Here is a 60948-nt window from a genome sequence, read left to right on the forward strand (position 1 = left end):
TAGTAACGCTATTAGACTATAGCTATAAGTCTAGTTTTAACTATAGAAAAGCGTTATTTAGAACCGCTATTTTAAGGGTTAATAATAAGTCTAACTCGTCTAATATATAAAGCTCTTAGCGTAATATATATAACTACGCCTTAGAGTATCGATTAATTTAAGAAGAGATATTAATCTCTTCTTACTATACCTTATAAGAGTAGTATACGTAGCGGCCGCTATAGCTACGAGCCGACCGACCTCTTAGCGCTTAGATTAAGTATTAACCTAAAGACGATTCTTTTAAACCTTAAGGCTATTAAACTCCGCTATCGAAAAATTTCTGTTATAATAACGAATGCCCTTTTTTATATAAGATAAGTATTTCGAATATCCTTTTAAGACGAAATATAATAAGCTACTCTCTTAGTAAGGCGAACACCGACCTATTTTAAATAACTAACTACCGATTTTTTCGATTTAAGATACTACGTCCTTATAGCGTTAAGTAAAAGAATAGAATAATTTAGAGACGCGAGAACTAAATATAGTTAGCTATAATAGAAAAATATAAAGAAGGAAAGAACGAACTAATACTTAAGGACGACGTACTACTATAATCCTTAGGATAAGGATTATAAGGGAGAAGAATAATATTATAAACTAGCTAACTATAAAGGAAGACGGTTAAAATATAGGCTATATAGCTAAAGTATAAGGTGCTAGGCGCTATAGACTATAAAAGAACTATTAATATAAAGGTTATATAATAGATTAGTTAGATTAGTTATATTAAACGATCGATACTAAGTAAACCTAGTACTAATTAGTTTAATTAGTTAGATTAGCTAGATTAGTACTAAGTAAACTAAACGGGCTAAATATAATAGGTAATATCGTTATAGTAAGGGGACTATAGGTATATATATAGCTACTTACTTTTACTCCTTTAGATAGATAGCTCTTTAGCTTTTAATATATTATAATTATTACGATCTTTATTATAATTTTATCTTTAATTCTAATTACTTAATTACCTAGTTATAGTCTATAGTCTATAACCTCTAACTTATTACTAATATAATATACTTATTATTACTTAGACTACGCTTTATTATATCTACTAATATAAACCCTTTAATAGGTTTATCCTTTAAGAATAATACTAGTCGTTATAAGCTATTATAGTTTAGTCCTAGCTAAGATTATCGCTAGTCTTAACCTTAATTAAATCTAGGGTTATAATATAGGCTATAATAAACGCTTTTATACCGCTACTAATTAGGTCCTACCTTAGTATAGGCCTTAGTTATTACTCTATCTTATAAGCTAGCTATCTAAGCTAGCTCTAGTTTAAGTTTAAGGTTAAGTCTATCTAGTTATTATTAAGCTTCTTATAATAGTAGTAGTAGTCCTTATACTCTCGTAAGCCTTAGGTTACTCCTCCTATACTTTATATACTACCTTAAAAGGGTCTTATTATTCCGCTATAATAATAAAGTAAACGTTACTACTAATAAGCTAAGCTAGATTATAGTTTAAGGGCTAGTTATTAGCTCTATCTTAGTTTAGTTCTAAGTTAGGTTTTATTTAGTTATAGTCTTTTAGTAGTAGGTCTTATTCTATAGCTATTAAGGTTAGTTTAGTTAGGTTATATTAGTTTTATTTAGTCTATAGTTTAATTAGCGAGGTTTACGCTTAGTCTAGGTCTAGTTTAGTTAAAGCTATAGTTTTATTATTATAGGTCCTCTCCTTTCCTAGATCGCTTTAATAAAGGAAGTAGTTAGCTAGGGTAGTCTTAGTTAAGGTCGCTCTATCTCTAGCGCGACCCCGGTCTTATTATCTAGTATATCTATATATAGCCTCTAAGCTAGGTTAAACTAATAAAGCCTACCTAAGTAAAGGAACTATTATATTAGCGGCGCTATAGTCCTTTTCCCTTAAAGGCCCGCTCTTATATTACTTATATCCTAGGCTTATATTAAAAGGGACTCCCTTACCTTTACTATTAATAAATAGTCGATTATTATATAGTAAATAGTATCTTATCTTTATTTATAGGTATATATTAGTAAAACTATATTAAGGACTTATTAGTTAAAGAAGAAGTTATTAAGCCCGATCTTTTATATATATTTAAGTAATTATTATACTAATATATTTAAAGAGGCCCTTATAATAGTCTAGTATTATTGCTTTATTAAACTAAGGTAAGAAGTTAGTAGGGTAAAAGGTAGTCTAGTATTATTAGATTACGTTTTCCTAGCATTTTATTAAGCGGCCTATTCCTTATTTAGCCTTTTAAGTAACTTAGCTTTATCTAAGAGGTCGTTTAATCCTATCTAGCCTTAGACCCCTTTATCTCTCTATAAGGGGGTCTACTTAAAGGTAGCGCCGGGCTTACTCTCTCCCTAGCGTCGCCTCCTTTTAAGTATACCTATAACTACGTTAAACGCGCGTTAGATTTAGCATAAGAGCCCTAAGTCCTCTAGCTTTTAAAGGGTATCTATTATTCTTTAGTTTAAGTAAAGGTCGATTAAAGGCACCTATACTTTTACTTTAACTTAGTAGACTAAGGTCGTATAGTAAGCGCCCGTTATTACTTAAAAGTAAGCTAACTAATCTTAAGTAAGGTCTTATATAATCCTATATAGTTTCCCTTTTATAGGTATTATCTTATAAAATATAACTATAGTATAAGAGATTAAGGACTAGATTACCTTACTATAGACTTCCTTAGCGTATAGTAGGGTATAGCCCTATATAAACGCCGCGAGCTTAGTTAAGGCTATAGTCTAGCGCTTTAACTTTACTTAAAGCTATTTTAAGTATACTTTTTAATATAGTTTCCGATATACCTAGACCCTTAGTAAGTAAGCCTCTTAGACCGGAGTTACTATATCGGCCCTAAGGTAGACTAGCGTTATTATTGCTTATCTCCTTTATATAAAGTATATTAACTTACTCTTTAACGGTTTAAAAGTAACCGTAAACTTAGTCGCTTACTTTATATATATACTTTAAGCTTCCTTTAAGCGTACTACTATAATAGCTTTATTAGGTTTAATACTAACTATATTTATATTATTAGCGAAGCTAATAGTATAAATACTATATATTATACTAAGCCTTTAATATAAAGGGGTTATATAGTATAAAAATAAGATTAAGGATAAGGGGGAGCCTTAAGGAACTCTTATTAATACTTAAGTTAGCTTTAAAGTCTTCTTATTAAAGTAAAGGGTCGATCTTTTATTACTTATAAAGCTTTATATTAGGTTTATAAGCTATCTAAGGTATCTCTTAAGCTTTAGTTCCTTTATAAGCTTATTATAGTTAACTATATTAAATATACCCTTAATATTTAGCTATAAGAATAATATAATACCCCTTTAAGCCTAGGTCGCGTATATTAGTTCCGTTATTAATAGGATCGCCGCCTTTATAAAGCGTTCCTTCCTATTCTCTATTTATCTATTTAATAGGATACTATTTACCTTTACTACTCCCGCGATCCTTTAAGCTAGTATCTACTTAAGTACTTTTCCTACTATAAGTAAGAGGGAAATTAGTCTCTATCCCCTTACTATATAGTAAGCTTTTAGCCTCTTACTTAGCTTTTAAATAACTACTACGTTCGCTATAAAACCGACCTAGGAAATATAAGAGTTAGGTATAAGCGTTAAAGATTATAGCTAGTTACTAGACTAAGGCTAGGCTATACTTCTTAATAAATATTAAGGGGACGCTATTTAAACCTATTACTTTCTAGCTTACTATCTTACTTAGCGCTACTATAATATTAGCTAGCTAGATCTATTAGTTAACTATAAAGGTCGCCTTAGCTATAGGCCGGGGTAGCCCTTAGGTTATACTAGCCTTTAATAAGAAGAACTTAGTAGCTAATATCTAGGCCTTCCCTTTAAAGGTTTCTATTAATTAGTCCTTACCTTCCTTAACTAATAGTAAGATATAGGTTAGTTTTAGTAATAGCTTACTATAGAGTCTAGCTTACCTCTTTACGTTTTAAAGCTTAGTATTATTAGCGCTAGATTCCTTTAGAACTTATACTAATAGGCCCTCCTTACTTTATAAATAGTCTACTTTTAAGCTATAGACGCTTTATATAGGTCTTCTTAATTTACCTTACTCCTTTCCTACTTATACTTCCTCTTTACCTTCTTAGCCTCCTTATTACCCTCCCTACCTTTAAGGTAAACTATACGTTGCCCTTAAGTAATACTCGCCCTTAAAGTAGAACTATAGCTATTACGATCTACGCTAAAGTAGTAAAGATATAGTCTAGGTCTTAGTTAATATCCTTAAGCGTTTAAAGTATTAGCTAGTATAGTCCTAGCTAGGATATAGTCTTAGCTTTAACTAGCTTTACTTTTACTTCTTTTTACCTTAAGGCCGGTTTAAGTACCTAGGCCTAAGTATTAACTTATATTATAATAGTCTAAGGGATATAGTTTAACTTAGTTAAGTTTAAGTTAGGCTTAGTATACTATATCTTAGTCTTTAGCGTTACCTAAGCTAGGTCGATAGTACTATCCTTTTAACTATAAAAAAATCTTATATACTTCCTTCTTAAGGTAGTAAGTTTAAGTTATAGTTTTATTACGTTTTATATAAGTTATATCGCGCTATCTAAGGTTTTATTATATCTATCTTAAAGTAAGTAATAGATATTAAAGTCCTTTATTATTATTATAAGGTACTTTAGTTTAATTACGCTTAGGTTATATAACGCTCTAGCCCTCATGGCCCTTAGTAGTAAGTAAATCGCTTATAGTTTAATACTATCCTTAAAAATTACTTTGTTTTAGTTTAATCTAAACTAGGGCGATTAAGTCCTTAGCCTAAGCCTTTTATTCTCGTAAAGAGATATAAGAAGTATATAAAAATACACGAAGGTAAAATTAAAAGTAAGGGGTCGGATAGGTAGGGCAGAGAGATTTAATTCTTATAAGGGCAGTAATAAAGGTAGGGAGTAATTATTATATTACCTTAATTCTCCTTCTTTCCTTTATCTAACGCCTCTTTATACCTATATAGTATCTTAATTAATAAAGAAGATCCTACTTAAAGAAGCTATTAATATCCTTTAGACTACTAAGCTTTTTATTAGTTTTCCCCCCTAGCTATAGCCTGCCCCTGGGCATAGCTAATACTGCTTTAGGCTAGTAAGCGTATAGAGGAGGTTCTTAGCTCTATACTTCTCTCTTTACTTAAGGAAAGTAAGGGCCCTTTTAGGTCCCTAGGCTCTTTTAGACCTACTTAAGGAATAGGGGCCTAAAGAGGGGAAAGTCTTATAAGAAAGGGGGCCTTCTTAGAAGGGAAAAACCTAATTAAATAAGGGGCCCTCTAAAGGGAAAAACCTCTTCCTTTTCTTTAGCTATAGACGTTACCTTCTTATACGAGCTATTAGCTCCTCTTATAAACTCTTAAGGCGGGCCTTTAAGGATAGCTTCTCTCGAACGTTTTCTAGCTTAATTTACTATAAAAAGACAGCTAGCTTCTACTTTAGTAAGGGCTTTATAAGACTATTAGCTTTTATTAATACTGTTAGAACCTAACGGACGGAAATTAGTCCCCTTTAGACCTCTTAGCGTAACTAATACTAGTAAATATCGATATACTATAGCTAGGTCGATAGCTTACTATTTTCCTCTATAAGAATTTATATAGTCTATATATTATTATATTCTATAGCTAACGGGGACGGAATTTATAGTTATAAAGATATTAGTAGCCGGCTAAGGAAAATCGCTTCTTTTAACGCTTTTAAAAGAGCTAGTAGCTCTACCTCTATACTTAAAGTCGTAACGGTAGCTTACTTCGAAGCTCTCTAAGCAATAGTTCCTTTAAAAAGGGATATAATATACCCTTATAAGCTCTTTCTATCTAAGGAATTATCTATAAAGGACGAATCGCTCGAATAAAGGAAGATTTTAGTAGCTTATTTCCTTCCCTACCCTCCTAGGCGTAGACTATATAATCTTATTAAATAGAGATAAAGGATAGCTCTATCTATTACTTCTTAATGCCTAGGGCTAGGATTCTAGTTATGCTTAGCTAGCTAGGAGACCGTAAAAGAGATATCCGGTCTAGTAGAAATAGCTAAAAAAAGTAGGGAGCCTACCTTCTATTAATATTAGTATTTCTCTTGCTCCCTAGCTTAAAAGGACGGATTAGGTAAAAGCTCTTTATTTAATATAGGCATAGAGGGAAGCTTCTTATTAAGGGAAGTAGGGAGGAATTTATAAGCGACCTTATCGATATAGGCGTCCTAGGTAAGCTAGATAGTCCGTTAGGACTTATTCCTAAGGATTTATATCCCTAGGAACTACTTTAGCTCCCCTAGCTTAGTTATCTTATACCTTTATTATAGGCCTTATATAGCCTCCCTAGTAGTAGCTTCTTCCTCTTTTAGGTAGGCCTAGATAATATTATCGACGTAGAAGAAGACCGTGATTTTACCCTTCTATATTATATACGGTTCCTAAGGGACTTTCTTAAAGCCTAGGGCTTCGAGGAACCTATTAAATGCTATTACTAAAGAAGGGGTAATCTTTATAGTCCGTATAGAGCTTTCCTAAGCTATAGAACCTTTCCTAGCTATTAGAAGCTTAGTAGAAGGCATATATAAATAACTTCTTCTTCTTCCTTAAGTAGGTAGTTAATAAAGGCGTTAACTATATCTATCTATTCGAGCTCGAGGTCGAATTCTACTACTATAGCTATAAGGGTCTAAAAAGACATCCCTACTAGGGTAGTTACCCTAGTAAGTAGATCCCCTTTTTCCTATTAATTCCTTTAAATAACTAGCCGGGCTTTATACTTTTAAAGGAAGCTATGTTTATTAGTCTTATAGATAAAGACCTACTTATAGCTAAGGACCTATTTTCCTCTTACTATTTTCTTAAGGACCTCTTCGAAAGACCCTATCTCTTTATATAAGGCTAGGTAGTCTTTCTAGGCCTAGAAAAACTAGTTTTTAAAAGGATGTCTCTCTAGCTGCCTATAGTTTACTAGTAGGTCTAGGAGGTCTTTTTTATATACCTTCCTTGCTAATAGTAGCTTAAAAAGCCGGCCTACTATAAACGCTCTATAGGAACCGTCTTCTATTAGCGTTAGGTAGAAGTCGGAAAAACAATTAAAATAAGGGAGAGGTTAGTCTTCTTTCGTATCGGGCCCTATACCTTTCTTTACTTCTCGAAGTAGGGATAAAAAGGCAGCCGGGTAATCCTTTAAGAGAGGTGCCTTTCCTACCCCCTTAAGGGTTAAGACGGGAAGACTAACTAAAAAAGCTACTTCTAGATCTTCTTCTTATTCTATAAGAGGAGGCGTAGGGAGGTAGGCGTATTCTAGCTCTCTTACTTTCTTATAGTCTCCTTCTTTATCTAGATTATCTAATCTAGTAGCTTCCTCTTCTTTAAAGTTAGCGTTATCCTTAACTACTTCGACGTCGGTTTCTTCTTTTATTTCCTCGTCTAGGACTTCTTCTTAAGACTATTAGGAAGGGGGGATTTAGATCTTCTAAATTAGCTAACGTTAAGAGAGTAAGAGGGCTATTAATCCTCTTTTAGTCGAAAAGCTAGATTCGTCGAAAATTATATCCCTAGTTAAAATAACCTTCTATAAAAGAGGAATCTAGATCTAGAAGATATTTATAGAATTATAACTAACGAGGTAACTAATAAAGGCTCTCGGATTAAGCTTTCTTTTCTTCTTCCTTTTTAGCTATATATTAGTAGTTATTGCGTATGCCTTATAGCTATAGGTACGAAGGTAGGCTAGTAAGGCCCTCTTCTTTATAAAGAGCTTAAGGGGGGATTTCTAATTTATTCCTTAGGTCTTAAAAAGGGTCTCTAGGTCCCTATAGTCCCTTAGTCCCCTAGGGTCCCTTAGGGTCCGGTTCTAAAGGTAATAGGCGGTCTTAACGACTTCCCTCTAAAGGTCGTATAGAAGCCTTATAGTAAGTCTTATCGTATAGGCCCTTTCTATTATAGTACCCCCTAATCTTTCTGCCCCTCCGTTCTAGGCCTAGGTATTCGGTGCCGATAGGAGGGGTTAAATGCCCCTTTTTCGAAGCTAATTTAAGATATCCTTCGTAAATAGCTCTCTATTAAACTATATCTTCTTTACCTTATAGCTAAAGTAGGATTTTATCTAGTTAACGAAGTCCTAGAGGTAGACTAGTTATACTTACTTAGGTAGGTCTATAAGAAATAGGGGAAAACTATCCCTAAAAAAGCGTCTATAAAAAACATTACCCTAACGAAGCTTTCCTAATCCTTAGAGATATCGGTCTAATCGACCTAAATTTCCTTATACGGCTAGTCCGGCTATATTAGGGTCCGTCTAGAAATTCGTCTACTAGTCTTCCTTTAGCTATAGTATTCGTATTCGACGGTCTTTAGGCCCCTTATTCGTACGCCCTATTATTAGCCTAGCTTATATAAAGCTAGGGGGCCCGGGTAACTAAGTCGTGCGTACTAAAGAAGACCGTCTCCTTAGGCTGCCGGAAGAGGGTCCTTTAAACCTACCCTCTTAGTAGGGAAAGCTAACTTCTTAAGTAATTCCTTCTTAAGGATAGGTCGAATTCGAGAATAAATTAACCGAATTTTTCCTCTATAAGCCCGATAGTCTGATTCTTCTAGACTAGCCTTATAGGCTTAGACGTCGTATCTTAAAAGATCCCTTTCTTTTAAAGAAAGCGGAAGGAAATTAGGCTCGTTAAAAATCAAGGGTAAAAGCTACCCTTTTCGTCGAAGAATTTATATAGATCCGTTAGGTAATTTTATCGTGAAATTTACCCTTCCGTATCCCTCTATCCGTATAGTTAATTCCCCGGTAATAAGATATTCCCTTCGTGCCTTCTTAAAGGACCGGAATCGTAAGAGTATATTATAGATATCGAGGGAAGCACTAAAGTTAAGGATAGCTGATTTTCGTAGGGGATAGTTAGAGGGTCCTAATAGTTAGTTTTAGCCTTATTAATCTATAGGGAAGATAAAGGCTAGATTTACTATACTAACGATTTTTCCTTAAATTTACGGCTCGAATAAGGGCAGCGGCGTTTATTACTATTTCTTAGTAACCTAAATCTCGTCTATCTTCTTCTATAACGAGGGGTCCTCCTTAGAGACTATTATACTATTTCTCGTAGTCTCTTTAAAGGGTTAACTCCTTTAGGTCGGTTTTCCTTAAAGACCTACTAGCAGTCCTCTAGCCGATGGGGCTTTTTATATACTTAATAGGTAGGTCGATTCCTCCTCGTTCGTTTCTTCGAGGAATCCTTATCCTAGTCTAGAAGGTCTACTTAAAAACCCCCCCTTTTTACCCCTTATTGCTAATATTAACGAGGTTCGATTTCGACTAGTTCCCTGATTTTTCGACTAACGGACTAAAAGGTTTATTAAGGGACTAGTCGGGCCGGACTAATAAATAAGACCGGGCCTAGAGTAAAAGGCGGAGCCGGGGCCGGGACTAGGGCAGTCGTTAAAAACGGGGTTAAGGCTCTTAGGGAGGAGCTAAAGGAGCAACAGCCGCAGCAGCAGCGGGAGCCATAGCAGTAGGCTGCAGCAGCTAGGGCAGCAGGTCGAGCCGTCTAGGTCGAGTGCTAGCTATAAAGGAATAAGACTGCTTACTATTATACTCTAGTAGCCTCTTCGTTTAGTTCTAGCTAGCCTCTCGAAAGATAGTTAAGTAACCGTTACTAATAGGCTTTATTAATAGAGATATATCCTATAGCTACTAGCCGGAAAGAGCTTCTATAAGGAAGTATTAGTTAGCTTCCTTAAGGATTTCTTCCTACTTAGCTAGCTACGAAGAAGCTAGTAGGTTCCTAGTAGAAAAGGCTCCTAGGTATACTATATAGGTCTTCCTAATACGGTTAGTTATATAGCCCCTTAAGGGAGCTATCGAGGTCTCGAGCTTTAAAAGCTACTACCTAGGAGTCTCTTCCTCTTAAAGAGTAATTAGCTTTACGGTGTTACGGCCAGGCACATACGAGCCTTGACGGCTATAAAGATGTATTGGCACTATGAACAAAGACTCAAAGCTAAGGAGCAAGAAAGGAAGACTAGACTACACGACCGAGCGGGCCCTTATATAGACACGAGGTCGCGCGTGGGCACGTGATGCTGCTTGGGCACGTGACACTGGTGAGGTGCTGCGCTGGCGGCTCTACGCTGGCGCCCAGGGTCGTGACATACGGCACTAATAGATTCCGTTATCGCCGTACGTATAGTAGTTAGTAGCTTCGTCTCGTAAAGGTATTCCTTACGGTAACTCTCGTAGTTACCTAAGGTAGCAGAAAAAGCTCTCTATTATATAGAGGTTAGCTTAGAGAAGAGGACGCTCCTCTATAAATTCCGTTGCCCTAGGATAAAGAGGGGGCTCGAGAGGGTCCTACTTATTAAAGAAGACTAAATTATAAATAGTTCTATCTATACGAGCCTATAGCTCCTTTACCTACTTATCCTAATCTTAGGGCTCTATAAGAATCGTCTTATAGACCGTAGGGATAGTAGAGTCGGATTTTATTATTATTATAGGGAAGGGTAGAAAAGTTAGGTAAAAATCGGCTTTTCTAGTAAGAGGGGTAAAGGAAGCTATAGGGATATAAGAAAGGTGCCTTTATAGCAGCCGGAAGGTATAGGAATTCTATTCCTCCTAGGCTTATAACTCTCAGAGAGATATAAGAAGTATATAAAAATATATAAAGGTAAAATTAAAAGTAAGGGTTAGATAGGTAAGGAAGAGATATTTAATTCTTATAAAGGTAGTAATTAAGGTAAGGAGTAATTATTATATTGCCTTAATTCTCCTTCTTTCCTTTATCTAACGCCCCTCTTTATACCTATTTAGTATCTTAATTAATAAAGAAGATCCTACTTAAAGAAGCTACTAATATCCTTTTAACTACCAAGCTTTTTACCGGTTTTTCTCCTCCTTTCTAGCCGTTACCGGTATATCTATCTTATCTCTTACTACCTTTATAAGAAGCTATCGCTACTTCTACTTCCCCTTATGCCCCTACCCTCCTCTCTATACCTCTTTTTAGCTCCTTCTTTAAAACCTATTTTTTTAGCTTCCTAGGTCCCTCGTACTAAGAGATATCTCTAAGAACTATAAAATTAAGCTATGCTTCGCGATATTTATATATATATAACGTATACCTCTCCTCCTTATAAACTAAGCTATAGGGCGCTGCTTTAAAGGGGGCGCTTTAATATAGCTTTACTTCCTATAGTACTATTAGGTTAAAGCTAGCTTAGTAGTAAAGCGCTAACTAAGCTAGCTTATATCTCTTTATATATTTTAAAATAGTACTTTTAGTTATATATAAGTAAGTTAAGGTAAAAGGGGTTATCTATAAAAGGAAGGAGGCGCTTTATCTCTTAGCGCTTCTTTATTTACTATACCTACGAATATCGTTTATACTTAGTTCGGCCTCCTTAGCCTTACTAGCTAGTAGGTATCTTAAGCTTAACCTCTTATCTTAGCGCGGTCTACTTAGTCCTTACTTTTAGACTACGGTCGATTTAGGAGCGCCCTAGGTTTTAATAGTAAGGAGTACCTATTACTTAGCGTATATCTAGGTACTCGCGAACTATTATAGTTATTATAAGTAGTTTTCCCTTACCTTTTCCTAGGCTTTATTTACTATAAGGTAAGTCTAGGTTAATAATAAGTAGTCCCTTTAATATAAAATATAGTTATAAAGGATTTTACCCTTCTTAGCCTTATATTTATCCTTACCTTTATTATATACTATACTTTTATATTAGCTATAAAGTTATATTAATATATACTACTTAGCGATATAGCTATATTTATAGTAGTTATAGTACCTTTATAGTTAGACTAACTTATTATAAGGTTTATATTAAAAGATTTATACTTTAAGGACTAAGCTTAGGTTATAAAGCTTATTAGCCTTTTTTAAGCTACTAACCTTAATAAGTATAGTTATTACTATCGATATCTTAAATTAAGGGTATAGCGCTTAAGCTTAAAGGACCTTAACTTTATTTACCTCTATAATCTTATAGAGTAATCGCTCCTTATTTACTATCGCTACCCTTAAAAGGATATTCTTAGCGACTACTATATAGGCGCGGTAGGTAATTATAGCCTCTAGTTTAAATACGGCCTTAACTTAGCCTTAGTCCCTTTAATAGGCTCTCGCCGTAGTATTAAATATAACCGCGATATCTCCGCTTTAAAGGCGCCTCGCCGCTATAGCGCTTATAGCTTTTAAGGCTATATTTACCGCCTTTACTATATCCTTTAGTTTATAGCTTAGGATTTTAGGCGGTGCCCTTATAAGGACTATAATAATCTTACGTTTATAATATAGTAGGACTTATTTTACTATAGCTTTATATTAAGTCGGTCCCTTAGTTTTAGTTATAACCGTAGCCTAGGTTCGCTTAGGGCCCCTAGGCCAAAGCGATACCTAAGTAGAGTTTTTCCTTAACTACCTCCTTAATAGTATCTTAGATTATTATCTTAAAGCTCTTATCTACGTAAAGTACCGCTAATAACGTGCTACTAGCGCGCTTTTACCTTAGAAAGCTATTCGACTACTACCTATACCTTATTAAACTATACGCTTAAGATAAAGCCCGCGAGTTCGTTATATACTACTTTTTCTATAGGGTCGCTTAGCGCTTAGGCTAGTATTATATCGCTACTTTAGGTTTATTAACTCGCCCTATTAAGGTATATAAATTTAAGTAGCGTCTCTTTACGCTATATACTTTAATTAAGCTTAGTATATTAAGGGCCGCTACTATATCTACCTACCCCTTAGCCTTAGTATAGTATTATTACTAATAGTAATTAATACTATTAAATTAATTCTTAGTATTAGTTAGTGTTTTAGTTATAATATATACCTACTACCTATTATAAGCGTATATTAGTTTTATAAGAAGTTTTTTCTTTATATAATTAAGCGTAGTATTAAGTATTATTTAAAGTTATACTTCTTTAAAAGCTAAGTAAGGGTATAATATAAAGGCTTTTACTTTATCTAGGCCTAAACTAAGGTCTAAGCTAAGTCTATAAATAAGCGGCCTTTATACTTATATAAGCTAGGCCTATACTTTTCTTTCTTTTCCCTTTTATAGATTATTAACCTTTTTTTAATAGACTATACTTTAGCTTATACCTTTACTTACTTTATAATATTATTATAACTATAGTTAGCGGGCGTAAGAGAGCTAGCTATATTTACGTAATAAAGCAGCTTGGAATAATAGTTAGGACGAGAAGTTACTTAAGCTTAGCTTACTTAGAGCGTATATAAGCTAAGTAAGCCTTATATAAATAGATTACTACTTAGGAGTATAGCTTACTAGTAAGCTATAGTAAGCTATAAAGGGGATTATAGCTAGGACCGTAATCTAAGGATAGTCTCTATAAGTATATATAGCTACCTACTTTTACTCCTTTAGATAGATAGCTCTCTAGCTTTTAATATATTATAATTATTACGATCTTTATTACGATCTTATCTTTAATTCCGATTACTTAATTACTTAGTTATAGTCTATAGTCTACGACCTCTAACTTATTACTAATATAATATACTTATTATTACTTAGACTACGCCTTATTATATCTACTAATATAAACCCCTTAATAGGTTTATCCCTTAAAAATAATACTAGTTATTATATATTAAAAGCTCTTATTTAGTATAATACTATATTACTTTAAGTAATATCGTAACTATTAATATACCTATATAGTATACTAGATTAACTAACTCTAAAGCTACTATATTGCCTTAGGATATAATATATAAAATTATCGCCCTTTAATATAAGGTATAGTTACTTAGGAATAAAAGAAGTAATAAATAAGTTAGGGACCTTAGAAAAGTAGTTAAACTAAAATAGCTAGGATTATTTAATAGTACTTATAGTATACTTTAAGACTTTCTTACTTAACTTAAAGCCTACTATTAGTTTTACCTTACTAAACTTTTAAACTTAGTTAAAAGGTACTCTACGTAGGAAATTATTTATTTAAAACGGTACTCGCTTAGTTTAAACCTATTATAAAGGACTTTCTTAATAACTAACTAGCGTAATAAGATAATAAGATAGATAAAGTCTTTACTAGTTTTTAAGGATTTAAAGAAGCTATTATAAGGGTATTTAAAATAACTAATAAGGAATAAAAAGCTAAATAAAAACTTTAAGAACTTTAATAAAGGATCTTAGTATTAAATTATACTATAAAGTTCTATTAAATTACCTTAAAGCTTAATTAGGATAATAAACCTCTTATATTACGATTCTACGATAGGCTTAAAAAAGAAGTTAAGGATAAGCTTTATAAGGAAAATCGACCTAATAACCTCTTAGACTATATTACTATAGTAATATAAATCGATAATAGATAGTATATATAACGCTAAGAAAAGAAATAAGGAAGAGGAAACTAAAACCCTTCTTATAAGAATAACTTTAACTAACGCGCTAACTATAAAAAAAAGTATAAAACTCTTATTACTTATACTTATATAACTAACCTAAGTAAGATAAATCTAAATATAATATAGAAAAGTAAAAGAAAGTATTTTAATTATAGGAAACTTAAATATTACTTTAAAGAATATAAATAACCTTATAAGGAGAAGAAAACTTACTAGGTACTAGCCTTAAAAGGTAAGAAATACCTAAACGCTATTAATAAATAGGAACTAAAGTATAAACTCCTTAATTAAACTATATACTATAATAACGAATATATAGTATACTTAAGTAATAAGAACGGTATTAAATAGTTCTTAAAGCTATTAAAGAAGACCCTTATAATAATATAATAAAGGGATCTTAAAATATAGAAATAAGTTAAATTTATAGAACTAAAATACTCTTATCTTAAAAGAGTCTCTTAAAACTAAATTAAGAAGAATAGTAAACGATTCTAAGAAGATATATAAAATAAAAATCGATAATAACGATAAGTAGTCTATAAATAATATAATAAAGAAGATATAAATATAGCCCTTATACTTATAAAACTTAGATAATAACCTAAGGAGGAATAATAAAGTATCGATAATATAAGCTCTAAAAAATAAGAAATACCTAGAGAAATAAAAGATAAGAATAAACTTATACTACTACCCTTACTATTAAGGGAAAATACTATAATTAAAAAATACGCTCTATACTTTAAAGAATTTAAAGAAATACTTAAAATTAAAACCTAATAAATACCTTAAATTCTTATAAAAAACTAATAAGCTATATTAATTTAATATTAACTAGTACTATATAAAGGAGACTATACTATAGCTATTACTATAGTTAATACTTTTATAGCTTTATAATAAGAATAATAACTATAAGGAGAATTTAAAGATAATCTATAAATACTACTTACTTATAAGTATTATAAGTATATTTTATAAATATTATACGTTTACCTAAATTATATAATATACTTTTAGATAAAGGTATAATACGACGCCTTCTTAGTTAGGTTTAAAAGATAAGTACTTTTAAAACCCTACTTAAGTATAGAACTAAACTACTAGAAAATTAATTAACGCTACTTAAACGACTAAGTTATATTATTAGAACCTAATTATAGTACGCTACTTAAATACCGCGATAATTATAAATTATTAACGAGATATCTTTTAAAGATATATAAAATCTATAAATATACTAAAATAAAGGAATAATATAGCGCTACTTACTTTAAGGTATCTAAACCCTTAATCTTTTAAAGACTTATATAATAAGTTAAATAAAATAAAGAAGATTATAATAAATATATATACTTAAACTATAGAGTTTATAAATATAAAAAAGTATAAGTATAGTATAAACGATATAATAGTATACTAAAAGATTATTAGTAATATATATAAAGGCTATAAGCTATATTTAACTAAGGAAATATTAATATAGAAATACTATATAAAAAATAAAAAGACGCTAAATAAAAACTTAACCTTTAGTATAAAAATAAATAGAATTATAAAGTATAGTATATAATTAACTATAAAGTAATATAATATAAATAATATAGCGTTAAGAAATAAGAAATCTTTAATTAGCTATAAGAAATTAGTCTCTTAAGCCTTAATACGATACTACGTAACGAAAATATAAAGAAATAATATTAATAATAAATTAAAGAAGAATACCTAAATAAAATAAATAAAAACTAAGTAAAAAAATAAGGTACGCTATCTATAAAAGGGTTATAGACTAGTATAATATAATAAGATTTAAGGACCCTATATATAGTAACGGTAAGCTATAGTAACTAAATAGTATTAGATATCTAAATCGCGGGATATTATATATATATACTTTTAGACTATAGCGCGATAAGTAATTACGTTTTACTTAAAGTTATTAATTATTACCGACTTATATATAAATATAAGAAAGATCTATATAAACTTATAAATATTAAAGGAGAAGCCTTTAACTATAATAATAGAATTATTAATATAGAGATTAATTACCTTAATATTAATATCTAGGGCTATAATAAATAAGTTAACTTTAATATTATAAATATTAAAGAATATAACCTTATACTAAGGCTTTTATAGCTATAGGAGAGCAACCTACTAATTAACTAAAAAACTAGCTAGCTACGTTAAAATAAAAATATAAGTTTCTAAGACTAATAGATTTAAAAGAAAGTAAAATTTTATAATAATTTAGCTATTAAATAAGATAAAAAAGATAACCGTTTAAGTAAATTATTATAGGCTTTAGTAATATAAACGAAAATAATAACTAAACTAATAGATATAATAAAATTAACTAATAAGACCTATATACTAACTAATATAGCTATATAACTTAGTATTTAATATAAATAGAATAAAGGATATAATATAAAGATCTAAAAAGTTATTACTACTTTAAGGAAAGACCTTAAATAAATTAATAAAGAGCTTAAGTTAAAAGAAACTAGCTCTTAAAAAAAAGAATAAAGCTTATAAGATAAAATAAAGAATATCCCTTAGGAATACCGGAAATATAATAAACTCTTTAAGGAAGAACTTAAGATAGGGTTACTTAAATATAGCTAATAAGACTATAAAATTTATCTTAAGGATAAAATAACGCTAATATTTTATAAGATCTATAACCTAAATAAAAATTAACTATAAACGCTATATAACTACCTTAATAAGAATCTATAAAAGGGATATATATAAACGTTAATATTTAAAGTAAGCTACTTAGTTATATTTATTTTAAAGAAAAACGGTAAACTATAACTAGTTATCGACTATAAACGCTTAAACGATATTATAATAAAGGACTAAATACTATTACTACTTATATTAAAACTATAAAATTAACTATATAGTAAAAAATAGTTTATAGCCTTTAACCTTAAAGGCGCCTATAACTTAATATATATAAAAAAGGGATATAAATAGATAATAGCCTTTAAAACGAAATTCGGACTATTTAAATATCTAATAATACTATTTAGACTTATAAATATACTAGCTACCTTTTAATAGATAATTAATAATATCCTATATAAATACTTAAATATCTTTATAGTAGTATACTTAGATAATATCCTAATCTTCTTAGATACCTTAGAAGAATATAAGGAATATATCTATAAGGTACTCTATATACTTTAGAATATAAAGTTATTAGTTAAACTAAAGAAAAGTAAGTTCTATATATAGAAAGTAGACTTTCTTAGATATACGATCTTACTAAGAGAGATATAAATATAATAAGATAAGATTAACTTAGTTAAAGAATAGCTAACGTTAAAGAACATTAAGGATATATAAAGTTTCCTAGGATTTATAAACTACTATTAACGATTTATTAAAGACTATAGAAATATTATAGTATTACTATATAACTTAATAAAGAAGGAAAAAGAATTTATATAAGATAATAAAGCTAATAAAGCTTTTAAATATATTAAGACTACGATTATATAAGAACTAGTCTTAACTACCTTTAATTTAAAATAATAAATTAAACTTAAAACTAATATATTAGACTTTACTTTAAGAGTATAAATTAAATAAAAGGATAATAAAGAAAGACTATAACTAATTATATTTTACTCGAAAAAGCTATATAGTATAGAACTTAATTACCTTATCTATAATAAAGAATTCCTTATAATTATTTAAGCTTTTAAGGAATTTCGATATTACCTTCTTAAAAGTAAGTATAAAGTTAAGGTCTATATAGATTATAAGAATATCTTATACTTTATAATAATATAATAGTTAAACGGATAATAGATCTAATAAGCTAAATATTTATTAGAATTTAACTATAAAATATTCTATAAAAAGAATAGAAAATAGTTAAGCTAATACCTTTAGTCGATAAAGTAACTAAGATATAGGAATACCTATAGCAAAAGAATAGCTCCTAAAAATTAACGAAAACAGAAACTATTAGTAACGATAGCTAAATATAATATTTAAAGTATAACCTAACGACTTAATATATTAAAAGATCCTAAAATAGATAAAAGAATATAAAGTATTAAAAGGATATAATATAGAATATTTAGAAGTTTTAATATATAAGAATAAAATCTAGATACTACTAGCGTTATAAGATAAAGTTATATAAGATATATATAAATATTTAATATATAGATACTAAGGAATCTAAAGAATAATAAAATATATTAAATAATAATATAACTTCTTATAGCTTAAGGAAGTAGTATAATAAGTTATTAAAAAATATAAACTTTATATATAAAGTAAAGCTAAACGATATAAGCTATATAAAGAATTATAACCGCTATTAGTATTAGAGAAACTATAGGATTTAATAGCTTTTAATTATATTATAAAGCTACTATAGTTAAAAGAACCTATAACTAACGTTAAGTATAATAGTATATTTATTATTACTAACCGATTAATAAAGTATAGATACTTCTTACTATATAAAGAAGTATATAATATAAAAGAGCTAGTATATATATTCCTATAAATAATTATTAGTAATTATAAACTACTAAATAAGATTATCTTTAATAAAGAAAGTATATTTATAGCTAGATTTTAGTAAGCTCTTATAGTATAATTAAGGACGAAATATAAGCTTTATATAGCTTATTACCTATAAATAGATAGATAAATAGAACGACTTAACTAAACGCTTAAATAATATTTATAATACTATATTAGCTATAAATAAAATAATTAAGTTAAATAGCTACTAATAGTATAACTAGTTTATAATAGCTTAGTTATAGAAATAACTAAGCTCTTACTAGTATACGCTAATTATAGATATAACCTAGAAGTATTTAAGGTTACTTAATAAAGACTATAAGCGGAATAAGCGATATTATAAATAGATTAGCTATAAAAATTATATAAATAAATATAATAAGAACTTTAATTTATTAAAGAACGAATATCTACTTACTATAATTAGAAAAGATTATAAGGACTAATCTTTTAAGAGGGAGATATAGTCTACTTTATATAACGAAATATTAAAATAAAACGACTAAGTAATAAATTAGATTTTAAGAAACTTAAACCGTTTAAAGTTAAGAAAACTATTTTAAAAGTTAACTATAAACTTTCGCTACTAATAATAATATAGATATACCTAATATTTTATATCTTATTATTAAAACTAGTACTATAAAACGCTAAACTATAGGAAAAAATTAAAGTTAATAATAATTAAGAATATAAAATAAAATAAATACTAGATATAAGAAAATAAGGTTAGTAATAAGAATACCTTATTAAGTAAAAGGGATATAGACTAAAAGAAAATACCTAGGAACTACTTAAGTACTTAACTTATTATAGTTCTTTACTTTAATAGTTCTACTAGTAAAATCTACCTTAGGTATTATAAAATTACTTAACGAACTAATAGTATTTTAATTAATTATATTAAATCTACTTATAAACTAAATATCGACTACTACTTTAGATTCTTAGCGCTTAGCCTTATTAAGGTTATCTAAGGAATAAAGGCCGACGAACTATCTTAGTACCCTTTATCTTTAGCTAGCGCTTTTAACGGTAAAGCCGCGTTAAATAAGCTAAGGCTTCGTTTAGGTCGGCTTAAGCTTTTAATATTCGCTCCTTAGTAATTTCTTCTTCTTTATCTAATCGATTAAACTTTAGATTTATTTAGGATACTAAGAAATATATTAGCTATAAATAATAAGTAGGATAATAAAGTTACTTATAAGAGCTAATCGCTACGCTTAATATATCGTAGGAACGACCCCGCTATATATATTCGGTATACTTAGAAGATTTCTTTAGTATTTTATAACGGAAGCCGCGTAATAAATAGAAAGAATATAATATAACGTTAAAACTAAGACGATTAATAGACTTAGCTAAATAAATATACTTAAGGGTCTTATAAGAACGATCCTTCGATATATAACTAGATATACTATTAGTAATATATCTTAAGGGATAGAAAGGACGAAATAAGGAATATATATATACGCGATAAGGGTATATTTATATATAGCGGCCAGGGTAGTAATAGGTCTTATAGATAAGACTAAAAGAAAGGGAGATATTATATTATAACTACGGTTAGCGGGCTATAGGAGAGCTAGCTACGTTTATATAATAAGGCGGCTTAGAATAATAGTTAGGACGAGAAGTTACTTAGGCTTAGCTTACCTAAAGTATACGTAAGCTAAGTAAGCCTTATATAGATAGATTACTACTTAGGAGTATAGCTTATAAGTAAGCTATAGTAAGCTATAAAGGGGATTATAGCTAGGACTATAATCTAAGGATAGTCTTTATAAGTATATATAGCTACCTACTTTTACTCCTTTAAATAAATAGCTCTCTAGCTTTTAATATATTATAATTATTATAATCTCTATTACGATCTTATCTTTAATTCCGATTACTTAATTACTTAGTTATAGTCTATAGTCTACGACCTCTAACTTATTACTAACGTAATATACTTATTATTACTTAGACTACGCCCTATTATATCTACTAATATAAACCCCTTAATAGGTTTATCCCTTAAGAATAACACCGGTCGTTATAAATATCTATAATAAGATTAATATTAACCTTTTTTACTAAGCTTTCTTTAACCTACTACTTAAATAAGTATAGGAATATACCTTTATATTCTTATTTTACTATTATAAAGAAATAATAAGTATAAGGAGGCTTTATAAAATAAGCTAGTAGAAAGAGGCTCTATAATATAGTCTAAGGAAATAACCTTTAAAGATAAAAGACCTCTATTAAATATCTATAGCTTCTTTTAAGAAAAGTAGGTATAGATAAGCCTATCTTAATAAATAAGAATATATATAAAATATATAAGTTAATTATAAGTAGAACGGATACCCTATTACCTATTTTAGCCTAGCGGTTTTAAAGATATCCGCGATATAAGAATAGATAGGGTATAGAATATTCTAGTTAAATCTACTACTTATACTAAAACCTATAGTCTTACGTTAACTATTACGCTATAATTAAACTACCTACTAAGTCTAAAAGATATACTATAGATAGAGCTTTTTAAGTACTATAGAATATACTAGAAAGCTAACTAATTCGCTTACTAGTAAGTAAGTAATAGTCTATAAAAAATAAAGGATTTCCCTAAGAGTAGTAAGGAGAATAAGTAAGTTTATAAGTATCTTTTATAACGCTATTCTTTTAATATATTATTTAGCCCCTTATATACTTATTATAAATTCCGGACGAAATCCTACCCTATACCTCTTTAACCGCTCTTTCCGCTTAAGTTATTAATTACCCGATCCTACGCTTATTTCTTATACCTTTTTATAGTAAGAGTAGCGGTAGCGGCGGAGCTATTATCGGCCGTAGCTAGTATAGTATCGACGAATAACTCTATATACTCTAAGAAGGAGGAGGCGGGGGAGGGGGAGGTAGATATATCTATTATAGAAGTTAGTATAATAGAACGTAGCCTCCCGCTTTATAAAGTAAGGAACTTATTAGTTAAAGTTATTATTATTATTATTAAGGCTATTATTATAATTATAGCTATTACTATAAGTACTTATTAATAGGGCGGCCTATATAGCTAAGAATAAACTTATACCTTAAGTAAAGTAGAACTTACTTATTATAGCTATTACTATAGTTAAAGAAAGAGGAAAAGGAAGGAAAGAAAAAGGGAGATACTACTTTATATACCCTTAGTAAAGCTGCCTAAGGCTAAGGGAACGGGCAACCTAAGGCTTATATATATCTAGGCCGCCGCTAGCCGCTTAATAGCGCGTATAATAAAGTGCGCTCTTATTTAAGCGGCCGGCTAGCTAGTAAGTATAAAGTTAGGTACCGGCTACTTAAGTTAATAAGCATAGGGATAATAAGCCTAGTAGCGCTAGCACGATTAATAAAAGAGAGTAAGGCAAAGCTAGCGGTATAAAGGGCCTAAGGCTTAACTATATAGAAGCCGTTAATAAGGGGGCGCCGCGCTATTTTAAAGGAAGGGTATTATATAAAAGTCTTTAACTATTATAAGTTATAGGCTTAGGCTATAGCCTAAGCTATATAGTTATATATAAAGGGCTAGATCCTATATATATATATAGGCTAGCTATATATAAAAGAGCTTTATATAGCTTATTAATATTATCCTATAAATAGTACTTATATATATACCTTTACTTACTTTATAATAAAACCCTTTTAAATAGCTTATTATACCCTCTTAAGTATAGCTTTATATAGCTATAAGCGGGTATATAATATACTATTAAAGATTATAAATTAAGTACGGTTTTCCTTTATATAAGTAAAAACCTCCTTCTTACCTTTATTAACTAAGGGTATATACCCTTTATTAATAAGACTTAGCCTAGACCTAACCTAGGACCCTAGCTTAAGCTTAAAGCGGGTCCCTTTAACCTTCCCTCTTTTAACTTAAAGGCTAAAATAAGTACCTTAAAAGCTAGGGCTTACTTAAGAAAAGCTTTAAAAGGCTAATGCTTTTTAAAGACCTTAAAAGAAAGGCTTAAAACTTAAAACTAAGACTAAGAAGATATTAAGATAAAAGAAAATACCTAGCTTAATATACTTAAGACTAGCCTCTTTAGGCCTAGCTTCGCCCTACCTTAAGCTAGCTACTTTTAGCTTAACTAGCCTCTTAAGTAAGTAAAAAGGTAAAAAAAGCTACTTTTAATAGCCTTATTAGCCTATACTTATTTAACCTATACTTTAATACTTATAATAGTAATAACCCTAGCCTTAGCCTTAGTACCTCTTTCTTAGGGACTAGGCCTAGGGCTTTTTTTAGTAGGCCTTCTAGGCCCTTAAGGAAGCTTAAAAAATTAAACTCTTTTATAAGACCCTTATAAAAAGGCTTAAAAAGGTAACTATAACCTAGGACTATTAATAGCCCTTATTATAGCTCCTATAATAGCCTAAGGCTACTTAGCGGCCTAAGCCTATTTAAGGAAGCCTTAAAGCTAGCTTATAGGCTAAGGTCGCTATAAAGCGCTTAAGGCCCTAGCTTAGGCCTAGCTAAGGCCTTAGTAAAGAAGAATATAAAGAGAACTTCTAACTTATCTTAAAGCTAAAAAAAGGATTACTAATACTAACTATTAGCCTTATTACTCTTTATAATAAGCTTAATAAAGCTATAAAGAAACTAGCTATATAAGCTCTATTACTTTAAAAATAAAGGTAATATAATTATAATAATAAAGGCCCCTTATTATAAGAATATACCCTTATATTCCTACTTTTCTATTATAAAGAAATAATAGGTATAGGGAGGCTCTATAGAATAAGCTAGTAGTAAGGGTATCGCACGGAGGATGAGCAAGTGGGCATAAAGATCAGGGACTGGAAGACTCTTGATTCTGCTATCTAAGGTGGGAAAGAGGCGAGATCTTTATAGACTGCCTGAATATGAGAATGGAAGGGAATGGTAGTGAATGGAAGCATCTGATCGGATCATCTGGAAGCCACTGATGCGTTGATGATGCCTCCTAGAAGTTTCTGTGGGGAAATGTGGAAACGGACTGTGCGAATAGGGGGTCAGACTGTTGGAGGCTGATATCCTATGTGTGACAGACTGTTGGAGGCTGATATCCTATGTGTGACATACCCCCCCAGGTTGTGCTGGCTAGTGGGCAGTGCAAACTGAAGAAAGAAACTAGATCCCTAGCAACGTAGAGATATCGATGAGACCGAGTTGTTTGACGAAAGTAGCAAATTTCTGGCCTGGCAGAGCTTTGGTGAGGCCGTCTGCAATCATCTGGGAAGTAGGCGTATAAGTGAGCTTATAGAGGCCTTTCTAAGGATTGAACCCTGGGATGACTTGCGAGTCTTTTTATCATCAGCGAAAGCAGCGTCGGATGCGCTTTGGAAATCGCTATGATGTTGAGCGTGGAGCTGAGGAACAACATCCTCGTCGAGGCAGGGTTTTCCTGAAAACTGGATGGCGAGATACCTAGTGGCGTAAAGGTACTCGATCAGATGGTCTGCGAGCTTGGAGTGATGCTCGGAAGGGTTGTTGAGGAATTCAGCTAGTTTAGACGCTGGCTTGGCTATGTCCGAGCGGGTGATAGCTGCGGCGTAGGTCAGTGATCCAACTTTGCTCTGGTATAGCTGAATTTGGTCTGGAGAAGCCCGCCCTGTGTGCGGCTGGACTTCGTTGCACGGGAAAGGGCTCCTCTGAAGTGGTCACGCCGTTGAAGGTCGAACCGTTGAACCATCCTTTCAATGTAGGAGTCTTGGCATAGCCAAAGCTTCCTGTTGGGTCTGTCACGTAGGACTCTGATACCAAGGAACCATTGTAATTCCCTTGGTCTGTCATCGCGTACTTCCTCTTGAGGGCTGCAACCATCTCATCAGCTGCGTCCTCGTTTTCCTTGCGATAGAGGAAAACAATATCGTCAACGAAGAAGAAAACAGTGAGCCAGTCGTTCTGGAAGATGCAGGGTTCGTCGGGACACTGTGTAAGACCAAGCTCTCTGAATGCAGCAGTGAGTTCCTTCTGCCAAAGAAGAGGGGACCGTCGGAGGCCATAGAGGGCTCGCATGAGGCGAAGAGCCCATCCCTGTCTGTAGTATCCGTCTGGGAAGGCTACATAGACCTCCTCCTCGTCTTCTAAGAGGGCGTTTGTGAAGGCATTAACTGCGTCGAGCTGTCGGGTCTCAAGGTCGAATTTGGCGGTGATGGCCATGAGAATCCGGAAAGAACGTCCTGCAAGGGTTGCTGCATAGGTGTCCTTGTCACCTAGCTGTTGAAGATCTCCTCGAACACAAAGACGGGCTTTGAACTTTGTAAGAAAGCCATGCTTGTCGAACTTATACTTAAAGACCCAGGTAAGTGGCAAAAGCTTGCCCGTGACCTGGTCTCTGGGGACCGCTCTGAAGGTTCCTCTCTGTTGGAGTGCTTTCCACTCGGCGTGGGCTCCTTCTCTGAACTGAGGACCAAATCTGTGGGTGCGAAGTTCCTTATACGTCGTAGGTTCGGGAGGAAGGTGTCGTCTGTGAAGTTTTCTTCTCTGCCGAGAAAGAAAGAGCTGTGGAATTGACCCTTAGTGTTGGTCGAAAAAGCACTGAGCTTGCGAGGCTTTGGAGTGCGGGCTGAGCGCCGTGGCTGAGAGTCACTCGGACCGGGGTCCGGTGTCGGATATGGGTGCTGAATGTCATGAAACTCATCCTGATCATCCGAGTCCTCATGATCAGATGGTTCGGGTTGTACCACAATCGTGGTGGCGTCTCCTTGGTCTGAGGTTGAGGAGATTGCTCAACGGGGTCAGGTTCAGGTTCATCGATTTGAGTGGGGATTTCCTCGTAATCCGACTCGTCCTCGATGTGGGCTGGAAGCTGTACTTCCACGCGCTGCGGGATAGGTTCTGGTGGCTGATCATTTCCGTCATAGAAGATGCTTTCATTGAAGGTCACATCTCGGACCCTTCGGACTTCTGATGTGGACGGAATCCAGATCCTGAAAATGTTCGTGGAATCATATCCAACGAGATAACCGATTTCTGTGTGAGGGTCGGTCTTTAGGTCCTTCTTCTGTCTGTTCTGAATGGCCTGGGGTGTCAAGGGATAGGCTCTGCAGCCGTATGCCTTGAGAAACGTGATGTCAGGCTGGTCTTGCTGGTAGCCTATGTCTCTGTTGTTGTCTCGCAGCCACTGATGAAGCAGCTGGAAAGGCGTTCGGAAGCTGTGGTTCTGCATGGGCGATCTGTTGTGCAAAAACACTGCAGCTTTCCAGGTTTCTGGCCAAAGATCAGATGGTAAATTGGCATCAATTCCCATTGTTCTGGCCTGGGCAGATATTACCCCCCCAGATCGCTCTGCAGAACCGTTTTGAGCGGGAGTGTAAGGGGCAGAAGGTTCATCTTGAATCCCCTTTTCCTCGATCCAGCTCTCATACGCACTCTGAAGAGAACGATCGTTATCACGGTGGATAATGCAAATGTTGAGATTCCATTGGCGTTGAACCATTGCCTCGTGGTTTCTCAAAGCAGTCATAACGGACCCTTGTGTCGCGTCATTCAGAAGGTAGATGAAGATCATGCTTGTAAATTCATCTTTGATAAGAAGAACAGCTTCCTTGCCGTTGAATGAGGTGTTCATACTGAAGATATCAACGTAGATTCTCCAGAATGGTCTGGGGCTCGGTTTTGAGGGTTCGGCGAGACGACCTTCTTTCCCTTCCCAAGGGAACACGCGGTGCAATCGATGGTAACTGGGCCTTTGATCTTCGAACCCGTCGTGTTCTCAACAAGATGCTCTAGGGCTTGAGCGTTCAAGTGACCTAGGCGCTTATGCCAAAGCGTAGCATCTGCTGTTTTCACTGCGCGAGGTGCAGATGAAGATGTGAAGTTGGAGGCGTGAGAGTCCTCCTTAATCGGGTTGAACTCGATGACCGGTTGACGAAAGCGGCGTTTCGTATGAAATATAATCTGATCGTCTTTAGAGACGCGTCCAGATAGTGGATTCCAGTTGTATCCCTTCGCAAGAAAGCGGTCGAGGGATGCGATGTTGGTGTGGAATTTTGGCACGAAGGCAACTTCGTTGAGCTGAAAAAGTCCTCCTTCTTCAAGCTTCATACGGACTGTGCCGTAGCCAAGGATCTGAAGTTGACTATCGCCTGCAAAGAGCTCTTCTGGCTCTGCAAGGGCGGTGTAGTCAAGAAAACAGGATCGGTTGTTGCAAATGTGTGTGTCTGATCCGGAATCAAGGATAAAGGAGTCATACAGCGGGTAGACTGCCTTTCCCGTCGAGAAACTGGTTGATGGAGGTGTTGAGGAGGCGGTGTGTTGTCAGGAGCTGGTAGAAGACCGGCAAACGCTGTACCTTTAACGGAGGAGTCGGACGATTTCTCCATTTCCTTCTTCTTGAAGTCTTGTGCTTTCTCCGTCATCTTCTTTGCCCATGGATTGGAGTCGAGGATTTCCTTGATCTTCTTCTCAACCTTCTGATCAGGAGTCCAGCCATCAGGCCGAGCTGATTTGATGAGATAGAAGCAATCTACGAAGCGGTGATATTCTCCGCAGACACACATAGGAACACCATCAGCGTTCTTGCTTGAAGACCACTTAGGCTTGTCCTCTTTCCTCTCCGATTTCTCTCCCTTGCCTTGGAAGGCAGCTCCGAATGATCCTTTGCTGTTGTTGGCGGCCTTGATTCGGTGAGCTCGTTCAAAGATCTCACTGATCTTAATGCCGTCCGGGAAGTCGGTCTTCCAATCAGGCTTGCCGAATACGGCCTCGTCTTCCATTTTGTTGACCCAATAGTCTGTGAATGGGGCGTTGATGGACGAAACAGCCTGTAGGAAATCTTGGGTAGGGCGAAGGTCCTGGACATCAGGAAGCCCTAATTGCTTTGCCTCAGTGAGGACTTTCTGCCATTGGGTGACCCAAGCTTCGATCTTGGTCCTGTTTGGCGACTGAAGGGTGGAACGATAACGCTGAACAACTTCCTCTCGAGTGCCCAGTCGGTTGGGGCCACACGAGCCTGAAGCAAGGCAAGTTGCTTTGCAACGTCGTGTTCCTCGGCAATGGTGCTGTAGTAGTTGCCGATGGTCTTGACGATGTGTTGTTGAAGGCTGGCGAGTGCCTTCACTTGATCCCTATACCCTTGAAGCTTCGAGCGGTATTGGGTGTGGAGGAATTCGAGACGGCGAAATTCCTCCGAGGTCAGATCCACGAGATCAGATGCTTCGTGGTTGATTTGTCGGAATGTTGGTTCAACTGGCTGCTGAAGAACCGGCTTACCCTCCTTGACGGCAGGGTCCAGAAAGTCCCAAAGACTGTGGGACGTGGCGAATTTCTTGATGATAGAAATCCATTGTTTCCAGTCGCAAGGGCCGTTGAGCACGGTGCCCTTGGAAGAGCCATCAAGATCTAGAGCTGAGCTCATTGTGGAAGCTATTCTGCGCAGCGGAATGAACGAGAATAAGATACCCAGTCAATGGCAGACCGGGCTCATAACTATCGCACGGAGGATGAGCAAGTGGGCATAAAGATCAGGGACTGGAAGACTCTTGATTCTGCTATCTAAGGTGGGAAAGAGGCGAGATCTTTATAGACTGCCTGAATATGAGAATGGAAGGGAATGGTAGTGAATGGAAGCATCTGATCGGATCATCTGGAAGCCACTGATGCGTTGATGATGCCTCCTAGAAGTTTCTGTGGGGAAATGTGGAAACGGACTGTGCGAATAGGGGGTCAGACTGTTGGAGGCTGATATCCTATGTGTGACAAAGGGGCTCTATAATATAGTCTAAGGGAATAACCCTTAAAGATAAAAGACCTCTACTAGATATCTATACCTTCCTTTAGGAAAAGCGGGTTAAGATAAGCCTATCCTAATAAATAAAAATATGCATTTTATATATAAGTTAATTACGATCAGAATAAATACCCTATTACCTATTTTAGCCTAGCGGTTCCGAAGATATCCGCGATACGAGAATAGGTAGGGCATAGAATATTCTAGTTAAATCTACTACTTATACTAGAACCTATAGTCTTACGTTAACTATTACGTTATAATTAGACCACCTACTAAGTTAGGAAGACATACTATAGATAGAGCTTTTAAGCACTATAGAATATACTAGAAAGCTAACTAATTAGTCTACTAGTAGGCGAGCAATGGTCTATAAAAGACAAAGGATTTCCCTAGGAGTAGTAGATAGGATAAGTAAGTTTATAAGTATCTTTTACAACGGTATTCTTTTAATATATTATTTAGCCCCTTATATACTCGTTATAAATTCCGGACGAAATCCTACCCTATACTCCTTCGACCGATCCTTCCGCTTACGTTATCGATTACCCGATCCTACGCTTATTGCTTATACCTTTTAATACTTATATAGTAAAGAAGCTTTTAAAGTAGCGGGAAAATTAGTCTCTATACTTTAAGGGGCTACCTATTAAATTAGCTAACCTTCTTACTAGCTAGACTAAGCTAGTAGCTTAGAGCGTCCCTAACCTCTTAGAGACCCCTATCCTTAATATCTTTACTATAAAGGCTAAGAACTTTAGCGGGATCGATATCCTAGGGCAGCCTAGGTAGCTAGGCACCCTAGGCCTAACCTAGAAGGTAGGATCTATAATCTTTATAGTCCTTTTAAAGGCTATAAAGGCTAAATACTAAAAAAAGGGCCTTTATATAGTAGGTCTATAGCTTTAAGTTAAGGCTTATAAGGAATATACTATATATATATAGTACTATAAGTGCCTTTCCTTTAGCTATAACTCTTAGACTTACTAGTAGCTTATTAAGTATACCTTTTTACTTAGAAAAGTACTTAAGTCTAGCTCTTAAGGCATAGACCTTATTAATAATACAGTTTATTTAAAAAGCTCGCTTAAAAGAGTATTATATATTATTATAACTTAACGAGGGTCCTAAAGACCTTAGAAGGGTCTTAGTAGGCTATAGACTAATATATAGCTATTAAAGGTTAGGCTTACGCCTATACGCACTAATAGGCGCGCCCCTTATCCCTATAAGCAGAGACGATACTATCGCCGTATCCGGAGGCATCGAATACGGTAGTCGACCTAAGGGATGCTAAGGAAGTTACTAGACGGATCCGGGTAACTATAAGCTGCCGGATTAATAGGGAAACCTACCCCCCCCCCATACTTTATATATATATATATAGTCACACCCACGGACTCCGTCTTTTAGGCAGGACAGCGCAATCTACACCCTCTTTCTTCAATGCAAAGACCCAATAACTAGTAATAACGGGCGTCCGGACCTTTTAGGCGCGTCCGGCTATTTTCCGCCCAACTAAGGGGTGTGCCCCTTAGGTGGCCCCCGCAGGACCTAGCCAACGGGTATATATCTCCAGCGTTTGAGCCGCGATGAAGCGACAGGGGCGCTGGACATGGCCTCGAGACACGGGGGGGCGAGGCATCAAACTATCCTGCCGACTGACGGGACCGGCAATTCCAAGCCCCTTTTTTGGCTCTTTCTTCTTTGACCTGGCCTGCTTCTCGGACGCCTGCATGGGGCCCAGCTCAAAAGTCCCAAAGGCTGGTTGCAGGTCGGTGTCGCGAGCCGCGGCAACTCAGCAAAAGGAAGAAGACAACGAGGCCTGGCCGCATCGACCCTACATTTCTGCAGGGTCACTTCCGCCCGGCGATCAATACGATGCCGGGAACTTTCCCGCTTCGGTTGACATTGTCGGGTATCGGTGTCATCTGGATGCGACGCTGTGAGGTTGATCATCGGGAGTCGGCTACCGGCTTTGGAAAGGGGAGAACTGCTGCGGAGAGCCCTCTCTACTCTTACATACGAATGCCCGAGTCCGAACTCGGCAGGTAGAGATGAAGGGCCGATGGGCGATGAGGGATGACGAGGGGGCGACCAGCCAACGTCGCCAGGCGTGCCAAGTCCCCAGGGTGCCGGGCTTATTCAGGGATTCTCAAGGGTATTACTATGGGTGCATGGCGATGCTTTGTGGTAGATGGCGTACGTCTCTTTGCGGCCCGAGGAAGGGTAGCGCGAGACAAGGCGAGAGCGAGAAGGACGTCAGCGAAGAGCACCAAGTCTGTGAGGGTGGCCGGTGAGAGAAACGGGCGTGGTCTCGGCTCAACTCGTGTCCGTCCGAGAGGCTGTATGACAGGGACAATGACGACGATGAGACCAGCCGCAAACGGGAGGCCTCTGGTCGACATTGCAGCGAGGCTTTTCGGCCGCTGTTTTGCAGCTCATTCGATTGCATTGTTGAGATGGACAGAGCAAGATGGATGGACAGATACTTGAGACAGATCAGGGGAGGCGTGACGATGAGATGTTTGCATCAAGTGGGAATCAAGCGAGCCTGGTTCACGCAGAGATATCTGAACCGCCATATTGCACTGATCTGTCCAGCGGAAGACTCGGGGCGTTGCATGTGTGATGTAAGCTGTGTGGTCGCATTTGCCGCTGTTGCATGCAGGTGATGCTGACCATGGGCCGCGAGCTATCGATTCACCACGAATGGGATGGGCGTGGCGGACAGGCCGAGAGACAAAACATTGAGAGAGGAGAGAGATGTGTATAAACGCTGAGAGAGAGTGGGATGTTTATAAACATTGGGGAGAGGGGAGAGACAAACGTTGTGAGTGTGAGAGAGCAACATTGTGAGTGAGCGGGAGAGCGACAAACAGTGTGAGAGGAAGAGAGAGAAGCGAGAAAGGCACCAGGACAGCAACGATAAGGGCGTTCCTGTCCAGGACAGCTTGCGTGATTGTCCGGGATATCCGTTTCAGCCCGCGCCCCCTCTTTCGGCCGAGTTTACGCGCTCAAAGTGCATGGATAGGCGTGTCCCCCCAAGTATAAAGTGACACTGCCCCAAGCTAGACGATGCATGTGAACATGCGTAAGAGAAAGTCTCCGTCTGCCTCTTGCATCCCCCTCCCCCCCTTCCCCCGAGCAGGAACAAAGAGCATTACTCAAGATTGAAGCCACGGACCAGCATGAAGCACACAAGCATCTCGACGATATACGCGACGGCGGAGCTGGCGGAAAAGTCGTCCAACTACTGCGAGGCGCACTCGCTGGCGCTGCCGCGGCACATCACCGACTACCACGCGAGCGTGTGGGCGCGGCGCGACGACTCGCTGATGATGAGCAGCAACCAACAGTCGCAGCTGCACATCTTCCTGGCCAGGGCGTTTGGGGTCAAGCGAGGTCGGTTTGCCTTGGGGTGATGGGTGGGATACACACGCGTCCGTGACAGCGCGTGTGTGTATGAGACCGGAGTGAGACATGGCTCGAGGCACGGCAGACTGTCCTGACACGTCCCATCTAGTCATCGATGTCGGCGTCTTTGTCGGCTACTCGGCCATGGTGTGGTCCCACGCCGTCGGGCCCGATGGCCTCGTCACGGGCCTGGAGATTTCGCCCGAGTTTGCGCGCGAGGCGGGCGAGGCGTTTGCGGCCAACGGCATCAACAACATTGAGACGATCGTGGGCGACGCCTCGGAGACGTACGTGCCTGTTCGGATTCGGGAGAGGTCTGGCCCCATGGGACCTGGACCTGCTAACATGCTTCCGCACACAGCCTCCCGAAGCTCGCCTCGGACACGCCCTACGACGCCGTGTTCCTCGACGCCGACAAGCCCGGGTACGGGGGCTACATGGAGCAGCTGCTGGACGGGTCGCAGCCGGGGGCGGCGCGGCGGCTGCTACGGCCCGGGGCGCTCATCGTGGCGGACAACGTGCTGCGGTGGGGCCACATCCCGGCGCCGGGGCTGACGACGTCGTACTGGACGTCGGAGGAGCTGAAGCAGCGCGAGCTCGAGGGCCTGCGGCGCTTCAACGACCGGTGCGCGGCGGAGCCGAGGCTCGAGGTGGTGATGCTGCCCGTGTGGGACGGGGTGAGCTTGATGAGGCTGCTGGACTGAGGATTGATTGGTGAGCGAGCGCCGGGTCTTTGGATGGATTAGGTAAACAGGCAGGTTCGGTTCTGGTTGACAACTAGAAGAAAGACTGTGTGTGTTGTCGACGTTTCCTCTTGGATGCTGTGCTCCGCCACGGGGGTGGGAGTGGAATGGGCGAGGAAGAGAGTGCGTCAGCTGTCACATCCGGTGAGTCTAACGCGCAGGACGAATGTCGCAGCCAGCCAGGAAGGGTGCGCACCGCCTTGGTAGGTCGCCGGTGTGGAACAACTGGACTCTAGGCGTTTGACTTTGTAGAGGATAGAGGACAGTTGCCGGCTGTCGAAAGGTTTCTGTAAAAGGCATTATGATGTGGAATGTTTGATGTGGGAATCAGGGAGGGGTCCAACTACAATAGCAGCAGCACTGCTCACGCACTGTAACGCCTATGGGGCCGCTTCCTGCACTGTAATGCACTGTAGGGCGCAGGGCGTCTGAGACGAGACAGCTCTCACTGTATCACGAGCGGTGAAAAGACAGACAGACAGCCTTGGAAAAGACAACATGCGTCACGCAACAGACGGCGACGACAAGCTTTGCCAAGCCTCCGCGCGCTGCCAGAAATGCTTGACCGCGAGGAGGAAGATGCGAGGGCGGGCGGGAGAGCGCGAGCGCTGTACTGTATTGCATCCACCCTTGCACTCTGAGTACTCGCAGCGCTCACTCTCTACACCAGCATCATCGTCACATTCTTACGCTCCGGTCTCACGGCGTACAGCACAGCAAGCACTTTGCCCCTGCCTATAGATGTGAGCCAAGAGGCCCTGCGTTCCAATGCCGCCCGAGCCATGGCGACTTGCCACCGTCCACCTTGGGGCGCCACGTATTTTCCCAATGCGACAGTGCCGTCCGCCGCTGGGGCGCATAAGCACTGTATCAGCACTGTAGCCACTGTGTCCGAGGGCCACCTGAGGCGTGGCATGAGGCACGACCTGCCCCCCCCCCCTCCTGTAATTAGCACAGTGCCCAGGGCAGGAAGGATGAGGCCTTCGGCACTCCCTTTGCCCGACCGAGTGCCGTGCTTGGCTCACTCCGCATTCTGGTGTCACGGCGGTAATAAATCAATGCCTCGCTGGTACGGAGTACGGAGTGGGTACTGTGCATTCCTGAAGCATACACAGTACGTACTGGCGCCTGGGACTAGCATCCTCCCTGGCATCCGGCTTCTAATTGCACTGTGCTCCAAGTCTCCCTCGATGCGACAGATTACGTGGGCCGGCGCTGGCTTGTCTGACTGTCATGTCAGCAAGTACTCCGTACTGTACCACTCGCCACTCACCACTCACCACTCACCCACTAGTAGTTCATAACTTCACGGCCCTTATGGCACCTCGATCCCGTCGTCCATAGGGTCATGAAAACGCTAAATAGTTGTCTTACAAGGGATCAAGTAAGAATGGAATGCGAGAGCTTGGCGGAGTCTACAGGAAACGTCCAGCATTGAACCGTCAGAATGCCATGTCGGGGTGCCTAGAGTGTCCAAGTCCGGCAGCAAGGACTGCGGCTACAGGCGCGTATTGGCGACCACGAAGATTGCCGGCGAGTGGCCTTTGTCCACGCCATCTCTATAAGTCATTAATGTCCTTCAGTCGATGATCATCGGTTCTTATTCGCGACGATGGCTAGACAGAAAAGGCCGCGCGGCATTGGAACTTGGCGCAGCATCGGATGCGACTTTGCAGGTCACCGTGCATCCTCGTACATGCATGGGAAACGTCAATTTCTTTTCCAGAATGAACAGGGGCTATGAAGGGAGGGTGACGATACGTATGCATGGGAGGCGTGCGCAGATCGGCTGGACCAAGAAGACGGTGAGGGCTGAGGAGACGTGCGGCGACGAGAAGTCTTCGCTAGCACCGGATAAAACTTTTCTGCCTTGGCAGTCAACTCATGGCGTCATCCCGGGTCGGCTCGTGCAACGGCTTGATGAAGAAATCCTGGAGAGTCGAGAGCGCTCTCATGACACTAGATGTTGAGGCATGGGGGCGTGAAACGAGGCCTTCACGGGGTCATGCCGTTGATGTCGAGAGAATCTTCTTCTATTAGTCATACACAAGCTTCCGAGTTAGCCGGCAAATACCCGAGTTCACGCCCGTACATGTACATGTACTTGAAGCTCGACCGACATTCTGGAACCCGGATTGAAAGCTCAGAAGCTTGAATTATTATCTCTCTATTGAATCGGAAAAGCTGTGTGGTGGTCGAGAACAACAGCCCATTAAGACCTTAACGAAGCCACCTGCCCAGGAACCCATCACTGAGGCACTACAGATAACAACATCACCTCCCACGACTTCCGCTCTGACCCAAGATGCCCTTGACCCAACCTCTCTTACAGTTCATCCGACAACACACCGCTTCAAGCACCCGAACTCGTCCAACCCGTCCACACCCCAACCCGAACTATTATCCGAGCCTATGTCCCTCGAGGCATACACAAAACTCCACCGGATGATATCCCGAACGCCACCGTCGATGGCGACACACAGCAGAAATTCATGAAACTCTGGGACAAAGACAAGAACTACACAGGAGAGCCGTACGACCTCCTCGATGACAAGATCCGAATCTTCATGAGCATCTGCTACAACATCCAAGTGAAACCGTCACAATTTCACGCCCTTTTTCCCCGAATCCTCGCCGGAAGAGCACAAACGTTCTACATTGACAAGATCGAATGGACTACCACGTTTAGGAAGGCATACGATAGCATCAAACAACACTTTGACACGGAAGTTAACCACGTCCATTACTATACAGATTGGACCACAACCACTTTCAACTCGATTCGTGCCCAAGATGCTTCCAAATCCCTCCATGAAGTCCTTCAACTACTCTTCGATAAGCTACAACTCTGTCAGAGAGCCCTTGGCCCTGACTACGCAGGAAACATTCCACTGCGTACTACGCTTATCATCGCATGCCGTGGTGTACCCGAACTTGAACACGCCCTCTTCAAACCTGCAGCAAAGATCGAGACCCTCTTTGCAGATCTACGATCTTCCGTTGAGACCCACCTTGCCCGACAGACAAACCCTCAGTACTTGCAAAGCCCTGACGGATCATTTGGACCAACGAATCCGAACAATCAGTACTACCTCGATCGCCGATACCATAACAACCGCGTACGAGGAAGATACGGATACTCAGGACAACGACCCAATCGCGGATATGGACAAGGCTACAACCGTGGAAGCTACAGGCCCTCAAGCCATAGCAACTACACCCCTAGCCACACCAATCGCAATTGGACCAAAAAGTGCTTTGTTTGTGGACAAGAAGGTTGCTGGTCAACCAAACACTCTGCAGAAGAACGACAAGAGGCCAAGGACCAATATGTCGCACGTTGTCAATTCACAGGCATACAACCTCCAAACTTCATAGCCTATCTTATAGACTACGAAGGTCATGAGCTTGATGAACTCACTACCGACGACATATGGGAAGAACCTGACAATGGCACCAACAATCACCCTAGACAATGGAGAAGTCTACCAGACGGATCAAACCATTGTTCCCGCCTAGCAATTCGTCATTCAAGATCAATATTCAGTGGACAATTTCCCAGGCATCATGATTGACACAGGTGCAGCAAAGTCTCTACAGCTGGTCATTCCCAGTACATTGCTTTACAGCGAGAAGACCCAAATGTAGCCCTAGACAGCTCGACATCCGGCCAGGCTACCATCAAATTCGGCAACGGCGAAGCCATTCACTCAATCGGCTCAATCGCCCCCAAAACACCCGTCAGAGGGATAACGTTCCACATCCTTCAGACCCCTACCCCTTTCTTGCTTTCTTTGGCTGATACGGACCGTCTTGGTAACTATTTCAACAATATCACAGCAACCACAGAAGAAGAAAAATTGCCAGTATGGGAAGAATTCGTTACAGTCTTAACAAAGCTACTTCATTAAGACCCTAACGGAGCCCTGGTCAAGAACCCCTCTTTCCTCACTGTCGTTACATCTTCTTGCCCCGGTCACTACAGCAGCCGCAACCACAAAAAGAAAAAGTTGCCAGTGTGGGAATGGTATTAACGTAATCTACCCCCTTCCTGGTCACACCCCCTACCTGCTCAAAAATTCCCCACCCAAGCGACCCGCACCTCATGGCGAGACAGGCCGACCACCATGACGGAAATTCGAGACCAATCGATTCCACGCGAAGAACGGGTCCTGCTCGCCGTGAAGGCCTATCAGCAAGGCCAATTCGACAGCGCCCACAAGGCCGCGACGGCATACGATGTCCTCAATCGACAGTCTCTGCTCGACTGCGCGGTGCCCGGCCCCGACGCGACGCGCAGATGAACAACCGGAAGTTGACGGCGACGGAAGAGACTGCCCTCGTACAATGGGTCTTGTCGATGGACGAGCGAGGATGCCGCCGACAGTGGTCTACACTCGCCGCATGGCCAACTTGTTGCTTTCGGAGCGCTGCCAAGAAACTGTCGGCGAAAATTGGGTGCGGAAGTTCGTTGGCCGCCACGACGAAATCAAGGCGAAATACTCTCGTCGATACGATTACCAACGTGCCAAATGCGAAGACCCGAAGATGATGCAAGAATGGTACGATCGGGTGGCAATGGCGAAACAGAAATGGGGGATTCTTGATGAGGATGTCTACAACTTCGATGAGACGGGTTTTCAAATGGGAGTCATTGCGTCGGCAAGAGTCCTTACTCGGTCTGACCGGCGAGGTCGGCCTATGGTCATGCAGCCAGGAAATCGAGAATGGGTTACCGTAATTGAATCTATTAATTGCCAAGGTTGGGCTTTGCCGGCGATGGTCATCTTCCAGGGCAAGGTGCACCAAGCAAGCTGGTACGAGGCAGATGTGCCCAAGGACTGGCAGATTGCCGTGAGCGACAAAGGTTGGACTTCCGACGACCTTGGATTGCATTGGTTGAAGGGAGTTTTCGACCCATACACACGGCGCCGTACCGTTGGAACACGCCGACTTCTCATTCTCGACGGGCACGGCAGCCATGTTACGCCGGAGTTCGACAAGTACTGTACGGACAATGCCATCGTGGTACTCCAAATGCCAGCTCATTCCTCACATCTCTTACAGCCTCTGGATGTCGGGTGCTTTTCGCCTTTGAAAACGATATATGGGCGGAATGTTCAAGAGAAGATGCTCGCAGGGGTCAACCACATCGATAAAGAGGACTTCCTGCTTCTGTACATCGAGGCCCGCCGACAAGCGCTCTCCCCGTCGAACATCCGAAGTGGATTCATGGCCACAGGCCTTTCCCCATTCAATCCGACCCGGGTTCTGTCACGGTTACTAGTTCAGGTTGACAGGAATGGCAACGACAATGCCAACGATGACGGCGACAAGCACACTCCAAGCCCCCAGAAAAGCTTGGAAGCCCACAAGACACCTTGCAATGTTAGCCAGCTTACCACTCACGTGGAAGGACTTCTTCAGCGCCGGCCACAAAATGCGGGCACGCCGGTCTCACAAGCCATAAACCAGCTCATCAAAGGATGTCAAATGGCCATGCATAGTGCCGCGCTGCTCGCCGACGAAAACAGACATCTTCGGTCAGAAAACCAGCGGCGAAAGAGGAAGAGAGCAACGACGCGAGTATATTGGTGATGGCGGTGCTCTGTCTGTCGCAGAAGGCACGGCTAAGATAAAGCGACGGCGAGAAAAGGAAGAGGAACGTGCTAGGCGACTGAGGGCAAGGGAGGATGAGCAGGCAGGGCAACAACTTATCGAGGAGCAGGCCCGACGGCAGACAGAAGAAGAGCTGTGCGTCCCAAGACGGCGTGCACCACCACGGTGTAGTAAATGCAGGTCATTTGAACATAATGCCCGGACGTGTAATAGATAGACAGGTCTGAATTTACTTGCTTGTTTGTCTCTTGGAATCAATTGCCGTCTGTTGTGTTCGGTTGGTCGCGCCATGAGGTACGGGTCGCTTGGGTGGGGAAATTTTGAGCAGGTAGGGGGTGTGGCCAGGAAGGGGGTAGATTACGTTAGTCCATTGTACTCATCTAGCTAGCTTACGTACACAGTCACGTGTACGGCTGAGGCCACAAAGCTAGCTTCGTGGCCTCCTCCCCCTTTTCGATAGACAAATCCTCATAGCATAATACGACACACCGATCTCCAGGAGCTTGTTCAGAAGTCCTTCACAACCAGAGGTCACAGTTCCTTCCATGACCATGTGAGACATCCAAAACGGCAAGTGCGCCCTCATCTGCTTCAGGCAGCAAGACACTGGCATAACAATGCAGTCCGAAACGGCCGAACCATTAACAGCAAGCGGAGGAAGAGGAGGTCCAAGCCAAGCCTGCAGCCTGCAGCGATCCTCGCGACTGAACCCTCTGACACTCGGGCCAGCATGCATTAAAACCCTGCTGAAGAAGATGCCGTCTTGTGCGCGCTGTGCCGCGCGATATGTGAAGCCCCTGGGACCCAGACAGTCCCTTAGAGTCTTTTCGAGAGAGGAAGTCGAAAGCTTGTGTGTTGTCACCGACAAGATGAGAAGCCACCGCTCGCAGAAGCGCTCGATCCGGAGAGGAGAACAAAACGGATGACTGCAGCAGCAGCAGTCACTCGCCCTTGCCGCGGATAGAGAAGGACAGTTGGTCGAAATCGTCCCATTGAGAGGTGGTAAGCTCATCCTGCCCAAAATTTGACCAACACGAGGACGACTCTTTGTCGAAGCTCTGGTTTGGAAGACCGTGACAGCGCTTCCCGGCCGCTGGGTGGAGTGAAAAGGACAAGATTTGTGTCCGGCACAAATGACGACAAACCTATGGGCACTCAAGCCATAAAATACTCCATAACGCGTCTCATGAAGGACAAACAACGCCTGTCGCGCGAATATAACAATCTACAATCTTGTCTCACACCACTGCAGGGAGACTCTCCGTAAGAGTGCAAAAGAAAAGCAAAGAGAAACAATCTGTCAGACATTTGGCTCCACACGGGTTGGCATCAGGCAATTGATGAGAATTATCTAAAGAACAACAAGCGAGTGAATGAACGCACGGAATTGTGTAGCTATTTTATACACAAAAGAAAGGCTTGTTGCCTGCCTACGCATTAGCTGTTGCCTGGCAGGCAACAACGGCTTTGCGTAGTGATATCGCCTTTTCATGAGTACTCGTTGGTCTAGGTGTGGGGCCACAGCAGCCTTAGTCCCAAAATCCGGGACAGCACAAAACCCCAGGACAATCCTGGGGCCTAGAAATATACTAGAAAAGTGTTAAGAAGTTAGTACTTCTTCGAAAATACGCTAAAACCTGAGGTACTTAATTCTTAACAGTTGTATTAGTAATTTCCACTACCGGTATTCTAAGATTGTCCCGGGGTTTTGTGCTGTCCCGGATTTTTGGCCAACTTAACGGCAGTTGTTGGTCAGCCGCGCCTGCCTTTGACCAACGGGTAATCATCTTAGGCAGGCTTGATATGCAACACAATCCTGTGCTGGGAGCAACAGACTTCCGCATGGAAGGTGCACGAAATTCCAAGACGTGGGTCTGGCGTAACTACCCGTGCCACACCCAATGGGGCAATGGGGTGGAAACATGCGAACGATCGTGTCTTTCCGACATTTGGAACGGGCTGCACCCCCCCCTGTCGTTCCGCCTTAGTCCCCGCATTAGGGGGACCGTAAAGTTGAGTAATTAAACACGCACTGCGACTTATAAACACCACTGCGACTTAAGGGGTTTTCCCGATGATCTAGCGGATTCCGTGACCCGCCGCAACTGCGAGTCAGACATCATAAGAAGGGAAGTCTGCAGACTGTTGTTTCTTCTTCCTAGACCACTGAGGGGTCCGGAGGATCTCCTATTCGAACGGGGACCCTTGAGGAGTCCGGCATAACTATCACTGGCTCGGGGACCTCGAGAGACTGAACTATCGATCTAAAAGCTAGAAGAGCTATTTGATCGGGGAGATGGAACTGATGTTGCTGACGTAGATGACTTACGTGGCCTTCAGTAAGTGGCAAGAAGTGCCCTCTTCCTGATAGAATGTATATTATACCTGAAAACGGGATATCAACTTGGGAGAAGCTTGGAGGGATACAAAAGGGGCTGTTTGGACGTGAAAAGGGCAACTGGGGCAGAGCAATCAACACATGCACATCAATAGGATATCCACAGCGGGGTTTTGGTGGCTGATTCAGCGGCTGAGCGCCACAACACCGCAGTTTAGCGTCCGTGCCCTCAGCGGCTTCCAATATCCACCCTTGTCCACGGTCGGCCGTCCGGCCGACCGCCGCCCGGAACGCCGCGTCTTGAAGGGCTCTCAAGGCTCGACGAGCTCGTCAAATTACGAGGGGGAAGGGAAACAAAAATAGTGTATTTCTACCTCTTTAGTTGTACAACTTTTGCCTTTCTGTTGGCTCGGAGCTGTTTGCAAAATAAGTCCAGCGAGCAGCCGGTTTGCTGCTGTTGTAAGTTGACAATGTGCATCGCGGCCTCCTCGCTACACCTGTGGGCCTTCGCCACCTTGCGAATCTCCTTATAACCTCGAGCCGTAACGAATACCACTGCAATTCATTTTGTCGCCCGGCGCGCCACCGGCTTCCCATCTACCGTCGAGGTCGGCAATGGCTGGCCCGCCTCGAAGGCCAACCGTCCACTCGCTCCAGAGCGCCTCGACCATTTTTACTGCTCGGCACATCTGATACCGTGGCGGTGGCTCTGTCTTAACCGTGATCGTATCTGTCGCCGTCGGGCTCGTGGCACGGCTATCAACAATGCTCGACTGAGCCGAGACGAATCGGCTTCCATCTCCTCGTCCTCCCTGCCCAACGACATCAACCACGGCCGGGGCCGTGGTGGCAGTGGTGGTCGTCGCGGCCGTAACGGAAGTTGAAACCATTCGAAAAAGGGACGACTGGGCTACCGCAAGACGTTCTTCGGTGGCTCGAAGCTGCTCGCTTAGCTCTGTTTTAAGCTGGATCGTCCTTGCTTCGTTCCGCGCGTCGATGGATTTAAGATAGTCCGCGAGGACCGGCATCGCCTGGACTAGGACTGCAAGCTGGCTTGGACGCTCCTCTTCAAGGATGAAGTCCGATAGCTGGTGCGCGAACGGGGCGTAGGCCGGATGCCGGAAGACCGGGTGGTTCCAAACGGGGCTGCCGGGGTATTTCTTCATCAGGACAACGGAATCCTGCAAGACAACCTCCCGTAAATAGAAGATGAGGTTCGTCGAACCCATCGCTGCCAGGTCGTTCTCCTGCTCGGTACCGGGACCGAACCGGCCTCGCCAACGGTCCAGCTCGGGCCAGATCATCGAGAGCAGGACCTCCGGCGGCGTCACGCCGGCACGGCGTATCTCGAAGCATCCGGCCTGCGGCGGGTGCCCGGCCATCGTACGCATGAACTTGCGAGGCAACGAGTTCAGGTAACAGCCGACCATCTGCTCCTGGTTCCAACGACCCGCGCGACGGATCTGGTCTTCGCTAATCCCTTTAGTTCAGCCGTCCTCGCCCCGAGCTGCGGCCGACATGCGTCTTCTTCTGCGACGTGACGCCGGCGTAGGCGAAGGCCTTGACAACCCACTCGCGCTGTGAGTTGTACGAGAAAGCCGCCGTCCGGCCGGTGCCGTTACCCTTGATTAGCCGGATGTCGTACCACGAGGACCGCCTGCTGAAATCGGGAAACGGCTCACTACCGAGATCCCAACGATACAAGAGGTAGAACGAGAGGCCACCCAAGATGCAGATTAGCGGGTTCCTATTCCGATACGCGCCGGCGGTCTCGAGGCGGCCGTGCTGGTTCTGCTTGCCGGCTCGTGTCGTAAAGATGAGCGGCATGCACCGGTTGAGCCCTTCCCCGCTAACTCAAAGGTGAATAGGTCTGAGATCTCTGCAGCCCGACGATCGCCGCCACGGGTGAGAAGATAATGGCCAAAGAGGAGATCCACGAGGTCCGAAAATGACACTCGGGCGATGTGCCGCTGTGGGCCCACAGCTCGTGGCATACTCGTTCGAACTCGGACTCGAGTAACCATCGAGCAGAGTATCGCGGCCTTTATCGGCATAGTTCTCCCTGTCTCGTTGGGCGTCCCGGCGCTGTAGGGACTTGAGGTACTCTCGTACGTTGTCCTCGCGCGGCGACGGGTGCGTATTCATTCCGAGGGCCTTCTGCGTCCGGTAAAGATCCGTGATTGCGGTGACATAAGTTCGGACCGACCGCCAGGCCAGGCGGGTCTCGTCCTGCGGAGTATCAGTGGCGGCCTTGCGGCTCCTGACCTTCAAGGGCCGACCGGCCACCTCCTCGACGAGGAAGAGGAGGAGCTTCTCCTCTGTGACCGTAGCGCCGTCACAGTACTGTTTGTGGCGGCAGAATTGCTCGAATTCCTCTTGCTTCGGTGCGTACGCCGAGGTCGTATTCCTTGGCCGAGACTCGTGGATCGCAGAGAGGATCGTCTGCGCATTGGCGCGTAGCTCCGCGTCGTTTATCGCGTTCTGCCGGATGCGTTGGTCCACTCGTACGCTCGACGGCTTTGCGCGACTCCCTGCCCCTGCCCCTGCCCCGGCCGCTGCTCCTGCGAGCTTCGGCTTGGGCCCCGCTTTTGTCTTCGCCTTCCGTCGATTTGGCGTCCGGGCCATGGGATATATCGTGACGGGAAGACCAAGGCAAGCCTGCGAGTGACCACCAGTCCGGGTTGGAGCGGGGTGGCGCGCGGCGACGAGAGATGCCCTATCTAGCGATCACGATGCGCACCGCCTGGTCGGGTCGCCCGCTAAAATTCCAGTGGACAGGGCGCCGTAGCGAACGTGAATAGCGGCTTCTCCATCGAATCAGCGACGCAATCAGCGGGGCACCGATATCTGCGTATATCCACGGCGCGCGCCGTTCGGGTGGGGTGGATATCCGCAGATACGATTGGCCCGCCTGGTCGCTGATTCTCGGATTGCCCCACCCGACCAGATCAGCGGCGCTCAGCAAACCCTCGGATACCATACCAGACCATTCCGATCACTGCACCACGGGTCCTAGAGAGGTATCTCCGTATAAATACCCCTTCAATGTCGCACAGACAGATAGAAAACATGCATCATCATTTGGACTCAATTGTGCCTGCCCTTATCCTTCCGCCCGCGCTCTCAGCTTGCTGAGAACTACCGGTACTTTATTGTCATATTATTAGCAACACTGAATCGGTCTTCCTTTAAAAGGGAAGGAAATGTCTAGACATAAGAATAGCTGCCTAGAATAATTACTCAGCTGCCTAAGATAAATTCCTAGATCTAAGACTAGTTGTCTAGAATAATACCCTGCTGCCTAGGGCCCCCTTTCCGCTCCCTGTGCCCGATTTTTAGTCTCCCTGTGCACCTTACCGTACTTGGCAAGACTCCACACGTAGACGCGTAACACACATAATACACACAATTGGCGTCGCGGCAAGCAGTGCCTCCTGGTACAACACCGCAAGCCAAAATAACTCGTGATAACCACCCACCTCGCAATACCACATCGCGTCTGCGTAGCTAAGTTTCAGAGGCACACAACCGCCACAAAGCAGCTAATCAACCCGTTCTTTCTCCAAGATGCTTCTCCAGCCCCCGCCAAACAATATGCCACTCTTTGAGACCTTTGACGATGCGTTTGACGAGCTCCAGCGGCATGCGCGCTGCCAAGGCTACGCCATAGTTAAGTTCAAGCCAAGCAACTACGAACATGGGCTCCCGCCGTTACGACATCGTATGCGCATGCGGCGGCCGTGAATACAAGTCAGCCTCGTTAGGACTCCGGAAGACTGGCACCAGGCGGACTTCCTGCCCGTTTAGAGTCAAGGTTGTGCGCCTGAAGCTAGAGGGAGACCTCTGGCGGATCTCTGTGATGTGCCCAAGGCACAACCATGAGGCCAATAGGGCCGGCGCCTTCCCAGAATACCGGCGCCTTCATCCACATCAACTCCAGCAGGTTAAAGACTTATCTCGCGATGCTGGCTTAACGGCGCGGCAGATCCTTCTTGCTCTTCGGGCTAAGAGCCCGCGGCTACTTGCAACAGAGCAAGACATCGCGAATATCTGTGCCCGGCTTCGTCTCCGGGAGCTTGGGGCACATACATCCACACAAGCGCTTATTGCCAGGCTCGACGAGGAAGGTGCCTTCCATAAAGAGCTACTTGACGATGAGGATCGCTTCTTCTACCAGATTGTGGGCCTTGACCCTGCCTTGCGGCTTTGGGCACAACATTCACACCTTATGATGGCCGACGTAACGAACAACACGAATAGATATGGCCTCAAGCTGCTAGAGATCAATGGAATCACTGCCTTGGGCTCTATCTTCCTGTGGCTTTCTGTTTAGTCCCTTCCGAAGACACAAACGCATTTACCTGGTGTTTTATACAGCTTCGCGAGTGGTTACAGTCAAAGGCAAGGCTAAGAGGCGAGGCTGACGGCAATGCCTTTATCCCACACGTTATCATCACTGACTATGACGCTGCTGCGCGCGCTGCATTGACGGCTACCTTCCCGGACTCACAGCTACAGGTCTGTACGTGGCATATCATGAAGAACATCACTACAAACGCGAAGAAGCGCTGGCTTGGCGACTATGACGATGACGACCCATTTGACCCGCCGCAAGAGCCCCAAGACGATGAAGACCCCGGGCGCTCTGCAGCTACCGGAGCCACTGCCGGAAAAAGAGGCCCCTGTGCCTTCACAACAGCCTTCCGGTCCGTAGTGTATGCCCCGACCGAGGACGAGTTCAACAGCCGCTGGGGCATCGTCAAAGGCGCCTTCTCAGACCAGCACATTATTCTTAGGTATGTGGAAGAGGTCTGGATGCCTGTACGAACGCAATGGGCGCGCGCTTGGGTCTGCCGTTACCGCAACTGGGGCCACACAACGACCTCGCCTTGTGAATCCCTTCACTCAAGCTCTCGCACCTTCCTTCGCAACGGCCAGTCGAACCTGCTTGAATTATATCATGCCTTGCAACTACAAGCCTCAACCTCACGAGAACACCATGATCGGACCGTTGAGCGCGAATCACGACGGACTCGCGACCTGTTCCGGCTACCATTATATGAGGAAGCCGTCGAGAAGGCGTCATATCCGTCTCTCGAGCTTGTACAGAAACAGGCACTAGCCGCCTCGGCCGGCCTCCTCAAACCACAAGAGCGGCCACTTGGGAATGTGGGAATAGCTTCACTGCCCAATACGGGCTGCCCTGCAAGCATATTATCGCCTCGTACCTCCAGGTCCAAGGGAGGGACTAGCCGCAAAGTTATAGCTACAAGACCCTTGCCCTTGAACTTGTGGGACAACCACTGGCTTCTACGGCAGGATCTTGCTGTCACAGACCCATACAGACGAATTCGCGATCCTCGAGTCATTGCCCGGCGCCGCAGACCAGCCAGAGCCATAGCCTTCGCACCTGTGGCCACGACTGCAGCCGTTGCAACAGCCGCTGTAACTGCACCTGTGGCCTCGTCAGCAGCGGCAGCAGCAGCTACCTCACCAGCTTCGCAACAGTCACAGCCTCGCGGGCAACAGCAACAGCGGCAGCCAGTCTTGCAGACAGTGCTTGCGCGGCTTGAGGCTATTGGCAACTACCTTGGCATTGGGCCGGCTATAGCTTCGTGGTCGGTGTCAACACCACAAGCAGCGTCAACACCACAAGCCGACATCGTGATCCGTCAAACGCCTACACAGCCGACCTCATACCAGCAACCGCAGACTTTCCGGCGCTCAGAGTCTGCCACCCAACTTATGCGGCGGCTACCCTCGGCCTTCGAATATCACGAGCCGCCGCGGCCGCCGCGTCAAGGAGGGTCTCAACGGGGGCATCGCGAGCGCCCTCGTCTCTTTACCCTTGGGTCCTCGACCCCCTCTTTCTAGCACCCTTACATCAGTGGAAGGAGGATTTATGCCGCTCCCGGCTTCGCAGATAAGTAACGCTACAGTTAGAGGAAAGGGGGAACGCTCACCACGGCGGAAAAGAGGCCACGCAATGCGGCAGCCGTATGAGCTTGTAATGCGGCTAGAAGATATGGAGGAAATGTGCGAATAGCTTCAAATTCATAATGTTCAACGCAAAGACTCTACAATCCGTGACCACCTTCTACAGTAATTGGTGTGTTGCACACACAAATGCAAGTCTTGGCCGATTCGCGATGCTTCTACCTAATACGGTAAGGTGCACAGGGAGACTAAAAATCGGGCACAGGGAGCGGAAAGGGGGCCGCTGCCTAGAGGGATCGAACGAACAGGGTTCAAAGCCACTCCACGAATATCCACATATGGACTCACATGTGGATCCACATCAAATCCACTCCACTCCACAAGACCCTGGCCACATGTGTAGTAGTAGTAGTAGTATTGATTACCGTCTGGGACATCCCTATAAGGGCAAAAGACGTGCTAGGCTAGGTATAGTACAAGATGAGGGTGCTCGCCGGAAACCCGTCGCGCCTTCCTTACTTCTACTCCCCTATCTAGCAATTCTTGGACTCTGTGGCCGCTCGGATTCTCAGGTCCCTTCCCCCGTCAGCGGGTTCCGGGCACGGCGGTAAAGCCGTAATATTAGTCAGTCTTCGGTCAGAGCCGGGTGACTGAGAAAGCCCACGCAGTCAGCTGGGCCGTAGGCCCACGGGGAGCCTACGGGCAGAAAACATAGAAAAGAGAATTGTACATATTAGGTTGGGGTTGCCTCGAGCTAGTGGCGGTGGCAAATCCGATCAAAGAATCCTGCCTCCGTTACTAGCCCGAGGAACCGGTCAAATCCCTTCCTAGTGCCTGGTTGATAGCCTTGCCCGCCGTGGGGCTAGCCTTAGGCGGTGTCGAGTACCTACCTTCCGGCAGTAGAAGGGTGTGTCGGTGATTTTCTCCTTCCGCAGGAGCATGCGATCCGGGCCTCTTCGTGGTTAAACCTCTCGTGGTAGTCGGCGAAGTCCCCGTGCCCGCTCCTCGCAGCGAGCAGGTGATGGAGGTGCTGTCGTTTGGTGTGCAGCTCCGGGGGGCACCCGAGCGAGGCCTTGAGCCCTAGGCTCTTGTAGCTGCTCGGGGCCCCCGCGGACCACCAGTCCTGGAAGTCGCGCCTGGCCGCAGCCTTGGCCTGTCTCTTGATGTTCGCGTACGTCGGCGGCCTGTCCGGGCCGAGGGCCCGGCAGCCCTCCTTTGCTAGCTGGTCGGCCCGCTCGTTGCCGGCGATCCCCGTATGGCCGGGGCACCAGCGCGTCCTGACGTCTCCGTGCCGAGCCGCGGCCTCAGCGAACTTCTCCGCCGCCGCTTGCGACGAGATCGATGGGCTGCCTCGTATGGCTCTTATAGCCGCAGAGTTATCAAGGCAGACGACTATCCGGCACTGCTGGTCCGGGGTCCTGGGGACCACGTGAGTGCCGCTCGAAGCCCTCGAGGGCGCCTTCCACCTCTGCGTCGTAGACCTCAGCGAGTAGGACCCGACCGCTGCCGTAGGTCACTTCGCTAGGGCCTAGCCACACTGAGTACCCATACCCGCAGGCGCCGTCTTCGCTCTGCGAGCCGTCAGTGTAGACGATGAGGGTATCTTCAGGGCATACCCGGAGCCACGAGTTGAAGTCTCTCGCCGCCTGCGTTTTGTCTACGCCCCCTGTCGGGTCGGGCTGAGGGGGCCTGGCCACATGTGGAAACCGTGGAAATCGTGGAAATTGCGGATACCCTTCAACAAGAGCTGAGGTTACTAAGCAGCCTCCACCCGTACCCGTTGGCGGGGCCCTTCGGGAGCCACTAACGTAATCCACCCCCTTCCCGGTCAGACCCCCTACTCGGTCAGAAAATTTCCCCACCGCCGCGACCCACACTTATGGCAAGACAAACCGAGCACGATGACGGCGACGGGAGACCAATCGGTTCCACGCGAAGAACGGGTCCTGCTCGCCGTCAGGGCCTATCAGCAGGGCCAATTCGGAAGTACCCGCAAGGCTGCGGCCGCATACGACGTCCCTCAATCGACAGTATCTGATCGACTGCGCGGTGTCATTCGCCGACGCGACGCTCAGATGAACAACCTGAAGTTGACGGCGACGGAAGAGACTGCCCTGGTACAATGGATCTTGTCGATGGACGAGCGAGGGATGCCGCCGACAGTGGCTTACACTCGTCGGATGGCCAACTTATTGCTTTCCGAGCGAGGCAAAGATCCTGTCGGGGAGAACTGGGTGCGGAAGTTTGTTGGCCGCCACGGCGAAATCAAGGCCAAGTACTCTCGCCGATACGATTACCAACGCGCCAAATGCGAAGACCCCCAAAAGATCCAAGGATGGTACGATCGAGTCGCGGCGACGAAACAGAAATGGGGGATTCTTGACGAGGATGTCTATAACTTTGATGAGACGGGGTTTCAAATGGGAGTCGCTTCAACGGCGAGAGTCCTTACCCGGTCTGACCGGCGAGGTCGGGCAATGCTCACGCAGCCTGGAAATCGTGAATGGGTTACCGTGATCGAGTCTATCAATTGCCAAGGTTGGGCTTTACCGGCGAAGGTTATCTTCCAGGGCAAGTTACACCAAGCAAGCTGGTACGAATCAGGAGTGCCCGATGACTGGCATATCGCCGTTAGTGAGAACGGCTGGACTTCCGACGACCTTGCTTTGAATTGGTTAAAGGAAGTCTTTGATCCGAATACACGGCGCCGTACGGTTGGTACGCATCGACTTCTTATTCTCGACGGGCACGGCAGCCACGTCACGCCGGAATTTGACAAGTACTGTACGGCCAATTCCATCGTGGTACTCCAAATGCCTGCACATTCCTCACATCTCTTGCAGCCTCTTGATGTCGGGTGCTTTTCGCCGTTGAAAACAATATACGGCCGCAAGGTTCAAGAGAAAATGCTCGCTGGGATCCATCATATCGACAAACATGACTTCCTTCCTATATACTTAGAGGCTCGCCGACAGGCACTTTCACCGTCGAATATCCGAAGCGGATTTATGGCAACAGGCCTCTTTCCGTTCGACCCGAACAGGGTATTATCGCGGTTACAAGTTCAGGTTGACAAAGTTGGTAACGATCACGGCGACAAGAATACTCCAAGCCCCAAGAAGAGCCTGGAAGCAGCCAAGACTCCGTATAACGTCAACCAGCTTACCACTCACGCCGAAAGGCTTCTTCAACGCCGGCCACAAAATACAGACTCGCCAGTCTCACAAGCTATCAACCAGCTTATCAAAGGATGTCAAATGGCCATGCATAGCACCGCCCTCCTTGCCGACGAAAACCGGCAACTTCGGTCAGAAAACCAGCGGCGAAAGCAGAGAAAAGAACAGCGCCGTGAATACATTGGCGACGGCGGTACTCTATCGGTTGCAGAGGGCACGGCTAGGATAAAGCGACGGAGAGAAGAAGAAGAAGAGCGGGTTAAGCGACGGAGAGTGGAGGAAGAGGAGAGGACCAAGCGCCGGCGAGAGAAGGACGAGGAGCGGGCCAAGCGACGACAAGAAGAAGAAGAGCGGGCCGAGCGACGGCGACAAGAGAACGAGGAATGGTTCAAGCTACGGCGAGAAAAGGAAGAGGAGCGGGTCAAGAAACAGAGAGCAAAGGAAGATGAGCGGGCCAAGCGACAGCGGGAAGAAGAGGAGCGGGCCCAACGACAGATAGAAGAGGAGCCAAGTGTCCCAAGACAGCGTGCACCACCACGGTGTAGTAAATGCAGGTCTTTTGAACACACTGCCCGTACGTGTAATAGATAGTCGTAAATCGAGTTACTTGTCTCTTGGAGTAAATATGTCGTGGTATTGTGCTCAGTTTGTCTCGCCGTAAGGTACGGACGGGCCTTGTCGGTGGAGAATTTTTGACCGAGTAGGGGGTCTGACCGGGAAGGGGGTGGATTACGTTAAGGGGACAAGCCCCTTAGTTGGTGAGCTAATGTGTGGACGCGCCCCGAACCCGTGCACGCGGTTTATGCAGGCAATTGCGTGCAAAAGTCAGCCCACGCATTCCACGCCTGTCTAGGCCTAATAAAAATTGGTGCATCGTGTACAGCGATTAAATCATGGTATATGAAGCAATTGATTATCTGGATTCCAAGTGTTGTGCGCAGTTGCATGGCGTTGAGGCATGCATGTGTTGCTGTTGAAACGTGTGGCCGCCCTCTTTTGCCCCATTTGACCCCTATACCTACACTCTCCCTTTATCCTCACTAGATTAGCTATTTAGCCAATTTATATATCAATTAGATCTTAAATCGATGCCCTTTCAATATAGCTGTCTCGAATAATAGCCTCAAGTCTCTTCCAACCTGGCTCGCGTGGCGTAGGCGTGCCCGGCGGCGACGATGACAGCGAGGGCTCCGTAAGTGGCGGCGATGACGATGGTGCTCGTTGTGGCAGCGGCGGCTGTTGTGACGATGTGATAATCTCAATAGACCCTCTCTCAATATGAGGCCATTGAATTGACTGCAACGGTCTTTCTGATGCGCAAGCTGCGGCCACAGCCGCTTGCTCTGCTGGCGTACCGTCGGCCTTCACGCCAGGGCGCACAAAGCGGCGTGCGGGTTGTGTCTATCGTGAACTTGTCTGCCGGCTTGAGGAGGCGTGCATACATCTCTTCGCTTGTCTCGAGGGCAAGATAGTCATCGCTTTTCCCCCAAGCGAGCCACTGTTTGATCGTGAGTCTTCTTGCCTTGCCATTGATCACTTGGAACTTCTCGTTACGATATTGCTCGAGTAGCTGTTCCCTCTCGCGACGAACCATAGCCTTTAGTTGGCGAAGCTCCTGACGATGTGACTTCTGGGCTGCGAGCCTCTGGGATGACTCTTGTGACTGACGAATATCCGCAAGGCTGACGCTTGTATAGAAAGTGCCCTCGCTGGCCTTGACAGCCTTGCCTTTCCGTGTACGGGCACTCATCTAAGTTTGTACTGGTTGACGATGTCTTCAAGCCTCTGGAAGAAGGCCTCGATATAGCAGACATCACTAGCCTCAAATGTCTTCCTAGCTCTTTCTACAGCCTTGATCGTTGTGACCCGAAGTTCTGGATGGGCGTCAATCCAAGCATTGTACCAATGCCTTCCAGGTGCTCGGGCATTAGGATCACGGCGTTGAAGAAGGGTCAGGGCGACAGCCTGGACCTGTTGCCTAGTTGCCGGGAAGCCGGAGCGTTGAAGCCACGTAACATAAGCGGCGACGGCATCGTCTTCATCGTCAGAAAGAAGTCTTGGTCGGCCAGCCGAACTACGGCGGCCAAGGGCACGCTGTACGGCCTTTTGAACAGTCGAGGAGGGCACGTTGAAGATAGCTGCAGCCTGCCTAATAGAGACGGGCTTGGCAGACGAGCTACGCGTCTGCCGGCGCCTGCCATACGTGAGGTCGTCACGAGAGGTAATGACCAGCATTGCAGCCTTCTCAACGGCGGCGGCGGCGGCTGCGCCGGCGTGGGTACGCATAGTGATGATGGATGTGATGCACAGTCTGACTACCACGCGTTACGCGTATTTTTGGTGGGAGCTACGGTCAAGCGCGAGTGGTGGGGTGTGCACGGGTTCGGGGCGCGTCCACACATTAGCTCCCCAACTAAGGGGCTTGTCCCCTTAGTGGCTCCCGAAGGGCCCCGCCAACGGGTAAATGTGGAAAGAATTTCCACATGTGGATCCATATCTACCATCCACACCACGGCCGTGATCTTAGTAATCATCCACATCCACTCCACATTCTCGAATGTGTAGTGGAGTGGAGTGGCTTTGAACCCTGCGAACGAATAATCAGAGGAAAGAAAGGGAGGAGTTTTCTATATAAAGAATTCCTAGATCTAAGACTAGTTGTCTAGAATAATACCCTGCTGCCTAGAGGGATCGAACGAATAATCAGAGGAAAGAAAGGGAGGAGTTTTCTATATAAAGGGACTTTATGTCTACTAGATATCCTTTTCTTAAGCAAGCTTTCTAGCTACTCTCTAAGCAATACAACTACTAAGATCACCTCTTTACCTATCTTCCTACCTACCTTCCTATCCGTCGTACGGACACTAAGTAATCTTAGTGAAAAGTGTCGGCAACTAAGTGATTTACCGGTGATCTGCCGGATCCCGTGGCCCGCCGGATTTCAAAATCACTTCCGACCATCTTCAAACCATCCAAGGTACGCCATCACGGAAACGCCACAAACTAGCAGCTACAACGCCAGGCACAACACGTTCCGACACGCAGAATTGGATACTGGTTAGCTTCTCACCCAAACACGGCACCCCTAGTAATCTTAGTGAACGGGCGTGCCGGGAACAATCAATTTAGCAAACATGTCACACTCGCTGAAGGTAGTCATGTTCGCGGGGTTGTGGTTGCCAACCACTATTGGCTGGACTGTCGTGGTGCTTACGCTGGCATCTATGCAGCCCTCCACTGTGAGAGGAACGGCTGTAAACCAGTGCTGTTCGGAGCCCCGGGTTACATCCGGCAAGACCTCAAGAGAGGTTGGCCAGATGTCGCCGTGGCTCGGGTAACATGCAACAATTGCCCCCGGGGTTTCTCATGGCCCCAGTCAATGGGCCTAGTCGATGGGCCCCAGCAGAATGGCATTTCAACTTGCTCGGTGACACAGGAGAGCGACCAGAGCCAACCGCCCCTGCAACCGCAGTGTGCCACTCTCGGTTGTGGCCAGTAATGCGCAGCGACTTCATCACGGGGCGCGCAACCAGGAGAACTTGCCCACGGGCAGATAGGGACCGTAGGGTAAAGCCTACGGATGAGAGTTTCACGATCCACGCGCACTGAGCCAAAAACAAGAACAAAAACAAAAACAAACACAAAAACGGAAACAAAACAAAAGACAAAACATGTCAAAACTAGACGACCGTCCAAACGTGGCGTGGTATGTCGGCGCCATGTGACAAGCCGGAGGCGGGAGTAAACGACTACCATGCACCACCACCCTTTCGCCAACCCCACCCTTTCGCCAACTGTCAGACATTTGGCTCCACACGGGTCAGAGATGGCATCAGGCAATTGATGAGAATTATCTAAAGAACAAGAAGTGAACGAACGCACGGAGTTGTGCAGCTCTTTATACGCAAATGAAAGGTCCGTCGCGTGATTACGCAGTAGTGGTTGCCTAGCAGGCAACAGCGGCGTTGCGAGTAACATCGCCACTTCTGTCGCGAAGCACGTCTGAGATCTTGAGCTCGGGATCCCATAAGGGGTATACAGCTAAGGGCCCCGACGGGCTAGACAGAAAGGCAGCCTGCAGAGAGTTCTGCGGCTGCAGAAGACTATTAGGAGACCGCATTAGGCAGCCACATAGGCTGTAGAGAGACTGCATATACGGGGGAAGCTGAAAGAGCCCTCGGCGACTAGGAAAGTCAGTATGCAAAGGGGGCTGGGAAAGGAGCCCAGCCCCTAGATATTGTACCTATACAACTGAAAAGGGATATCAATAGGGAACCAAGGGATATAAATAGGAGCCTAGAAGAGGGCATTTGCAAGAGGGACAGACACGACGGAATACAACACATCATACCCATCGTTACACAATCAATGCCCACTTGCATGCTCTCTTCGTGAGAACTTCATGAATAATCATCCTAGGCAGGCTTGATATGCGACACACCCCCCAGCGTTGAGTGATCAAGTCAACGCTGCTAGAAGCTATCACAACCAGCCTGACCTAGAAGGTCATCGACATCCCACTTCCAAATTTGCTTCCTCTTGATATCTGTCAGATTCAGCATCGATCGGAAGTGCTCGAATTTCGCTCTCGATAGCGCTTTGGTCAATCCGTCTGCTGGCATCTGATCAGTCTTCAAGTATTCCACTAGGAACCTACCCTTCTTGAATTCCTGTTTTAGCCACATGTTCTGTATGTCAACGTGCCGCAACTTGGTCGTGATTCTCTGGTTCTCCTCAACCACTAGTCGGATCGACTGAAGGTTGTCGCAGTAAATCTTCAGAGGCCCGAGATCAAGAGAGATATCCTTAATAGTCGGTCCAGGGCGTAACTCTCCTTGGTTGTTCTCTCTAGGCTGAGAATTTCTGCTTCGGTGGTTGAAGACGTGACTGTGTCTTGGAGCCCAGCTTTCCATATGACCGGTCCGTTGAACAACATCATCACATATCCCTGCGATGAACGACGGGTCTCGATATCATCTCCAAATGACGCGTCGCTTGCGATCACAAGTACCTCTCCTGATGCATCCCGTCGTACATGATTGCAAGGAATCTCGTTGAGTATAGGTATCGGATGCATTGGTTTGCGGCTTCAAGGTGTTCAGGCGATGGGTTTGTCAGGAACCTCGCGAGCTGGGCTGCTGCTCGTGCTATATCGGGTCTGGTCATGACCGCGATATACATCAAGGATCCAACTCGTTCCTGATACGCCTTTATCTCTTCCTTGGTAGCCTGCCCGTTGTACTTGACGAGCGGGATCGTCGCGATGGGGATTGATGGTACTCGGAGTTTCAAGTCGCTGAGCTTGAACTTTCGCGCAATTTTCTCGACGTACGCGTCTTGGCAGAGGTAGATCTTCCTGTTTGGTCGATCCCTTACAACTCTGATGCCAAGATACCACTTAAATTCTTCTTCGCGCAGATCGTATTTGGATTGGAGATGCTGGACCAGGTCGTTTACCGCCTTCTTCTCTTGCCGTGGGTTGAGAATCAAGATGTCGTCGACATAGACAAGAGCCAGGATTTTGCCGTTGGTAAACACACAAGGTTCTTCATCCGTACGGTCAATCCCTGCCTCCTTGAGGGCCTGGGAGATCTCATTGTACCAGAGCAGTGGAGACTCGAAGACCATACAAGGCCTTGTCAAGTTCCGCGATCATGGTTGAGCCTTCTCCAGGTTTCAAGAAACCAAGTTCTACAAAGCCTTGCGGGAGCCGGACGTAGACGGGATGGTCCTTCTTTAGGTCGCTGTACAGGAAGGCGTTACCAACGTCGAATTGTCTAACGTCAAGACCGAATCGGGCTGCGATTGCCATCACGATTCTGAAGGTTTTTGCTGCAAGGGTGGCTGCATATGTCTCCCGTCCGTCGTCCTCGTCCTGCAGGTCGCCACGGACGCAGATCCGAGCTTTGCACCTTTGGGTATCCGTCCTGATCAAACTTATAGGTGAACACCCACTTCAGTGGAAGAGGCGATCCCTGTGCCTTGCTGCGTTCGACCAGTCTCCAGGTGCCACGTCGGAGGAGATCGTGCAATTCCTTCCTTATGGACTCTTTGAAGTCTGGGCCCATCGGGTGGTTTTCTAGATCCTGGTAGCGTTTAGGGAGTCGTACAAGGTCATCGCGGTGAAATCGATGATCTCGTGCCGTCTTAGAGACTGCGGCAAGAAAGACACTATGAAATGTTTCGAGGTTTCCTCTGGATGTTGATCCGCTGGAAGCAGGGCCGTGAAAACGCTGTTGACGTAATCATCGTGCTTCCTCTTTGGCTTTGGTGTCCGGTCACTCTTGCGAGTTGGCTGGTCACCGTAAATCGCCTGTTGACTGCGGCGGGTGCGCGTTTTGCCGCGTGGTTCTTCAGGAATTGGTTGGTCACCTGACGGCTGCTTGTCCGGTTGCATGCTATTGCCTTCTGAGGAAGGTCGCCGGCGTGGGGGCAGCGGGTGGACTACGATCGTGTCCCGGTGACTCCTTCAGGACTTGGATCGCTTGAATCAGTCGACCTTTGGCTATCATAGCTTGTTTCTCTGTCTTGTTGGGGCAGAGACTCTAACTCCACTGGAGAGCTTTCGGCGTTATGATGCTCAGTTAGATCGCTGTTTGAACCAGCCACAGAACGTTGGGCAGGTGAGCTCGGGTCTGTTTGCAACGGTGGGTCTGGTGTTGAAATCTTTGAGCCGGTTGACCTGGAAGCTGGTGAGGCGTCCCTTCTGTCCAGCTGTGGTGTTGGTTCCTGTCACGACCCTGCGCGCCAGCGTAGAGACACCAGCGCAGAACCTCACCAGTGTCGCGTGCCCAAGCAGCATCACGTGCCCACGTGCGACCTCGTGCTTACCTGAGCGCTGCTGAGGTAACCTCGTGCATATGCACATAAGGGCCAGCTCGGTCGTGTAGTCTAGTCCTTCTTTCTTGCTCCTTAGCTTTGAGTCTTCGTTCATAGTGCCAATACATCTTTATAGCCGTCAAGGCTCGTATGTGCTTGGCCGTAACAGTTCCGGCGTCGGAAGGACCGGGATTCGCTCAGAGGCGTGAGAAGTCTGTCTTGCGAAGTTGCGATAGAGGCTGCAGAAGCTGCGATCCAGCGTCTTTAACATCTGAGATGGCACCTCTAGTGTCTTCCACCCCCGAGTTCGAACCCTCCAGGTCGCACCCCAAGATATGATGATCAAACTCATAGAGAAATTCATCCAAGAGCGTGTCCCAGTCTCGCTGAGGAAGCGGATCGAGCGCCTGTGACGTTGGCTTGTACTCGGCGATTGCCTCAGTCTCGAGCTGTTCTTCCTTCTCTGGATCAAAGAATTCCTCCTCGTTGAATCGTACATCTCGGGACAGGATAACCTGATAATCCTGATTGAGCTTGGGGACCCAGATGCGATAGATATTGCTGGCGTGGTAGCCAACAAGGTATCCAACGTGTGCTCGTGGGCCAAGCTTGAATTGATTGATGTCTTTCCGGGCCTTGTATCGGCTGTTCAGGGGATATGCTTTGCATCCATACGCATACACCCCACGCCAGTCTGGTCGGAGATCCTTGTTTGCATCAAAGTCGACGTTTGGCGGTCTGTACCGGTACCATCGAAAGTGTTGGTGAAACCAACGGTCCATTTTCTCCTTAGGCGACATCCAGTCGTTCCTCCGGCTTGGAAGGATATTGTGTATCCAAACGGCTGCACGATAGACTTCTGGCCAGAGTTCTTGCGGCAGAAGGCCGAACATACAGCGCATTCGTTGCTGATTAATACCCCCAGGTCGTTCCGCACCACCAGTCGGTTCCTTGGTGTGCGGCGGCGGAAGTTCAATCTCAATGCCTACTTCTGTAGCCCAGATCTGGAACTCGGAATCGCGTTGGAAGGGCAGGTTGATGATGGTCCTTTCGTTGTCGATTTTGATCTTGCAGATCGATGCACCCGTATGTCGTTTAACTCGGGCTTCAAAGTCCTTAATGATCTGGCTGACTTCCGTTTTTGAAGTCAAGGACCAGGAAAACATCATACCGCTAAACTCGTCGGTGACAAGTAGAACGTAGCGGTGTCCGTTGTATGCCGCAGGGAACTCGAAAATGTCGATAAAGACCCGAAAGAACGGTTGCCTTGATTTGTTCGGGGATTCCCTGCGGGAGATAATCTCGGTTGCCTTGCCGGTGCCACAGGCCGTGCACTGAACGGTGGTTGGGCCCTTGATCCGGATGCCCTTTGTCTGTAAGACAAGTTGTTCAAGTGCTTGTGGCCCAGCGTGGCAGGATCGGTGATGCCAGGTTTCGGACGAATCCAATCGTGGTGGAGGCGGAACCCTTGAAATCGCCATTCTCTGCCGTCTTGGCCTAGTGTTGTCTGTCTGAAAGGAAGAAAATACGCCTTGGAAGGCGTTGAACACGGAGATCAGTGATTGTGGAAGCTTGAAGTAAGAGCGGGAAACTGGCTTGTATTCGACTACGTCGAGATCGTACTGGTCTGTAAGCCGACAAAGGATATCATTGTCGTCATAGGTTCCCATTCGAAGCGTGTTGTCGACCCCACAGTGCCATAGACCCTTCCTTGCAAGCTTCTTCGCGCTGACAATGTTCGTGTGGAATCGTGGCACATGCGCAACGTCGAGAAGAACAAGGGCGCGTGTGTTTCTTCCGTTTTCGCCATCCAGAACATTTTCCACCCTTCGAGTGCCCCGTGCTTCGACCTTCAAGGAACCTTCTCCGATCATAACGTAGTCGGTTTCCTCAGCTTCGCGGATGTCGGTCAGCAGACTCTTGTCATTGACGATATGGGTAGTTGCTCCACCGTCATAGATCGTCGAATTGTAAAGAGGATGCTTCTCGCGTAGAGCTGAAAAGACCGAGTCGGTGGTTCCACTTGTGAGGCCTTTTGCATCGATTGTCAGTCCGGCAAAGTCGCCATGTTTGCGTGGGTTTCCTTTATCTCCTGCTTGATCTGTCTTGGCAGTGGCTGCCGAGGCCTTGACCGTGTCTACAAGACTCTTCCACTTGGCTTGCTTGAGAGCTTCCTTGCAGGTCTTGACGCGGCTGGACTTGACTTGTCGTCCATCCTTGGACTCGCCATTGATTGCAATTTGTACAGCAGCGCAGTCAAGGGACTTCCATCGGTGCTTAGACGACGGCACTCCGCATGGACAGTGGCTTTGAGCTGCATCAGAGGCGGCAAACACGCTGTCAGACAGCTTGCTGCTCATTCTGGTGCTTCGGACCTGCTCGTGGAACAGTTCGCCCAATGCGCGTAGTGTGACATCAATCTTGAGGCCGAACTTTTTGCTGTTCATGATGTGGACCTTCTGCTGGCTTGCCCATGTCGCATCAAAGGCAGAAGTCGCTGTGAGAAAGTCATTGAGGGCAGACTGTCCTTCAAGCTCGGCGATCTTGTGTCGTTCGCCTTCTAACTTGGCTTTATTCCAAGCCACGAGCCAGTCCTCCGGCTTGACTCTCTTTGTCTGGGTGAGGACCTGACGGTATCTTAAGCGTGCTTCCTCTTTCTGTTCGTCTTCAGAGGGCGCAAGGCTTGATTTCAGGTCGCGGACAATAACGCGAAGGTCAGACTTGAAGTCGTGTTGCCAAGATAGGTTTTATCGACAGTTGATCGGACCCAAACAGCGAGTTCAGCATAGGCGCGCTGCCGGTTGGCGAAGGTCGCTAGCTTGACTTTGTATTCGGACTGAAGACGTGTGAGTCGGGTCCACTGACCATCGTTGAGGTCAGTGGCCGGGTCTGGTCTTGGTCCGGCAGATGCAGCGTTCTGCTGGTATGCGCGTGCCCAAGCGTTAAAGGCAGACTTGTTGAGTGACTCAAGCATTTCCTCGGAAGTCATAGGCTCCTTTGGTTCCTCCAGGATCGGAGCATCCTTGTCGATATCGACAAAGCCAAAGACCTTGGAAGTCTCAGCCCTTGAGACGAAATCGTCGTACCAGGAAGCCCATTCGGACGGTCTGGAGAGCGTAACCTCAGACTTGGCTGTCATCTTCGGAAAGCCTTTGGTGTTGGGAAATGGGCAGCAAGGAGGATAGAACGATTGGCGTAAGCAAGCAGACAAAAGCGGCAGGGTTTGTATCCCCTGAGTGATGTGTGCGTGTGGCGATAGGCACCGTGCGAGCGATCTTGCACGATGGTCGGAATCAGCTATGATGAGCGCCTAAGTGCTACCGGGCTCATAACTGTCAGACATTTGGCTCCACACGGGTCAGAGATGGCATCAGGCAATTGATGAGAATTATCTAAAGAACAAGAAGTGAACGAACGAACGCACGGAGCTGTGCAGCTCTTTATACGCAAATGAAAGGTCCGTCGCGTGATTACGCAGTAGTGGTTGCCTAGCAGGCAACAGCGGCGTTGCGAGTAACATCGTCACTTCATGAATAATCATCCTAGACAGGCTTGATATGCGACATCCTACCTACCTACCTACCGACATTCTGTCTCAACATCAATCTGGAACATCTCAACAACCATGGCGGCTATTGACGAAGTGCTTGCTTTCCTGAAGTCCTCAGAATCGGTCAATTACGCTGAAACAGCTCGCCAATTTGGCTGCGATGAGACCACGTTGCGCCGCCGCCATCAAGGCAAACAGCGCTCAAGAGTGAGTCTAGGGCTGATATTTGAAGATTTTGAAGTCGAATTGGCCTCGGGACCCTTGAATTGAATGAAGCGGAATCGGGTAAGGTCTTCAAATTCGACGAATCGAAAATCAGGAGTCTTTATTCAATTCATTCATCAAAATCTTGAATGAATGGCGATATGGTCGAAATATATGGTGAAAAAAAAGGATCACCCCGCTTCGCAGCTGCCAGCCAAGGGGGCATGCAGGGGAGGAAAAGGCTAATGCCCAAAGCCACCCACCAAGGGCCTCCCTTTTCTTTCGGAGCAGACACACACGTACACATCAAGAAACTATCGGGAAGAAAGACAGACATCAGATATGTGTCAATTGCAGCGCACCTGTAGGAGCGCGTTC

At 44.1% G+C, this 60948-nt stretch overlaps 9 protein-coding genes across 9 annotated transcripts; 2 read left to right on the forward strand and 7 right to left on the reverse strand.

Moving 5' to 3' along the window:
* Positions 1–24542: 24542 nt before the first annotated feature.
* On the reverse strand, positions 24543–26205 carry HRG_11214 (reverse transcriptase (RNA-dependent DNA polymerase) domain-containing protein; the record flags this gene model as incomplete). Its single annotated transcript, XM_044869684.1, has 3 exons — positions 24543–25007; positions 25101–25520; positions 25585–26205. The coding sequence occupies 3 exons, from the start codon at positions 26203–26205 to the stop codon at positions 24543–24545; spliced, it is 1506 nt and encodes a 501-aa protein (XP_044715237.1).
* Positions 26206–26603: 398 nt separating this feature from the next.
* On the reverse strand, positions 26604–28395 carry HRG_11215 (GAG-pre-integrase domain-containing protein; the record flags this gene model as incomplete). The annotated part of the gene is made up of 3 exons (XM_044869685.1): positions 26604–27241; positions 27331–27849; positions 27987–28395. 3 exons carry the CDS (start codon positions 28393–28395, stop codon positions 26604–26606), a joined length of 1566 nt encoding a protein of 521 aa, XP_044715238.1.
* Positions 28396–31958: 3563 nt separating this feature from the next.
* Positions 31959–32888, forward strand: HRG_11216 (o-methyltransferase domain-containing protein; the record flags this gene model as incomplete). Its single annotated transcript, XM_044869686.1, has 3 exons — positions 31959–32172; positions 32294–32471; positions 32546–32888. 3 exons carry the CDS (start codon positions 31959–31961, stop codon positions 32886–32888), a joined length of 735 nt encoding a protein of 244 aa, XP_044715239.1.
* Positions 32889–41920: 9032 nt separating this feature from the next.
* Positions 41921–43509, reverse strand: HRG_11217 (centromere DNA-binding protein complex CBF3 subunit; the record flags this gene model as incomplete). Its single annotated transcript, XM_044869687.1, has 4 exons — positions 41921–42030; positions 42110–42320; positions 42403–42733; positions 42881–43509. The coding sequence occupies 4 exons, from the start codon at positions 43507–43509 to the stop codon at positions 41921–41923; spliced, it is 1281 nt and encodes a 426-aa protein (XP_044715240.1).
* Positions 43510–47707: 4198 nt separating this feature from the next.
* HRG_11218 (RNase H domain-containing protein) lies at positions 47708–48520 on the reverse strand (the record flags this gene model as incomplete). Its single annotated transcript, XM_044869688.1, has 3 exons — positions 47708–48171; positions 48215–48459; positions 48483–48520. 3 exons carry the CDS (start codon positions 48518–48520, stop codon positions 47708–47710), a joined length of 747 nt encoding a protein of 248 aa, XP_044715241.1.
* Positions 48521–48722: 202 nt separating this feature from the next.
* Positions 48723–49972, forward strand: HRG_11219 (DDE superfamily endonuclease domain-containing protein; the record flags this gene model as incomplete). The annotated part of the gene is made up of 5 exons (XM_044869689.1): positions 48723–49265; positions 49311–49525; positions 49577–49605; positions 49797–49865; positions 49923–49972. The coding sequence occupies 5 exons, from the start codon at positions 48723–48725 to the stop codon at positions 49970–49972; spliced, it is 906 nt and encodes a 301-aa protein (XP_044715242.1).
* Positions 49973–51120: 1148 nt separating this feature from the next.
* On the reverse strand, positions 51121–52283 carry HRG_11220 (uncharacterized protein; the record flags this gene model as incomplete). The annotated part of the gene is made up of 3 exons (XM_044869690.1): positions 51121–51214; positions 51353–51706; positions 51760–52283. The coding sequence occupies 3 exons, from the start codon at positions 52281–52283 to the stop codon at positions 51121–51123; spliced, it is 972 nt and encodes a 323-aa protein (XP_044715243.1).
* Positions 52284–54998: 2715 nt separating this feature from the next.
* On the reverse strand, positions 54999–55625 carry HRG_11221 (reverse transcriptase (RNA-dependent DNA polymerase) domain-containing protein; the record flags this gene model as incomplete). Its single annotated transcript, XM_044869691.1, has 1 exon — positions 54999–55625. One exon carries the CDS (start codon positions 55623–55625, stop codon positions 54999–55001), a length of 627 nt encoding a protein of 208 aa, XP_044715244.1.
* Positions 55626–57013: 1388 nt separating this feature from the next.
* On the reverse strand, positions 57014–59955 carry HRG_11222 (integrase core domain-containing protein; the record flags this gene model as incomplete). The annotated part of the gene is made up of 3 exons (XM_044869692.1): positions 57014–58189; positions 58346–59481; positions 59682–59955. The coding sequence occupies 3 exons, from the start codon at positions 59953–59955 to the stop codon at positions 57014–57016; spliced, it is 2586 nt and encodes an 861-aa protein (XP_044715245.1).
* Between the last annotated feature and the right edge of the window lie 993 nt (positions 59956–60948).

Source organism: Hirsutella rhossiliensis, assembly GCF_020360975.1.
Source record: "Hirsutella rhossiliensis strain HR02 chromosome Unknown scaffold00019, whole genome shotgun sequence".
NCBI classification, from domain to species: domain Eukaryota; kingdom Fungi; phylum Ascomycota; class Sordariomycetes; order Hypocreales; family Ophiocordycipitaceae; genus Hirsutella; species Hirsutella rhossiliensis.